The sequence below is a fragment of the Nesoenas mayeri genome (genome assembly GCF_963082525.1).
Source record: "Nesoenas mayeri genome assembly, chromosome: 8".
NCBI classification, from domain to species: domain Eukaryota; kingdom Metazoa; phylum Chordata; class Aves; order Columbiformes; family Columbidae; genus Nesoenas; species Nesoenas mayeri.
The window spans coordinates 22,001,474-22,070,230 of record NC_137554.1 but is presented as its reverse complement, the minus strand read 5'-3'; the positions used below and the strand labels follow the sequence as shown (position 1 = coordinate 22,070,230).

Sequence of the window (68,757 nt, the reverse complement as noted above, 5' to 3'; positions counted from 1 at the left end):
GCATCACCCTCTCTACTTCCCCCATCACCCCAGTGAGGGACACAGGGGTGCCTGGCTGCTCCCCCAATCCACTCAGTACCTACAGCACAGCATCACATGAGGCTCTTCCTCGCCCCTAATTAAACCTCCCTGAAAATATTTGGATTTTCCACAGAACTCACCAGCTGGAAAAGCCTCCACAAACTTCCCTAGAGCCACTCCAGTCCCCACGGCTCAGCTCCTTGGCCCTGCTGCTTTTGAAGCACCTCTAACAAGGCTTATAATATACCCCCTTTTTTTTAATAATAAGGAAATAAAATGCAAATCACCATGTCGCCACATCAATGATACAGTCTATTGGGTTTGGGAGAGATGTTGTTCTATTTGTATTTTATTTATGTGCTTTTATAAGTGAATCTTGGTAACTGACATACACGAGTTTGATCAAAGCTTCTTTTGGCACAGGCAGCACAAGCATTGCCATTGGAAAGTCAGTGGTGAAATAATCAAGCAGATTACACAGGAAATAAGACCTCTCTTTTCTTGGTAAATAAGAATAGCAAAGTCCTGGAAGAGAGCAAATGCTCGTGGTGGGCACCGAGTATCAGTATCTGATGGTGGGATGGAAGCAGCGTCTCACTTGGTGACAGTGATGGAGATTCTTTCCGGAAGAAGACTGGTGTCCTGCTTTGACCGAGGACTTTAACCCCACTGAGCATGTGCTGCTCAGCTGCTAGGATAAAATATGCAATTCCTCTTTGGCTTTCTGAGAGTGGGGAGGGTGTGTCTGCTCTGCCGTTCCCCCGCAACCTCCTCTGTGCCTCCCAGGTAAGTCTGCACACCCAGATGTGATTTAACTCAAATCATTTCAGAAAATAACATCTCCTTTAAAACTTTTTTGGGACAGCAAATAAGATTATTTTTCACCAAGATGGTTTTATATTCACTCACAGCAGCACAGGTGCCCTGTAAGGCTCACAGGTGGGCAGATTGCAACAAGCATCCTCCAGCACACATTCCCCACCTTTAGCATGGAGGCTCATCAGGGATCTCTCCTTCCCTCCTTAGGACTGTTTGTTTCTGCAATCCCTGATGATCAAGAGGTTTGCTGGTTGCAGGGAAAATGATTCCTCCCCACCTCCATGTCAGAGGGAGCAGCACAATTAGAAACACTTCAGATGCTTGACTCACACACAAGCCTCCAAACAGAAGTTGCAAGGAAAGGGCTGATGTTTTTCAGGCCCAACTAGCATTGTGCTGTAATTACAGCTTGCAGAGGCTGTAGTGTTCCCCCCTCTCTCGCACTGCCTGCATCCCCTCACCCCGGCATCCCGGTGAGCATGCACAGGCACCAGCTTCTTCCTTCCCATCCATCACCATATGCCCATCTTTTACAGTTCTTTGGTGCGTGATGCTCAGAGAGTGGATAATTAGCTAAATGAATTAATTGACATTCATACTTGTAATCAGCAACCGGTTACAAGCAGCTATTCTCCTTGGGACAACTAAAATTTCTTGGGGACTGGTGTTAAAATACTGTAAAATTGTTAAGAGTAAATAACAAGGGCCGTGCATAGCGCATGGCGCCTGGTTTCTTCCCTTGGCTATAAAAGACGCTGCACCATAAACAAGCCCGTGCAAAGGCAAAGCAGGCTGTGAGAGGTGTTGGAAATGCCGCGGCTGCTCAGGAGGAGGAGAAGTTTCCAGCTTGGGATGAAATCATGGCCAAATGGGCGGCCTCCAGCCGGCAGCTAACCCTTTCCACCCCCAGTTACTGGAGACTGTGCAGTGAGGCCCTGGCAGTGGAGGCTGCTCGTGCGAAGCCATGGGAATTGGATGTCGTGAGTGTTAATTAAACCATTAATTACTGCTGAGGAAAAAAAAAAAAAAAAAAAAGAAGTGACCTATTGGTTTCATCACTTCTTGGAGCAGTCAGAAGGATTAATTGCTCATAGGCTCAGCAGTGGGAGAAAGTGGATGCAGCCTAAGTCAGATCTGTGCAAAAGCATAAGTTTTCTTGGCTATTATTATTACTATTATTATTATTACTATTATTATTTTCTTGGCAAGTGCTGACCCCAGTAGCCCTGTGAGCCCAGGAGCAAGACCCTCACCAGGGATGGGCCTGGTGGAAACAGAGCTGAGCAGCTGGGAGTGAGAGCCCCAGCCCTTGACTTGCTGCTGGTGGGGGGGTACACCAAAATGCCAGGGGCTTGGAGATGCTCTTGGGATGCCCCAGGCTGTCCTGTGTTCCCCTAGTAGGGACCTTGCTCCCTGCCATGGGATGCACCCATCAACCCCAGCCGTGCAGCCACCCATGCTCAGCACCCCAGGAGGGTTTGCACCTGCAATCCCATACCCCAAGTGGGAACAGGGGTGGGAGGCTGATGCTTGAGGCATCCCTGGCTCCTGGGGAGGCCAAGCACATCTCCCTCTTTGCAGGATGATGGTACGGTACCTGAGGTTGGGCTGCAGGTCTCTTCTCCACGGGAAATGCCCCTCAAAACCTAGGTGTTGGGGGGAAGGAGGAAGAGCAGCACAGCAGGCACCACTATGCAAACAGCTCATTATGGAAAAAGGAGGAAAAAAATTGATACTAATGCACCAGCTCAATAAATCAAAGCCTGTGTCATCTTGCTGCATCAGGAGCTGCTGGAGCTGTGGGGAGGAGGGCCAGACTGCAGCCACACTGCCTGTCCATGCTGGGGGTCCTGCATCCCCCCCAAACAGGGGAAGATGACCCCCTGGCCATTCAGGGTCCAGCACTTGGGGTGCTCTGCCCTGAACCTTTCTCCCACCCCGATGGCCTCTGCTACTCGATGGTGGCTGTAGCAGCATCTGCTGCAAGATGGGATGATGGAATGGGGTAATGGAGTGATGGCTCCCTCTGAGCTAGGGTCTCCCCTGGATTTGGGCTCTCCCCCAGCTCCTGGTGCAGCATTGGGGCTGCATAGTTCTGCCAGGAGTCCTGTTCCTGGCTCCTCTGAGCTGTCAAAGCTCTGCATTTCTGTGGCAGCGCTTGGAGTTTAAAGGCAGGGGAAAGGGCGGAGGGGGAAAAAAGCAGAGCTCAGGAGTGAGGCAGTGGAAAAGGCTGGGCCAAGGAGCTGTCATGCCATTCTTTCAGTTATTACACACCCCGGTAAGTTCTCAAACACACAGGCTCCACAAGATAGGAGGAAGGCTAATTTTTCTTTAGCTGCAGGCAAAAAAAAATCAATTACAAGGTAACCTATTTTTCAGCTCCTCCGTTGGTATTTACTTAATTTCTTAAGGCCAGCTTGCCCGCCCCACAACAGAGAGGAGGAGGGAGGCCATGTGCCGTTAGGCTAAGATGGGTTCCATCTCATTGTGGAGTTTCTTTTGGTTTTAATTCAAATGTGGAAGTCCAGGGCAAGCATTGTTTATTGGAACACTGGTTAACAAATGGGACAGCAGGTGACACGGGACACCAATGCAGTGCCCAACTGTGATGGGCACGGGGAGCACCAGGAGGAAAGGCTGCCAGGAAGCAGGACCTTCTGGAGAAGGTTTGGGAAGTGCCAAGGCACCGATCTGCTGATGGTGGCCTGTGTGGGACTGCCCAGAGGGGTCCATGAGGACAAGGACAGCTCTGGGGGTCCACAAGGACAGGGACAGTCCCAGGGGGTCATAAATACAGGGACACCCAGGAGTACATGGGGACAGGGACAGTCCAAGGGGGCATGTGGGGACAGGGATATCCAGGGGCTATATGGGGACAGGAATAGTCCAACGGGGTGTGTGGTGACACGGACACCCGGGGGTATGCGAGGACAGGGACAGGCCTGGGGTCCATAAACACTGGGACATCCTGGAGGAGTGTGCAGGCACAGGACAGCCACGGGCACAGGACACCACGGGCGCATGGGGACACGGATGCCCCCAAGGTGGGCACAGGACACTGGGGGGGTGCACAGAGACACTAACACCAAGCACACGGGCATAGGACGCCGGCAGGAACAGGGACACAGGACACTGCCGGGACCGAGGAACACAGAGGCACAAGACCCCACCAGGGACGCACAGTGGCAGATGATCCCGGGGAGCGACACGGACACAGGACACCCCCGGGGGGCTACATGGGCACAGGACCCCGGGGATGCACAGGCAGGGGACACTGGCAGGGCCACAAGGACACCTGGGAGCGGGCAGGCACACAGGCACAGAACCTCGGGAGGGTACAGGGGACACAGCACCACAAGGGCTCCGTTCGGTACCGGCACCGTCCGCGCCGCCGCGCGCCGCCAGGGGGCGCCGTTGCTCCGAGCGGCCGAGCTGCTCCCCCCGCCTTCCCGCTCCCCCCCCCCGCCGTGCCCGCGGCCGCCCCGGCTCAGCGCCCCGCCCGGGCGCACAGGCGCGGCCTTCCGGCGGCTGCGGCCCGCCCGCCGACGGAGCCAGAGCCGGGGGCGGGGGCGGGGGGACGGAGCCCTCCAGCACCCCCGGGCCCCGCCGGGCTAGGGGGATGGGAGGGGGGAGAGGAGGAGGGGGCGGGGCGAGCGCTCCGCCAATCAGCGCGCGGCGGTTTCAAGAGGCCCCTTCCGCGTCCCGCCCCGCTGCGCTGCTCCCGGGGGGGTGGCCCCGGCGGGGTCCCGAACGGAACGGAACGGAACGGAACGGTGTGGCCCGGCCCTCCTTCTCCACCACCCTCCCTGCCCGGCTTCTGCCTGTGCTGCCCACACTGCCCACGCTAGCAAGCCCTGGTGGCAGCCAAGCGCGGGGCGGGCAGGGAAATGCAGCGCACCCAAGGGAATGCAGCCCCACGCGTGGCCGTGCCCGTGGGGGCTTGGGGGCAGGCAGTGCAGGGCTTGGCCTCGGCTTTCTGCAGGGTAGGGTGGCACTCACCCCTTGCTTATGGCAGGGACATCCCCTAGCCCTTTATAAATAATGCAGTGTTATTAATTATGCAATTTAATTAATTATGCACATACTAGCAGATTGCTGTTACTGTCTTCCTTCGTCAAAAGCCTTTTGCTGGCTGGGTTTTTGCAAGCCTGCAGCCCAGGAGCCGGCATGGGGGAAGGCCTTGAACTGCACACCAGAGCCAGTGATGGCCCTGCTGATGTTTTGGCATGGTGGGTAATGCACCCCGGATTTTCCAACCGCTGGTGCAGCTGCGTGGGTAAACAGGAAACCCCAATACCACAATCCCCGTGGGACCCAGAAACCGCAACCCCAAGGAGGGGCAAGTGACTCCTTCCGAAAAATGTCAGTGGTGCCAGGGTGGGAGAGGAGGTGGGTGTCAGTACCCACGGCACTGCCCATGCTGGGTTAATTGGAATGCGAGCCATGCAGAGCACTCTGTACCGGCACTGAAGTGTGGAAATCTCGCCCAGCCAAGGAGGGGTTTCTTCTTGCTGGCGGGTCTGGGGAAAAAAAAAAAAAATTAAAAAGCCTTATTAGAAGATAAGGAAATTTTCAACGCTAAATGGTAGGTCCTTAGTAGCAAGCCTGAGTCCAGCCCCTCTCGATGGCTGCTTTGTGCTCCAGGATGGCTGTGAAATCAAGGAGATGTTTCAGGGGGGATACAGTGAGCATGTAGTGCCCTGGTCTGCTGGGAGTCCAGCTCTCATCCTCCCCATCAGCACTCCCAGCAATTATCACATCCTGGGGTTTGTCTTTTCCACAGGAAAAAGGAGTACTGGGCTGGCAGCAACCTGGAAATTAAGAAAATAAAAATCTATGGTTTGGTTAAAATTCAAAATCCAAGCTTGCCCATAGCAGAGCAAGCTCCTGCTTCTGGCAGCGGTAGCAGAGCTTGGTGGGCAGCGGGTCCCAGGGCCGGGCCGGGGGCACTGCATGCTGTGCAGGAACAGCCTGCACGGGTCCCTGCCCAGCCACCGCAATATGCTGCCCACGTGCCTGCTGCGAAATTAAGGATTTTTTTAACATTTATTGATTTTTACAGGTGGTGATCCAGCAGAGTAGTCCCAATGCATTGAGAGGCATCCTCCCCAGTGACGGGAATCTCAAACAGCCGCGAATGGGAGCTGGCGGGTAGTGTTGGACCATCAAGCAGTGATACACCGAGTTCAGAGAAGGGGCCAGGGGAAGGGGAGCTGCTTCAGCAGGTCAGGAAAGGCCAACTAACCACTCAGGAGCGTTTTGGTATCATCATAAGCCCCATCGGCAGGCCCTGAGGGTTCCTTTCCTCTCCCGGGCAGCCGGGGCTGGGTGGGGGGGATGTCACCAGCCCAGGCCAGAGGCAATAAAGCGCTTGGAGTGATGCAGCAAAACAGGCTGGAGTCGCATGTCGAAATAAATCATCCATGGAGGCAAGGCAGAGAGGAGGAGGTTTGCTGCTCCCGTGCCTCCCTCCATCGAACAAAGCCCAGGCGGGCAGAGAGCTGGGGCAGGATCCGGCTGTCCCGTGGCCCCTGCTGTCCCACAGCAGAGCCAGCTCTGTCTGGGTGTTCTGACACTCCCGCTCTCCTGGGAGCTGGTTTTCCGTCCCTTCCCAGCTCCATTGGCTTCACCTTGTGGCAGGCAACGCAGAGAGCTGCCAGGAGTGATAAAATGGCTGTGCCCCAAATTTATGGAGTTTATCTGTGAATAACTCTTGGAGGTGAAGCAGCCATTGAGCTGGGGAGGAGGAGGGCTTTTTTTCGGGATAAACTCCCTCAGGAGCTATGCAGGACAGGCAGGAGCCTGGCCGCAGCCCCAGAGACCAGCAGGGACGTGCCCTGTGGCCCCCAGCCCCTCCAGCTCAGAGGGACAGAGCATCACTGCTCTCTGCTTGCCCATGCTGGGGAAAGCCAAAGGCTCATTTCCCATCCGCAGCGTGTTTATTAGGAGCTAAGTCATGAAGAGGCTTTGGCACATCTCCGTTGCTCCTGTGGAGCGTGTTTAGCACAGTGGAGATCGCTGCTTTTTCCAGCTGCACGTGTGTGCCCAGGGTTTCCACGCTGGCCAGGCGTTGCTCCCCATGCTCGGTTCCCACAGCACTTTGATCTTCTCCCCACCAAAAAAAGGTTGTATGGATGGGCTATGGAGCAGCATCCCGGTTTCTGGGGAAGCACAGCTGAGTCTGAGCAGTCTCCAGCGTCCCCCCCCTCCCCGCTCTGCTGCAGTAACATCCGTCGTAAGTTTTCTGAGCCTCTTCTAATTTTGGAGGCCGTTAGCAAAGCAGGCTCTGCTGCAGCCAAACGAGACTGCCAATGTTTCCTTTAAAAGCTGCTTTCACTCCGAAGGACTCTTCTAGATGGTTTGCTTTTAATAGCAGGCTGCAGGGTGCAACGCCCAGCTGGTGGCCCGGGCTCTCTCTGGTTCAGGAAGGGATTGGGTGATGTTGGGTGCAGGATGGAGCCTTGCCCGGAGCCAAACATATCCGTCATGGGCCATGGACATGCATCATGTGCACCCCCTTCCCAGTTTAGACCAGCAAGACTCACCTCCTTGCAGAGCCGACCACCCCACAGCCCATCCCTCCTCTCGGGGAAATCTTTAAGGCAGAGGGGACCGGGTTCACCCCCTAATTGTGCAAAGAGCTCAGAGGAGAAGAAGAGGCCAGAGGAACGAGTGGAGAAACGGGAGCCTGCGAGGTCAGTGTGCTGGTAGGTGTGAGCGCTTTGAAAAACCCAATTGCTGCTTCAGTATAACCAGATTCGAGAAAATGAAGCTGAAGTGTGAAAAATGAAAGCGAAAAGATAGGAACCAACCCACGGCTATTTATTCTAAAAATACTGACCTAAATACTTAAGCGCACATATAAAAGTAGTTGTCTTTGCTGATTTCCTTTATGAAAATCTCCTGGTTTGGTTATTATTTCACTCAGAAACCAGAAGATGAGGCTTTTTGGAGACACTGAGACTGTGTCCTAGCATGGCACTCCCAAAGAGTTCGCTGTATCTCCAAAACTGCTTTCAAAGCCCAGCTTTGAAATTCATTCATTAAGCTAACAAGGCACTGTGCTTAGCAGCCCATGCCCCTGCTGATCAAACCAGGAGAGGCTTTGGCTGGGTCTCATGCGATGGCTCTCATGTTTGTCACCAGCTGGGACAAGGGTGGTAGCTAGGGGAACACTGTGGGCACAGCAAAACCCTGGAGGCTGCGCCCCAGGCACAAGCAAAACTTGCAGCAGGATGAGATTTTGGGGCAGAGGGAGGTGCTGGGGCATGAAGCATCTTTTGGTTTGTGGTGTGGGCAGAGCTGGGCAATATTTCCCATCTAGGCTGGTGTACACATCTGGGCTATTTACATCTGGGCTGTTGTTTTACCCTCCAGACTGTTGTTTTAGGCAGCCACAAGCCCCTGCCCCCTCCCCATTCATCCGGCAACAGACAGGGAGAGGATGTGAGGGGGCTGTCAGCAGCCTGAGCACTAAGCCTGGCTTAGTGCAAAGGTCCCCAGGGCCAGCGAGCTGGCCAGCACAGCAGGGTGCATCACAGAGGAGCATCACTGTCCTGCAGGCAGCCCTCTAGTTAGATATTTTGGCATTTCCCTCATCCTTGGAGGTGTCTGGGCCAAGTACCAAGGCAGATGGGGAGTAAAACCCAGGTGGGGGACCCTGGGCAGTGCATGGGAACCCCTGTGCAGTGACGGCCCCCAATGTGGCACCGCGACCCTGCTCTGCACATTTTTCCCGGGGAAGATAATGGACGTGCATTACACGTGGAGGCAAAACGGATGGAGGAGCGGGCAGGAGTGCTGGGTCAGCAAGTCATGCAGGCTCTACACAAATGAGGAGTGCTCAGAGGGAGAAGGAGGAGACCGGGCTTAAAACAGTAAAGGTGAAAGCTGGGGAGGAGCGGCTCCCTGCCTGAAGGTCAGAGGGGGAGAGCTGGTCACAGCATTTCCATGGGACAAAGCGAGGGTGCAAGCCGGGAAAACAGGGGCTGAATGAAAAGAGGGGGTTTTTTGAATTAGGAAAACGGGTGCTGAGTGCAACGAGGGTGTGGGGAAGGTCGCATGGTCTTGAGCTGGTTTTGAAACCTCGGAGGATGCAGCAGAAGCAAATGTCCCAGAGGATGATGACTCCAATGGGAGGCTGCTCCCCTCTCTTCCAGTTCCTGGGGTTCCCCTTTCTCCCAAAAAGCTCCTGCAAACATCAGAAAAAAACCTTGTGGGCAGTGGAGCCAGTTGGGCCACAGCTCACCCTGCAGCAGCTTTTTGCCTAAAATAAGGCTGCTAAAATATACGTACTGCCACTGTGCTGGCAGCAGGTTTACAGCTCTACCCGTGCACATGGCCACTCTGGTTGGGAGCACCTGTGGGGCCAGTGGCAGCAGTGGGGACACCTGCTGCGAAACCCAAGGTCACCCTTCGGCCAGCTCCGTGGAGCATTTGGCGAAAGCGGAGCCAAAGAGATGTTCCTGCCCATTGCAGGGTGCCGGCGGGGGCGGCTGGCTCGGGGCACCGTATCAGGCAGAGACAGATGGAAGAGGCGGCAGATAAGGGACTCAGGCTGGGGAAGAAACAGGACTGATAGAACCCAGAGGCACTTCCGCCTCAGAGCAAGGAGGCTGGACCCAGCAGAGCTGGATTTAGGTCCCCGAGCTGGTTTTGGCTGGGACGGAGTTGGTTTTCTTCCTAGTAGCTAGTATGGGGCCATGTTTTGGACTTGTGCTGAAATGGGTGTTGATAATACAGGGATGTTTTTGTTGTTGCTGGGTGGTGCTTGCACAGAGTCAAGGCCTTTTCTGCTCCTCACACCTCCCCACCAGCAAGAAGTTGGAGGGGCATAGCTGACCAAAGGGATATTCCATACCATAAGATGTCAAGCTTAGTATAAAAAGCTGGGGGAAGAAGGGAAATGTTTGGAGTTACAGCATTTGTCTTCTCAAGTAACCATTACAGGTGATGGAGCCCAGCTGTCCTGGAGATGGCCAAACACCTGCCTTCCCATGGGAAGTGGTGAATTAATCCCTTAGTTTGCTTTGCTGGCATGCACAGCTCTTGCTTTGCCTGTTCAGTTGTCTTTGCCTGAATCCGTAAGTTTTCACACTTTACTGAGTCTCTCCCCTATCCCACCAGGGGGAAGTGAGTGAGCAGCTGTGTGGGGCTTAGCTGCTGGCTGGGATTAAACCATGACAATCCTGTAATGCTGGCCAGGCACCCACTCCCCACATAAACCCCACCTTGCTGAGGGCAGCGGGCAAGGAAAACACTGACCATCCTCTTGTCTACAGGGGCTGCAGGCACACACAGCTCTGCAGCGACCCCCTGGGAGGGTCTCTGCTATACCATTGCCATAGAAGACCTGTGGGCAGTGCTCATCCATAACCCCCTGCAGCATCCTCATCCCATGCCAGTGCCCTTCTTGGCCCCATGTAGTTGCCACCGGAACCCAGCCACAGGGAACAAGCAGGGACATAGCACATCATGACAATGCCACTCTCACTGGTAAGTGCCAGGCTGGGGGTTATCACTGTGCCACTGCTCTTGTATGCTGGTTAGCTTAGGGAGAGGATATTTAATAGCAAAACATCCCTTGCAGGGAGATGTTGGCTAGTGGCAAGGTGGGTGGAGACCATAAGGACCTGACCTGGCACTGGCAGGTGGTGGGCAGAGGTGACACTTTGTCATGGCTACAGGATGACAGAGGTCTGACATTTTGGAGTTTGCCTCTGTGCAGCCCATCCTGTTCCTCAGGAGCCCAGCCACACCTTGGACCGCAGATTTGGGGTGCACAAGTTGTCCATGCTCCTCAGATGGGTAAGTTCTGCTCTGCAGCTGTTATCTTTGGTGCTTTCTCCCTTTGAGCCATTTCTCTCTGTTCGTCTCCTAAGAGTCAAAATCCCAGGAGTGCCTGATCTGGGAATGCAGCTTTCTGTCTCAACCTTCCTGAGTTCAGGGGAAGTCAGGAAGCCTTGTCCCCCATAGAATCATAGAATAGTTTGGGTTGAAAGGGACCTTCAAAACTCATCCAGCGCCACCCCTGCCATAAGCAGGGACATCTTCACCCAGATCAGGTTGCTCAGAGCCCCGTCCAGCCTGGCCTGGGATGTCTCCAGGGATGGGGCATCCACCACCTCTTTGGGCAACCTGGGACAGGGTTTCACCACCCTCAGCATAAAAAATTCTTCCTCATGCCCAGCCTGAATCTCCCCTCCTTCAGTTTAAAACCATCACCATGGGTGCTGCTCTGGCCTTTGCAGGGGCTGCCTGCAGCCCAGGTGATGCAGGTATTGCGGATGAGGAATCCGAGCTGGGAGCTGCCAGGGAAGAGCTGCCACGCTTTACATTCATAGCCCATCTATTTTGCAATAACTTCACCGTGATGTTCCCACGTAGACAAGCCTAAGCTAGCATAGATAATGAAATGGGTTAAAGGAGACAGGCGGAGGGAGAGGAGAGGAGCCAGCAACTGGTAGTAAATCAGGGAGAGAACAGGGTTACTTTAAATTCAAGGGCTCAGTGGCAGGGTGAGTTTGGTTTATGCTGAGAGGCACGGGGTTTAGAAGGTGAGACGCAGTTCGGGAAGACAGAAGTGTCCCCTTGGCAGGGCCACCTACCTGCCTGTGTGTTCATCACCCCCTGTGCTGCTCCTCCCTGTCCCCCTGTGCCTGCCCCATCGGTGTCACCAGAATTAAGCAGAGCCAAAGGCACCCATCCCGAGCATTAGAGGGTGCTTGCAGGATCTCGATGGAGCTGCTGGCCTGGCAGGAGAGGCAGTGGGCTCTGCTCCATGGGGGGAAGGTCCTGCCTGCACCCATTGGATTGTGGTCGGAGCCCAGGGGGAGCCAGCTGCTGAGGTTCCCTCACCTTTGGCAGGGGTTTCCAGGCAGTCCAAACAAGCTAATTAAATCCTGCCCTGCTTAATCAGAACCATTGAACACCAGTCAGAAGAAATTAATCCCATGTTTTATTAGATGCTGTTTGAAGACGCGTTTGGCACCTCATCCTGGGTTCTCATCTCCTCCTGGGGAAGGAAGAAGGACATCTGCGGGGAAGAGAGAGGGTGCAGCAGATGGCAGCGGGGATGATTCAGGAGCTGGAGGAAGGAGCTGTGACTCCAGCGGCATCCCTGGGGGGAGGACAAGGGCCGAGACACCTCTCCCTGCATCCCCTGGCCCACCTCTTTCCCCTGGCTGAGAGTCCGCAAGCCAGGCAGGCATCCCAAAAATACGTGTTCCTCCGCATTGCATGCTAATGGCTCCGTGCAAGAGGTCCCACCGCAATTAAAGCACGCAGAGCGTTAATATGCAATGTGGCGAGGCCACTCTTCCCACAGCTGCTCCCTCCCAAACCTGTCCTTCCTGCTGCACATCCCTGCCCACGGGGATCCCACAGCAGCCCCGGCTGAGCCGCCGGCAGTGCCCGGTGCATTCGTCTCTTGTCCCCGCTGTGCCCGAGGGACGCTGCCTGTTTCCTCCCCAGCACCTTCTCCTGATTTTGGGCTTGGTGGAGTGGGGTTTGTTGGGTACTGGGTGGGTGCTGTGCAACACAGCCCCGACCAGGGAGAAATCCACAGGTGGATGGTTAAAACCAGCTGGGCTCTTGGTTTCTTGGTTTGGGGTTTTTTTTAATGAATTCTGGTGCCTTAATTGCTGCAGTCCAAGAAAAACTCATGACAAAGAGAAAGCCAAGCCATGTAGCCCACAGGTTGCCCGTCAAGCCTTGGGAGTGCTCAGTAGCCTCGGTATGTCTACCAGTGGCTTGGCTAGACAGAGCTGCTGGCTTTGGGTATGGGGATTTCTTTGGTTTTTGTTGTTGTTGTGTTTGGTTTTTTTTTTCCCCCCAGATTTCCTGTCACAACTTGCAGTAAAACTTTGCAGAGCCATTTAATTGCATTCTGTGGTGGCAATTCTCATCTTTAGCTAAGTTGGTCCAAAGCGCCAGCTTTATAATTTGCTCTAATCACTAGGTCGTGGAAGATGCGAAGGCAGGGCTGGTACCCTGTGAATTCATGCAGGCTGTGAGTTGCCACCCTCGCTGTGTCGCTGCTTGGTGGCTGGTAGGTCAGGATGCCAACAGTGAGACTTTTTTTTGGTGCCACTTAGGGGAAGCTTCCCATCAACTGCTCTTCTCCATCTCCCCTGGCAACAGCCGAGAACTGGAGCTGGTCCAGAAGAGAGCAGGGAGAACTGAGGTGGTTCCCTGGCCCCCCCAGGCTGCTCTCACCTCTGAGAATCTTGGCAACATCCTCCCCTCTTGGGTGGAGACCAGAGAGCTGAAGGCACCTAAGGAGGCAAAGATCCCAGCTCCCATCGCATTTCCCTGAGCAAGCTTCACGTCCCAAACAACCCCAGGGGTCAGGGACAGGAGGTGACCAGGTTCTGGCTACTCACCTATGCCAGAAAATCAAGGAGTTTAAAGCAAACAAACTGCTGATGAACAGGAGAGGAGCACGGTGATAGTCCGGGCACGGAGAGGCCCTTTTGCTGCTCAGGGCATGGCACCCATGATGCTGGCGGCATTAATGCTTTCCACCTCCACACAGAAGGTACAGAATATGAGAGTATTATTTTTAACCAGGGATATTTAGCAGATGCCTCACGTGCTGCTGCAGGGTCAAATTTATCCCATAGCCTCAGTCCCGGGGGAGGCTCACGGTTATTTTTGAGTCCATCTGAGCAGCAGAGGGACACGAGGGCTCAGGAGACATGAAGTCTGGTATTTGCCTGGCCCGGCTCTCTGGTCTGTGCTACAGAGACATGCATGGAGAAAAGCCCCCAAAGCCTGTCTTGTTGTCTCCACCATCACCTCGCCCTGCAAAGCAAAACTTGTGCGAAGTCCTGGGTTTTCTCTTCCCCAGAGAGGACCTCGGGTGCCTTCAAGTTTTGATCCTTTTCAACCTACCGCATTGCAAGATTTTTTTTTTTCCTCCTGTTTGTTTTAAACCTTGCTCTAAAGCGAGTTTGGCCCTGCTCAGGCAGGTCCTGATGGCCGGGAATATTGCCATGGGGCACAGCGGGACTACCTGCCACCCGAGGAGTCATTCCTGCACCCCACGGCTCCCCACATTGCAGGAGGGTCACTGGGCACACACGGCCCCGCTCAAAACTCTCCAAGCGTCTGCAGGATGAAGCTTGGTGTATGTAACACCCTCATTTTAACAAGCAGTAACTAATATGCAGCCTCCATCTCTGCTGGTTTTTGTTCAGCGAGTCACTTTGGAGGTAGAGGTGAGGCCGGGGCAGGGGGGAAGAGCTCTGAGCAGCTCTTGTGTTTTTGTGCTGCTCCGACCTCTGTTCCCGTGGAAACTGCCACAAGCGCTGGGTACTTGGACTGCCAGGGTCCTGTAGGAATGGGGCAAGGGGTGCTAAGCCCCCCAAAAGCACGGCTGCCCTGGGGTGCACGTGGCCTTGCCCAAGCCCCCGACGAGAGGCAAAAGGGCTCCCACAGCCCATTTCAGGGCTGAGACCCCCTCAGCCAGGCCAGGGCTGCATCCAGCCCCACGGGGGTGGCTTCCCCCCTTGTTTGTAAGGGCAGCGAAGCACAACAGGCAGCAGAGGCTCCACCGCAAGCCTCACCCCGTGACCAGAGGCGCTGGAGCTGGCAGCCGGGGTGGGGGGAGCGGCCCCAGGCTGCCCTTAGGGCTCCTGGCCCTGACATCACCGCCCGCACCGCGGAGTTGGGGTGCGCGGCGCCGGGCGGGACTTGCCGGGGCGGGACCGGTGGCGGTGGGGAGCGGGCACCGCTCCGATCCCCGGCGGGTCCCGCCCGGCGCCGCGGCCAGCGGCAGCGCCCGCCCGAGCGCACCGACACACTCCCCCCACCTTCGTGCCCGGCGGGCGGTTTCAAGTCCCCCCTTCCGAGGTCTCCGCGGCGCCGACCAATCAGCGAGCGCTGCGCGCCGCGGCCCGGCGCCTTAAAGGGCCATGGCGCGGCGCCGCGCTCGGCCAAGCGCGCCGCCTGCGGGCCGGGCAGGGGGGACGCTAGGACCGCGCGCCGCCGCTCTCCCTCCCTCCCTCCTTCCCCGCCGCGGGAGGCCGCCCGCCGCCTCCGGAGAGGGGCGTGGCGCGGGTCGGCCCTGCCCTTCCTCAGCGGTGATTGGCGGGAGCGAGCGCCCGTCGGCGGAGGGGGGGCGGTGCCCGGCGCGGCCACGTTCGGGTGCGCGGCCAGCGGCGCGGCGGGCGCAGCGAGCGGCGGCGGGCGCGGGGCGATGGGGGCGCGGCGGCGGCCGGCGCTCTGACAGCCCCTGGCGCTCCTTCCGCGGCGGGCAGAGCGGCTCCCGGTGGTGGTGGCGGCGACGGCCGCCCCCCTCCCTCCTCGGCGCGGACCATGTTCGCCAAAGGGAAGGGCTCGGCGGTGCCCTCGGACGGGCAGGCGCGGGAGAAGTAAGCGCGGCGGCGGCGTGGGGAGTGGGGTGGCGGCGGGGTGGCTTTGTGCGGGGCGGGGGGGGGAACTCCTCCTCTTTTCCCCTGCCGACTCGCCGCTCGCTGTTGCAGGCTGGCGCTGTACGTCTACGAGTACCTGCTGCACGTCGGCGCCCAGAAGTCGGCGCAAACCTTCCTGTCCGAGGTGAGCCCCGCCGCCCCCCGCGCCCTTTGTGCGCCGCCGCACGCACGCCCGCCCTCCATCTTGCGCGGGGCGGCGGCGGCGGCGCCGGGGGGTCGCCGCGCGTGGGGGCCCACGCCCACTCGTGACCACCCACCACCACCCCTTCCCATCCCCCCCTCCCCACCTCCTTCCTCTCGCCCGCAGATCCGGTGGGAGAAGAACATCACTCTGGGCGAGCCCCCCGGTTTCCTGCACTCCTGGTGGTGGTAAGTGCCGGGGGCGGCGCGGGGGGAACCGTCCTGGCGGGTGGGAGCATCTCGTGGTGCCCCGTGGCGAGTGGGAACGGCCCGGTAGCCCCGGGGCGCTGGGGGGGGTTTGCACCGACGGAGCGCGGCCCCATGGGGTAAAGCCTCGGCTAGGGCGTGAGTCAGCAGACCGCCCCGGCTCCGAGCCCCACGCCGCCCCGGCTCCGCACTCCCGCTCCCCGCAGGGTGCCAAGGCGCAGTGGGGCGGCGGAGCCACCCCTGGCCCCACGGGAGCAGGCGGGCTCCGGGGCGGCGGGCAGGCCTGGCAGCCCTCGGTGACGCCCGAGGGACCAAGTTGTGGTGGGGCCACTGGGGTCCCCCCGCCCGGGGAATGGCAGGGTGAGGTGGCAGCCCTGCTGCTAGGGCCGGAAAAGTCCATGAAGTGTTTGGGTTGTTGCCCCTTAAAGGCTATTATTGCCTCTTAAAACACTCAGCGTCACCCATCCTGGGGACAGCACCAGGTCAGGCACTTCCAGAGGTCCAAGTGGCATCATGCATGGCCGGATCTGACTGGGGTTCCCTGCCCGACCGTGGGTCCAGTGAGGTGGGAAGCTGCTCACCTCCCATGACCCCCCCACCTCCTCTTAGCGTATGATCCCTGATGATTAACTGCCTTCTCTCTTGACCGCCATGCAGCGTGTTTTGGGACCTTTACTGCGCAGCTCCCGAAAGGCGAGACACTTGTGAACATTCGAGTGAAGCGAAAGCCTTTCATGACTACGTGAGTAACAAGTTTCTAATCCTCACGGTAATTACAGCGTTGGGGAGCTCCAGCTTCTCTGGCGTACCGACAGCCAACGTAACCGACTGGCAAAAGCATGTTTTTTTTAACCAACAATGTTCTGATTTGACTGAACAGTATTTCATAATGTTGCAATTATGTAAATTAGCTCAGATATTTATCTTAAGCACTTAAAGGCGTACAGGCTACTAGTAGAACTAAGCAGTTTTGCATAGTGATGGACATCAAAGTGTTTGCTATAGGATGGATGGTGAGATGTTTCATGCTGAGGACACCTCAAAGGGTGGGCGGGGGTTGGATTGTGGAGGGGTAAATCCACAAAATGCCATGGAATGCCTCAATGAATATCTCATTGCCTTTTGCAAGGCTGGGAGCCTACTTGGTTGTCTGAGTCCTCCCTTGACACCAGCAAGGTGGAGACGTTTGCTCATTGAAGGTGGTGTTGTGGATCCCACTTGGTTGATAGTGTGAATCTCGTCCATCGGTATTTTGGACTGTTGTCCTGAGAAGTGTTAGCGTGACCCAGGGATGATGCTCCTGGGGTGGCATGCTGGGGCTGATGTGCTTCCCAAAAAGACATGTCTTGGCGAGAGTGTGTGTTGGCTGTGGTGGGCAATGGGTGGGCTGCCTGCTCCTGTCCTATGCATGTCACCTGCACCTGCAGCGTTGGGAGGAATTTGCATCAAAGGATTAGTCACCTGGCTGCGGGCTTGGACCCCAGTCAAGTGAGTTTAAACCCTGCAGCAGGAGCTGGTTTTGTCTGCTCCTTGGAGTTGATGGTATGGAAACCATTTTTCCTCTCTTCCCAACATTCTTGTTGCTTCAGCATGGCTGGGTTGGGCTGTGCGGGGGTTTGCTGGTGAGCAGCACGGGGCGAGCGTCTCAGGGACCTCTGTGGTGCTCCGGCATGCCGGTGGTGGACGCAGTGGTCACCCTGGGGCACAGGGGAGCCTGGGCTGGCTGCTCTGTGCCCAGGGTGAAAAAATGCCCGTCCTGCCCAGGCATGGGGGAACCAGCTCTGGGTGTCTGCTAGGTGGGGGTTTGTCCATCCGTCTGTCCATCCTTGCGGCCACTCTCTGCATTGCTTGTTTATACTGGGTCGGATTAAGATGGTGAACTCCTAAACTGAGGGTCAGAGCTGGCAACCAGTGGTGCATCTACCAGTGCTTGGCTGGTTGTGGGCAGCTGCTCACTTCCTGGGTGTTTTGGGCCAAATTCTGAGTTATTTTAGAGCCCAGTTAGGACAGCAAGCTCATCAGGAGCAAGGCTAAGGTATATCTTAGGGCAGCAAAGCCACAGGTGAAGATGGCATTAGCAACCAAGACATGGAAATGCTCCATTCACAGCAGTCTTCTCATCGTGTCTGAGGATTTAGTGTATTTAGAGAAATTAATCTTTTTTTAGCTTGGTAATAATTCTAACAAAAGGCCTGAGTGCATTAGATGATTCACATAAACTTCTTTAATACACGTTGCTTTAAGCTTACAGTAAATAGACACAATCCTGATTGTTTTTAATTCTCGGTGTAATGCAGTTTTGTAACAGCCCCAAGTGCTTTACCTTTTGGGCTTTACTGCCAAGACTCATAAGAAGATGTTTTTTCTCTCTTTTGCTGTGGCTTGGTGGCATTGGTTTTGTTTTCCTGGACGTGTTTTGGCCCCAAAACAGGGGTTGTTCTTGTTGTGCCCAATGTGGCCAGTGGTGGATGCTCGCGGTGCAGTCCCTCTCCGAGCCGTAGTGTTTTCCCAGCGCAGCGTGTACTTTACAGGGCGAGGGCCCTACCTGGCGAAAACTTTATTATTGACCAAAGAACTGAATGATGACTGGGGGTATATGAATAGCACCTTGTTTCTTGCCAGCCTTGGTGCTGAGGCGGGCTGGCAGTGCCGGTGAGCGTGGTGTCAGGGCTCGCTGGTGGGCACCGGAGCCAGAGTGCAGGTTTTTATCAAGCACCAAACCACACAACCCATCAGTAGTCCGTGGCAGCTAAAATGGGGTATGAGCCCTGAGTGGGGCTGGACCAGTGAGTCATGAATCACTTCATATGGTGGTTGTGGTTAAAAATATTCTGATATAAGCCTTGGCCCAGATTGGTAGAGCATCATATTTACACTTAGCCAACGATGGGCAACCTGTGCGCTGCAAGCTCAGTGTTTGCCCAAAACACACTGTTTATTTACCCAAAAATTATGTATTTACTGTGTTGCTGGAAGCACAAGTCAGGGAGATGCTCTGGGAGCAGTGTGGCGGTGCCAGACCAGCCGGGGTTTGGCACGCTGCTGTCCCGTAGCCGGCACCGATGGGGTGCTCGCCCAGGAGATGCGTCTGTGGGAGGGAGAGCGGTGCACTTCATTAGCGGGATGCTAACGGTGGGGTTTGCATGTTGTGTTATTTCCACTTCACTTCCCAGTGTAGCCGTATGCAAACTATTAGGAGCAGCAGGGCAAATCACCGATTTCCCCCTTCAGTTTTTAATATTCAACTCTTTGGTGGGGGTGGAGGGAGTGAAATCCCACCTCTTCTCTTTTTTTGTGAAGACCCTTGAAAGCTGTAGGCTCTTGCCATGGCTGATAAATGTTGGGTTTTAGCTTTCTCCTGAGGTTTTTTCCTCCTAAGCTGGGACAAAAGGGTGATGGGACTGGGTAGAAAGGTGCTTGTTGGGAAAGGGGTGATGGGAGCGGGGATTCACTGGGCTCAAGTAGGAGGAACACTGAGCCTCTCTTTCCTTCCATCTCCAGCACAGCTGTGAGTTTGTTAACACAACTAACAAGTTGTGCTGGTCATTCGTCAGCCTCTCCCACCTGTATCAACAGAGTTTATCCAGGTTAGCAGCACCATGAACACTTGTCAGCTCCTAAATCTCAACCCATAGCCATTGATTTGGGCTCCTCTGCTGGACAGAATCCCGTGGCGAGCGTCCTGGCGTTACAGTGAGCTCCTGGAGCTGCCGGGCTTGCAACAGGATCGCTCAGCATGACAGGGGATTTCAGCCGCCGCGTTATCTGGGAATTGGCCGATGGCTGGTCGCAGTTGAGCATTTCAACGCCGTGAAAGCCAATACAATTTGAGTTAGCAGTGATGACTGCCAGTTTAAATACCGCAGTGAATTTCTGTCAAAGAGCTAATACATAGGAAGGGGAATTGCAGAAAACTTGATCACCAGAACCACTTCAGTCGATTTTGGCCTCGAGCTACAGAAAATGAACTTAAATCTAGTTGGCTGTTGTTACATACTTTTTTTGTGGCGTTGCTCTTCCTGCACAGCCAGCTTGGTGTGTCAATGTGCAGGAGAGAAAAGTCAGAGTAGCCTTTGGCTGCTGGAGACTTTGACTTCATCCTTCTCCTCCATTTCCTCCAGCTCACTCCTGAGAAGGACCCACACTTGGGAGCCTTTGAAATGCTGTTTTCTTTGCAGTGTGAGATGTACGGGAGTGGTGGCTCCAACTTGCCATTAACAGCAAAGCATTGATTTATTACTCTTTTTTTAACTTTGGAAAGCTGCTGCAGTTCTTTCTGAGTGTCATCTGGGAAACGATGGTATGCTTGGGGCTCGTCCTCCCATCCTGGTTGTCACAGCAGCTTCTGCTCCCTGTGGCCTGTGTAGCCACCTCATGGTGTGGCACCTTGACAAGCAAGATAGCCACATGGGACCCTTCCCGGGAGCAGATGCTCTGCATGCATGAGGGGTTTGGTGTGACTGTTGCCTCTCCCATGCTGTACTGTCGTCTTGCTCCAGGAACAGCAAAGGTTGTGAGACTTCTGTTCCAAGCACCCACAGCTGTGTGGGGCCAGTATGATGGTGATGGAGGTCTGTGAATAGCTCTGGACTGGTGGCAGATGTCCATGAGTGCTTCTGCAATGGTGGTGGTGGAGGTCCTTGAGTGCCTCTGTGCATGTGGTGGTGGTGGTGGTCTATGAATACCTCTGTGCATGTGGTGGAGGTCCATGAAGACCCCTGTTTTTGTGGTGTAGGTCCATGAATACCTGTGTGCTCGTGGTGGTAGTGTTGGAGATCCGTGAGCTCTTCTCCAGTGGTGGCGGTCCATGAGTGCCTCTGCAATGTGCCCTTTGTAGACAGTGTATTAGAAACATGTTGCGTAAGAGTGCAGATGTTTTTGGGGCAGGTTTGGCACAATGCGGGGACCGGGGTTGGAAACGCCTTTGCGTGGCCCCTGGGAGCCCCCCCGGGCATCACCGCAGCCCTGGGCTTGGTGCTCAGCCCGTGGCACGCATGGCTCCAGCCCATCTCTGTGTGGGACCACGTTCCATCTGGGCTCCATCCAGCGCTGCTCTGCAGGGACAGGGTTCCCTGGTAGGTAAGCAGAGAGAGGAGTTTCCTTTGGGAGTGGCGGGCTGCCAGGAGCAGCTGCAAAACTCCACATCACTTTAAGAAATTCCCTCTCGGCAGTGTGCTGGGTTTACCCCTCCCAGTTTCGGATACTGGTGCGCCCATCCTGCCTGTAAGCTTGAGTCCCGCAAACCCTGCTTTTGCTGGAGCGCCGTGCAAAGCTGCATTAGTTTGATTTTGTATTCTAAATGATACTGGCTGTTGCTATGGAGCAACCTCCACTTCTGCCCGGCCGGGACGTTTTGAAGCGGCACCTTTCCCGGGGTGATGCCGATGGAGAAGCTGCCGGCAGGAAACTGGAGGTCAGAGCCCAGAGCTTATGTCTTAGTCTTTGACTGGGGAGCCTAAATATTTATCCTGTTCTGTCCCTAATGAAAACAAATTGTCAACAGTTGTTCAGTAACTGACTAAATTAAAATCTGTAATTAGTCAATTAGATTAAAGAGTTGGCACAACCTGATTGTATCATGCTGGTTAGGTTATTAAGAGAAAGGGTGTGATTTTTAATTACTGAATGCTAATTTTGACAGTTTCAAATGGAAACAGACGTTCCCCGCCCCCCCCCTTCACCCCGCCCCGAGTGCCTCTGCAAAAGTAAGGCAGGGGATGGATTTTATGTCAACAAATGGTGTGAAGACGCAAAGTTTCTCCAGCTCCAATCCGGGAGGGGTTTCTCCACAAAAAGCTGGGCGGTGGTATGGGAGGAGAGGGGAGAATTTCTTCCGTCCTGGCTGATGATGGGAGGGCAGGTGGGAGTTTGTGCTGTGGGCAGGGGCACCCCTGGGTGCTGGGGCGGGTGTCTGTGTGCTGCCTGGGAATGTCCCGCTCTGCCAGCCTCGTCGCCTGTCTCGGTGTGCGCAGGGCAGCGTGATGTCGCCTTGCACGAACCCATGTGCAGCAATGAGGCGGATCTGAGTATTTTTTTTAATTATTATTTTCTGTGGTTTATTTGTATTTTATTTTTTAATCTCGCCCCAGCACTGGAGAGGGGCGGGGAGGAGGAGGAGGAGGAGGAAGGCCTTGCGTGGCGAGTGCGGCAGCCCGCGCCATCCCATTGTTTGCCCTGGCGAAGCCGCGGCCACGTGGGCCAGCGCGATGAGGCCGGCGAGGGGACCCGGCGCGGGGGGCTGTGGGGGGAGCAGCCACCTCCCTCCTCGGCAGATGCTTGGTCTCTGGACGAGCACAAAGCTCACAGCCCTGCCCTCCCCTGCCTTCCAGGGTCCCTTCCCAGGAACAAAGAGGGCGAGGGGCCACCGGTCGCCATGCCGGGGAGGCCAGCCGGTGGCGGGGGCTGGGGAGGCAGCGGGGAGGTTCGTTAGGTCAGGACGCTGTGTATTGGGTACGAGTGAGGCTTTCCTGTTCTCCTGATCGTTTCCTTCCTTACCTTGGAAACTTGGATTTTCTCCTACCTTTTGTTCCCTTTTTTTTCTCTCGTAAAGCCGTCCTGGATCTATTGGAAACAGCTGTCCCGGGCAGCGGGCGGGGGGCTCCAGCTCTTTCTCCTCTTTCACCGCGCACAAGCCCCCACGGCAGAGCTGGCACCTCCTAAATGGCACCCGGCTGTGCAAAACCCTTGCTGATGGGGTTGATGCTTTAGAGAGGCGCTGGGGGAGCTGCTGCAGTGGCTTTTGGTCCCGTTTATCTTTGAGATCCATATAAACGGTGTGGCACAGGGCAAGGTGCAGCACCCAGAGCAGCTCGTCCCCCCTGGTGCATCCCAGCCTGGTTCTGCCCACGAAGACCACGGAGTGGGATGTGTCCCCCTAAGTGTCACACCCCCACCCCGCCAGCATCCCGCTCCTGGGATGGGTATCAAACTCCCGCTGAGCTTTCTGCTCAGCTCTGACAATGATTGTGTCTGCCCCTTTTATCCCAGCAGCTTGTCCTTCCAAGTCCTGGCCCTGCAGATCCTTTGGGGAGACCCTCCTGGTCTGGGAGGGTCTGGTTGGAGTGGATGCAGTGCTTTCCTCTGGGATGGTGCAGAGCAAAAAATGTCTCCTTGCAAGTAAACAAATACCTCGCCTCTGCCTCGCTTTGGGGTTTTGTGTTCTTTGTGTTTTGTTTCTTTTCCTCTGAAAACTCCTGCTCTTGGCCTCAAGTGCCAGGAGCTGAGCTCAAAGCTACAGTTCTGCAGTCGGGGGGGGGATTTCCAAAATATGAGGGTGGCTGCTTGTGGTGTGGGCACCACTTCCCACTCATGGTGGGACCCAGCTGCTTGCCCCTGCCACCTCTGTGCTCTGGTCCCTGTGTCCCAGGCTGGTGACAGCCTTCCCCTGTGCCTGACTGGGATGAGAAGGGCACCCGGAGGGCTTTGGGTAAGATTTGGGCATAGCTCCCGCTGCAGAGACACCAGCTTTTCTTTTGTCTCAGGTTTGTGCATTTAAATCATCTTTTTTTTTTTGAGACAAGGAGAAATGCCTGCTCTCCTGCCTGAGTTTAGTGCTGCATGCGTGGAGACTGTTAATATCAGAATTGAGCAAAATGTATATATGCATGTGTATGTATGCAATTATATCTGTGTAATATGCAGAATTAAGACACATATATCGGTAGAGAAATAGGTGCACATGCCTATATGTTTGGCCTGTGGTTGGGGCAGCAGGGCAGAGCAAAGTGGTGCTTCACACCCGGCCATCAAGTGCTCTCCTCTTGCCTTACTCTTCCTCCTCCATGGCCGTCGCCACCACCACTGATAGCGTTTAGCAAGGTGATTTCCACCTCTGTGATTTCTACCTCCGTGTTCCCTGGGCTAGGCAGGAGGCTGCGGGGTCCGTCTGTCTGTCTGCGTGTGAGGCAGTGCTGCTGCAGCCTGCCACCTCAAGATAAAGTCCAAAGGAAGACCTCTGGCTGTGTCTTAAGCTAACATTTTCTTTTTATTTATTTTTTTTTTCGATGTTTCTGCATCAACCCTTGAACGTTTGATTTGGTGGCTCTCCTCCCTGGGGTGCAGCGGCTTTCTGTAGTGAAAATGAGTTCTCACCACCCCTCCTGCCTGCCTCAAACAGGGGCTGGGCTGTGGAGGCTTTCCCTCCCATTTTCTCTGGGTTTGGGCTGCTTTCCTGCAGCCTTGCAGGGGTGAGCTTGCACCTGTAGGTGGGATGTTTTTGGCTGCAGACTGGAGCGGGGGATGCGCGGCAGCGGCTCTGCTTTGCCCCTGAGCGTGACCTGCGCGACACAGCTCGGGTGCTGGCGTCCCATGGTGTTCCTGGAGCCGGTCCCTCCTCCCTGACATGGGTTTTCTCCTGCATCCCCCTAGTCCCAGCTCCCACCCCTGTGCTTGCTGCCATGCCTGGCCCAGCACCCATGGGTGCCCACCAAGGCAAGCAGCTGGCTGGCATCCCCTTCCTCCCAAAAGGGGCTTGTTGCGAGGGTGTTCCAAACTTTGGCTTCACTTATTTATTAATTTCTGGCAACTGTAAGCGGGAAGAGCCCCCCATCACCCCCATGGGCAGGTAGTGGTGCCTGGCTGTGCCCCCTGCCTGCCCCGAGCTGCACTTTGCAGCTCGGTTTCTGTGCTGGGGAGGAGGAGTTGTGAGCTTGGCTTGTTGGGTTTGTGGTTTATTATTTTTTTTTTTTTTTTTTAAATGGAAAAAAAGGCGGTGCATGCCAGGGAAGGGGGCAGGGCGCTTCCTCGCAGCACACCCTGGCTTGGGGGGGCAGATAAGGCTGCAGCGTCTCGCTCAGCTCCACTCCCTGGCCAAAGCCCAGCAGAGCATCCTCCTTGCCCAGCCCTCACTAGGTGCTCATCCCCATTTTTGGCGGGGGTCCCTTAGGGTTAAGGGCAGCTGATGTGGTGCAAGGGCCGCTTGAGCCCCTGCAGCCCCCTTCCCAGGATCGGTGCTGTGAGGAGGAAGAGAAGGGTGAGGTGCTTCCCTCCCCCTCAGCTCCTTTCTTCGGGAGAGCATTACAGCTGATGGGGTGTAAATCACACCTAGCCTCCCCCCTGCCCTGCAGGCAGATGGGTGGTGGGGTTTGTGGCTGGGAGCAGTGTTGAGGTGACTTTCCATTGCAGCTTCAGTCCCCTTTGCCCTCCTTCTGCATCCCTGTGGCTCTGGGAGGCTGCTGATCTGCCCCTTGGTAATGGAAACCCTTCCGTTGTTGTGGTCTTTCTCGAAACTGAGGGTGTAGGTGTGAACGAGGAGGTGGGGCTGGCTTGGAAAAACCCTGTTGGGGCCTGGTTTGAGACAGGGGTTGTCCCCCCCTCCAGAGCACTTGGTCACATTAGAGGTGCTTTCAACAAGGGTGTGCTTGGTGGGGTATGGCTGGGGATGGAGATGGGAGCTCCCAAGGAAGAAGTTGCTTTTCCATGTTGCGTGCGGGCATCTTCAGACCAGCTCAGCAGCTATTTTCCCTGAACAAAAAGAAAAATCAGCTGTTTGTGTTTGGAAAGTTTGTTGTTTGGTTTGTTTGTGTTTTTATCGTGGGCATCTCTGTGCTGATGGCACCTGGGCGCTTTGTGCCTTTGCCAGTCTTCTCTGGAGAAGAGGTCCAGGTTGGGGCTTCCAGGGCTCGTTTCATCATTAAAAACACATCTACTTGCTTGTTCCAGAGCCCTTCAGGGTGTCGTGGCACGTCCTGACAGCTTGTCTGTCCTTACCTGCAGTCATCAAGGAGTTTTCAACATGACTTATATAAAGCCTTTGTACTTGGATTGCTCCACCATGCTACACAATGGCTTCTTTGTCATCCTGCCAGCTAATTAATTTTAACTTTTACCATTGCTCCAGCATGGTACAGCATCTGCCTTGTCCATTTGAAGCTAGTCCCCCCCCACACACACCTTAAGTGTTTTCCAAGCAGTTTGACTTGTTGCTGTTGAACATGGGAGAAAACAGCTGGCCCTGCTTGTGCTCATCTTCTGGAGAAGGACCTGCCCCCGTGTCGCTGCCAGGGCTGGGGGTGGTGAAGAAAAAGCCATTAGGAGGCACAGGTTTTCTCCAGTGGCTTGTTTCTCCTGGCTGGCAGCTGAAGGTCCCCACAGAGAACATCCTCTGATGAAAATAACAGGCTCTTGCTCCCCGGCCGGTGATTGGCACCATGTGCATCTCGCAGCCGGAGGTGAAAGCCTTGGCTGCATCTTCAGGACAAAAGCCTTCGTGCTTGGGAACGTACGCACACTGGGGCATGGCGATTTGTTTCTGGAGGGTCAGTTTCTTGTCCTGTTGTGTGCTGGAAACCAGGTGTTTTTCCCTTGCATCCTCTGAGCAAACATCTGCAGCCCCGACTCTGGGTACCACTACAGCATGCCTGGTGTGGGGGGGAGCTCGTGGCTTGTACCCCCTGGGATGCTCACAGGGGAGCCAAGCATCTGCCTGGAGAAGGACCCAGAGGGATGTGACACCAGCTGGGTGTCCCCAGGCTGGTGGGGTGGGACGAGCCAGGCTATTGTCTTTCCTGGGGAGGAGGGATGGAGGCTGCCACATGCATAAACATCAACCAAATTTGCAGCGATGGGATGTGTGTGAGCAGCGCTGTGGCAAAGGGGGGTTCCCCTCTGCTTGGGGTAGGGACAGTGGCAGGTCAGGGAATATGGAATTACTGCCTTTGTGTTTAATCTGGTTATAAGGACGGCTGTTAGAGATAATGAATTTTGCCTGTCCCCACCGTTGTAATACAAGAACCCAACTGTCTTTCAACACCGCGAAGGTCACTCCTCTTTATTTCTGGTTGTAAATTTTGCTGGTTACAGATGTTTGGGGTTGACGGACATGGCTAATTAATTTTCTCCTGCCAGCAGGTTGGCAAGGTGCAGGGGTGCCGGTACTGGAGCAAGGTCGGAGGGCAGGACCAGAGCAGCTCCTTGGTGTGGTGGCCCAGCCATGAGCCCATGTCACCACAGCCCCAGGGCAAAGCGGGGCTGCGTTGGCAGGAACCCTTGCACCGCTCTTTATGATGATTTTGGAGTGGGCTGGGGAGAAGGTGGCTTTGGGAGAAAATTCCCATCTTTCTGTCCTCATTTGAGGGGAACTGAGCAGGAATCATCACACTTGCTGTCCTCACACCAACCTGAGGGTTAGAAGGGGAATGCAAAAAGAGGAACGCCCTAAATTTTTGCGATCAAACATCTCTTGCACCAGTGCCAGCAGAGAGGCTTTTTCTTTCCCCAAGAGATTTCAGTGGAGGGAACAACAATGGTGCGTTGGGTGGCAGAGCTGATACCCCACACTGAATTAGCACCCGGGGGGGTGGCAGCCCCTTTCGCGGGGACTGATTCGCTTCCCGGTGCTGACCCCGCGGGCAGGAGCCGGCTGCCCGCGCTGCCTGCGCGCTCGGAGGGCAGCACGTGCTGCTGTGCCTCCACGGCCCCGCTCCCCCCGCACCTGATTTATGCCGCTCCACATTTTCTCCTCATTTCCATGCCTCTTTCTCCCCTCCCTATTTTTTTTTTCCCCCTGTGCTGCCTGTGCATTGCCTTGCTGCCTTTTTTTTTTTCTTCCTTATTGCTTGCAGGCCTCCCCGTTGTCCCAGAAAGCTGCAATATTTGGGGCTTCCTGCTTGTGTGCACTCAAAATGGGCTTTAATCCTCCCAGAGGAAGGGACCATGGTCCACATCACCCCGCTGGAACATGGTCCCTCGGTGGTGAGGGGGGTATTTTTATTTTATCGTGCATCGCTGTTGTGGATGCTCCTGGCCTTTGGTTGCAGGCAAACAGGCGAGGTGGCCGCGGGCACCCATTGCCTCCATCCCAACATTGCTGCTGGGTTGGGCGCAGCACCGGCCATCTGTCCCCTCCTGCGCAGCGCCGGCCTGCCGGCTGCTCGGCACGGCAGTAGGGCTTGCTGGGCGTCTGCGAGGGCTTGTATCTAAAAATTAGAAAAAAAAAAAAAGTTCTGGTTTTGCTTTGTTTGTCCCCATTTCATATGCATAACCCGACTTTTTGTTGGCTTTCCCCCCTGCCCCCCCCCCGCTGCCGTGCCAGGCACATCGAAAGTTTGCTGGGTCTCGCGTGCGTGTGCAGATGCCGAATAATTTTATTAGCTGCCTGGAAGGGAGCCAGCGCGGCGTGCATCGCGCGGGAGGCGGCTACTGGGGCGCCTGGTTTTTTATTTCCCTTTCCCAGCCACCCCCCCTTTGCCTTTGTTGGTCTCCTGCAGGTTGCATCATTGGCGTTACCCTTTCATTTATTTATTTATAAATATATATATATATATATAATTTTTTTTTTTTTGCTCCTTAAAGGGTTAAAAACGATGGGGAAGTTCAGCTAGCACTTGCAAGATATGGTTGCCTTAGCAACAGGCCTCCTAATCTGGTAGGTGACCTGAGAGACTGTGGAAGATGCAGGGGTTGGTTTGGCATTTCATTATTTCATGAGGCTGCGGCTCTCCAGCTGGTTCCCTTCCCAGCGCCGCCGCCGCGGCTGCTCCCTCCGCCACCGCCCCCGGCATTCCTTGGCAAAGCACCGGCCTGGTCCACTCCCTGGGTGCTGGGGGGTCCTGGGAGCTGCTGCCCAGGGAGAGGGCTTTTCACAGCCCAGGTGATAATTATTCAATTTTGGGGTTGCGAAGATGATTTCCTGCTTTGCCTTCCCTCCTTCTGAAGGATTTGCAGTGGTGGCCTGGTGAAATAATGCCTGTGTCCCTCAGGAGCTAGAGATGCTCTTGTTGGCACTTCCAAAACCTGAATTTTTGGGTCTTTGCTGCTCTGTTGGGGTGAAGCCCAGCAACGGGGCTCTCATGCGAGGAGCTGGGGCTCACGCAACTAACTGATGGGGCACGAGTAGGGCAGCGCAGGTCCATGGTGGTTGGAAGAGGTGGTAGAGATGAGGTGCAGGGGTCCAGGCAGCGTTTTAGGGAAGGAGGGTGGGTGTGGGAGAAGAGCACCAGCATTATTCCAACTGTTTCAGGCCAGGTGAACTCAACCAGCACATGCACACCTACAGGTGGACCAACATCTCAGAGTTTTGGTGTGTTAGCCATGGCTGCCTTCTCTTTTTTTTTTTTCTCTTGGAGACATCCTCAAGTTGGTGTTTCCCAGCACGCTCTCTTTTCTCTCGCTGTCATGACCACCCTGGGCGAAGTGTTGGTGAGTGCCCACCGCTCCTTGCCAGCAGTGGGGCTGTCTAAATTAAGAAACTGCATCAGAAAACTTCCCTGCCAAATATTTGACCTTGCCGAATCTCCGTGTGCTGGGTGCTCAGGCTCTTCTGCCTGTGCAGTCCTGTGTGGGATTCTGATGAGTGCCTGTTCCACCCGACAGCACCCATCGGCACCAAACCCCCCCAGCCTGGTCCAAACCATCACTGAGCTCTTTGCTGGGATGACCAAGCCACTCTATGTGCTCAAAACGGGGATGTTTTCCTCCTGGCCATACAATGCGTGGTGGTTACAGTGTACAGCACTGCCCTTGGCATCTCACCATGACGAGGAGACCCCCAGGGAAGGGACATGTCTGAGGGGCAGGGGCCAAGCTCCCCGTGGGTACCAATGGCATAAAGGGGCCAGGAGCATCCCATTCTTGCAGATCTCAGCAGCGCAGACCTCTTTTGTTTTTTCCCCTCTCACTATCACGGGATGGCAGCTGCCTGCGGACGCTGGGGAGAGCTGCCTTTGTTTATCCACCTCTCTGGCAGAGCGAGTGCGGGGATGCTCTTGGATTGAGGTGTCGATCTGTCATCTCCCAGGTTTTATGCATCCCCAGACAAGAAATCAGTGGCACAAAGCGCAGACTTTTTTTGTTACTTATCACCGAGCTCTGTGCGGAGCACGGCTGCTGAAAGCAATCTGGTGTCTGCGATGCCCAGATTTATGGTTTCCCAGCCTCATTTCTAGGTGTTGGCTTCCACCGGGAAGCAAAAGCCTGGTTTGAGCCATTGGTGTAGGACGAGACGGCTGTGGTGTGCTGCAGCATCGGACCTGAGCAGGTCTGGTACCTCAGCTGGCAAATGCTCTGAGAGCCAGTCACTGCCCCGAGTGGGACAGCATCTCCCTTGCTCCATCTTAGCTGGTGGAGACAGGAGGACCGATGTCCCAGGGAGGTGAAACACGGCTTGACTTTCAGGTGTTCTCCCCTCAGGACACATTTCTCCAAACCTCCAGCTGCCTCAGTGGGGTGGCAAAGGCAGAAGCCGTCCCTTGGCAAGCTGGGGATGAACCATCAATAGAGCAGAATTCCTATAAAGCCATTTTTTTGATTGCTTGATTCTTCTTTTTTTTTTTTCCCCTGCCCCATGTCTGCTTTGTGAGGTTTCTTCATGAGAATTTTGGGTGGTCAGCCAATTCCCAAGGGATGGACAGACAGACAAACTGCTGATCATCCAGCACACACTGTCCATCTGCAGAGCACCGCGCTCTGCCAGGGGCTCCTGGGTCTCAAGCGCAGGATTATACGTGCTGTTGCATTTTTGGTGGGTTTTTTTGTTTGTTTTGGGTTTGTTGTTTTTTTTTTTTTGTTTTCTTTTAAAGAAAATCAAAATTCCCAGGAAAAATTTAAAAAACTACACGCCGTCTCCCCCCCGCCTCCGCCCTGCCGAGAAGCGGCTCTGCGATGGCGGCTGGAAAGCGAAGCCGTAAGTGTTGAGGGTGCCATCTGCTCCGTTTGGATGGCAGGAGCGGCTGGAGCTGGCAGGGAGGGGGAGCAGTGCCTGCTGGGGTAGAGATGGGGTCCCCCCACCCTGTATCCCCCCACCTGGCAGCTCAGTGGTGCTGGAGGGAGGTTTGACATCCAGGCCGATTCTAGTAGGAGGTGTCCCATGGAGGTGGATCCCCTGGAGGATCTGCAGCCCCCTCCTGTGCTCTTCGGAGGAAGAGGTGCCTGGGTCACCCTCAGGATGAGGATGGTCAAGGGGTGGGATGAGTCATGTGGAAGGGAATGGGCACGTTTTGGCTTCTTTCTTTAGGTGTTTGCAGCTTCACTAGTTGCTTGAGTTGGTAGGACATGCTGGCAACTGGGTGGTCTGCAGCATGGGACGCACCTCATGGGGACCCACCATCCTGGGCCATGGGTGTGAGGGCAACTCAGTGTGACACATCTGGTCCTGAAGCAGATACCAAAGGAAAACTCCCTCACTAATAAGATGAAATTTTAGGCCATCTCTCAAAAGAAACAAAGGTGTTTACTTGTGAGTTTGGTTCAGGAGTATCTCTGGGTTCCTACACAGGTTCCTCCTGGCTCTTTGACTGGGGCCACTGAACCGATTGGGTTTCCCTCTACTTTATGTGGTCTTTACAAAACTGGTATTTTTATTTGAGACCTTCCTGTGGCCACAGAAGCCTGAGCTTGCTCCCTCCAAAGGCAGCTGTACTGGGGGCTTTGCCTGCCCAGGGGGGCTTACACTGGGTTATAGGAGCTTGTGTTGTTCTTTACAGGGTCATCGAGAGATGATCATCCTCAAAACGTCTAATAACCCAACCCAGGAGCTCAGTTTTGATTGCAGGCATGGCGACTGTGTGGCAGTCAGCCATAAATTGCCCTTTGGCTTTGCTCCACCGCCAGTGATTTTGATGTATATGTGTAATTTTTTTTTGTGTATATTAAGGAAGGTGCTCAGAGGTAGGGGACTCGAAACAGGTACCTGGTGCATTCCCCGTCTTCCCATGCAAAATATGGTTGCTTCTCTTCTCCTGCCTTTGCTGAGGATAGACAAGGGGATCTTTGGTGCCCCAGGGCAACCCCGTGGAGGTTACATTCATAAGATGTGTCCTCCTCACCAAAGCCTGGCATCTGGGAAACGCTGCCGTGCTGGCTCTCCAGAGGTGCCCGCCGCTGTTAGCCGTCCCACCTCGCCGGGTGCTAATTGCAAGCGGCTCGAGGCTCGGTGCTTCGGTGGCTACCCCTGAGCCGAGCGCTCAGAAATTCGGTAATTGGGCTGGAACAATTATTTTTGGCTTTTGCAGAGGGGAAGGCTATAAATAATCACCCTGCGAGCTTGTGCGGTGACTTTGCAGCCTGCATGAGGGGGGTGTGTGTTGGGTTTTGTTGTCTTTTTTTTTTTTTTTCCCTGCCGTCCGGCTGGCTTTTTATTGGCAGCTGAGAGTAGGGGACTTATCTGCAGAAAATGCAATTTGAGTTGATTAAAGAAACTCCTGCCATTGGCCCAAGCTGCCAAACTTTCTGCAGAAACGGTTACACTTTCTGAGAAACCGCCTCGGGGACCTGCAGGGCTGCAGCCTGGCCCCGGGCGGTGGTGGTGGAGACAGAGAGGAGGAGGAGGAGGAGGAGGAGGAGGGCTGCCCAGGCTCGGGGAAGGAAAACAAAGTGGAAAACAAAGGATGCTGGTCTCCGTGGTGTTGCTCGGAGGAGGACATGCCGGGAAGAGGTGTGGTGGTGGGCACGTTTCTGTGTTTGTACCTCCTTGATGGCAGCAGCTTGCAGAGCCTTCAGTCCAAAGGTTTTTGGTCATTATGTAGCTGGGTTTTAGCCAGGGACTGATCTAGAGGTGAAAGCTTCTGCATCCTGGCACTCACCCCGGTAGCTTCTCCGTCACCCATCCCAGCACCCTTGGGAGCCAAATCCCAACAGCCTTTAGCAGAAGCAAACAGCATCTAGCTGCACCTTCTTTTGTAAGCCCTCTGTTGCATCTAAAATAAATTTGCATCTAAATTGACAGGCTGGTTTTAAAGTCTTCTGGCTATGTATCGTTTAAAGGCCCAGGCTTTTGTTGTGGGTGGGCATGGGGTATCATCCCCACTCGCGCAGGGTGCCGGCATGGAGCAGTCCCAGGGTGGAGGTGGGAGATGCATGGCGTGACTGTTTACAGATAAGCAGAAACTTAGTTTTTCCGTTTTTTGTTGTTGTTGTTAAACATTATTGAAAGGATTGAGACTTATTGACAGATTGGTGGCTGAGGATGGCTGGTACTTGGAGGATGACGGGCTGGGCATCCCTCTGGGGATGCTGCTCTGTGCCGGGCTGTACCTTGGGGCCCGTGTGATGCCCTGGGTTTGCAGAGGCGCATCCTGCATCTCTCCTTGCCCACTGGCAATTAAAACACCTCCCCATCATATGTACAGGGTGCCAAAACCAACAGCTGTAAGGTATCTATGTCCTTGAGTGTGTCGCTTTGGCAAGTGTGCCCGTTGGTGCCTGGTTTTGGGGAGCATCGCTGGGGCTGGAGCCGGCGCCTGCACGAGGGACCATAAAAACGAGCGTATCAGGAAAGGCTGTGTGGAGCAGAGCATCTCCTAAGCAGTCTCACCGTGGCAGCTTTCCTTCGTCATCCATTATTTATTTGTTTCTCTGCAAAACAAATTCGCTCCTCAGCACTGATTCTGATGACAGCGCTTATTTTACAAAAGACGTAAAAGGAACTGGGTTTGTTCCCGGTCTAAAAGACTTTTAACAAAAAGGTGCGTTTCCCTGCTGCACGCTCCTTTGGCCCGTTTCGATGTCAGTGAGATAAATCTGCAGGTTTTTAGGGTGGTGATGTAAATTTTGGAGTCTCAAACACTGAAACATCAAAGGATGTTCTTCCCTGGAGTCTGGTGCTGTTGAACAGCATCTTCCTGGGACCCACAAGGGTGTTTGCGGTGGCTGGACCAGGGGTCTGAGATGCTGGACTCACCTCGTAGCTCACAGCTGAGTGTTTCTCAAGGGGACAGCCATATGTGCAAGGAAGAGGGACTTTATCGGGTGCGTTTCCTCCCTGTGCGCATTGTTGGAGGGCAGCTCTGCTTCATGAGCACTGCAATAAATTCACGCTTGGGATTTAGGGCCAGTGGAGTGTTTTTTGCAGGGTTATCAGGGATGTCCTCGGTCACACCAGTAGCCGAACCAGCTCTGCTTTGCTTGCGCCAAACAAGCCAGAGCTGGAGCGGTGGGCTGAGCACCGGGCCGGGAAGTTTGGAGGGAGGAGACGGCGCGTCGGAGCCACGTTCGTCAGGATGGAAATAACTGTCAGCTCCATTCAATCTGTCGCCTTGTTCCCAGGGGACAATTGCAAAACAGGATTACTGGTACTTAAAAATTCATAGAAAACGTTTCTTATCACAACGTCATAATTGTTATGACTCAGAAGAGTAGAATTGCCATTTTCCTGTGCCTTTTTCTCCCCCCTCACTTTTGTTGCATAGCGAGTCCCTAGCTGCAGCTGTGGAATCATAAAAATAAAAAAGAAAAAGAAAAAAAAAAAGACCAAACCAGGGCGATGCTTTATTTTATGCTAACTGCTGCATTTGACTTGAAAATGATGTCCCACTGGGTCTCGTGGTCAGCGTATTACGGCGTGATGGATGGCTGTCAGAGCGGCGGTGGCTGGCAGATTGCGATGGGTGGGGGAGAACAGATGCCCGGTGACTTCAGGGGCTTTAGCAGAGCCCAGGACTGAAGACTGGAAAACAAAAGCAGATGGGAGGGCTCTGCTTGAGCTAACTATTCTTCTCTGGCCGCATGTTGGGGAGGAAGGCTTGTTGGGCGGCCATGTCCCTTCTGTGCGGTGCCTCTGCGGTGAGCTTGGCTGGCCGAAGAAGCCACGGGTGAGCCCTGCTTGACCGGAGGCCTAGGCCTACGTGCAAACCCTCACTGCAGGTCTCTAAAGCCCAGCCTTTCCCCGCCCTGCAGAAGAACAGCTTGCTTTTATAGAGTTCGAGCTCTGTTAGATGGTTCCTGTTAACCCTTGGCCCTGCTGATGAATCCGAGAGGAGAGCCAGGCAGGCTTTGGTGGTTACCCTTTTGGAGAGTGCCTACTGGGACATTTTGCATTCTGTATCGTGTTTGTCTTTGGATTTGTGCAGGACCATGTGAGTTCAAGCCATGCTGGTGGAAGGAGAAGACCAAGTCTTCTCCACAAGAGCCTGTTTTGAATAAAGCCCTTTGCGGGCTGTTCTGCAACCCCTTGTTTGCTCTGTGTCCCATCTCTCCTGCAAACTTTCTATCCCTGAACACGACTTAAAAAAGTCCTGCCTTACCCTTTTTCTCTGCTCACATCTGTCAATCCTCATCTTTTATCCCTTCTCTCTCCTCCCACTCCTCCGATCCATCCAGACCTGGGCAGGCGGCTGCTGTATTCCCAGCTGGCATTTGCCGGGGATTGCAGGGTTAATGGCAAAATTAAATTTCTCTGGTGTTTTTAAATTAATTGAATCATCAGCATGGGTAACGAGAAATAGTTGTACCGTAATGTATTTGATATGGGTCTTCAAGTCAGCGTTTGCAAAATCTAGAGCACTAGATCTTGGTGGAAGTGGTGGCTAACTGATAGATTGCAGTTACATCCACAGTACAAAGGCTCCTGCTATGTCTTAAAATGTTCGGGTCATAAAGTTGACTTGGTTTATGATACAGCCGTTTTCCCTGCATGCTTCCCACGGTGCTCCTCAATCGTACTCGGAAAAACCCTGCAGTTGGCGGGAGCCAGCGGTGCTCCCGGCTTCTCCCTCTGGGGAGCCACCAAACCTGTGTTGGGTGGCAGAGCAGCATCAGGGTTTTGTTCCCAGGACTTTCTGAGGTATCTTCTGCTGGCAGAAGCAGTGATGGGGGAAAGCATCCCTTTTACTCAAGAAAACAGCATGGTGCCTCGTGGTGGACGGTGGCACAGCGATGGGTTCCCTCTTTGCCAGTGCTAACAGAGTGCTGGTGTTAATTGAAAAGGGGAAAAAATAACCAAGCAACCGAGAAAAAACCAAAAACACACCAAAAAAACTTTATGTGTTGGGGAGCTGCTTGCAGGTTTCCACCCAGCCTGGGACTCCCTCTCGCTCTCTTCTTGCTCTAGGGAACACAGTGGTATGGATGTCCCCCCCTTGGCAGAATGGCCTTCGCAGCCAAAATCTCTTGATATGAATAGTGATCTTTGAATTTAACTCTGCTTTGCTCAGTTGTTATTGTCCATGCTGGTGTTGTGGAGCATGAGCATGCTGCAGGACCAGGGCTGGCTTTGGGGACAGGGTTTTTGGGGGGACACCAGAAAACTTCAGTGCTGAACAGCTTGGTCTAGTGCATTAGTTTAGATTTTGTGTGTTGATCGCTCTCTTACAACAGCACGTGGTGGCAGAAGAACCAAACTTGCTTATTATTTCTGCTAGTTATGTCTCTAATGAGGTGAGACGTACCATATGTTGTCCGTACCGAGGGAGCGCCGCAGGTGGGGCCGCGGCCGGACAAGTGGCTAGATGTTCCGTGGAAGAGCCTCAAACTGCTCTTCCATCTCGAGGATCCAAAATGTCACCCGATCTGGCTGTGCCATGGTCACACCGGAGCCATTGACCCACCAGCAGCACCTTCTTGGCTTTAATCTGTTCTTGTCTTCTCCAACTCCTGGCAGGTTTTTTCTACCATTCCTCCTTCCCTCCTCTTACGCCCAACAAGTTTTTGCTCTAAAAGAGCATGATTTTGGGACTGAGTCCAGATGTGCGGCTCCAGTGCCTCCTTGCAGGAGAAGCAGCTCTGACCCCGATCTGAGCAGCCCAGGCTGTCTGCTTGGAGCAGGAGTTTGAAACTAAACCTTATCACGGTAAAGAAATATTTATTGGCGAGTCCTGAACTTAATTTGAACAGGGCTCTGCTGTTTAAACAATTGTTGGAGCCATAAACCAGAAGCCCTTAATTATGGCTAATTATTTTCTGCGGTGAATCTATATGCAAGCTCATCAGCGTGAGGTCTCCTGAAATGCACCAGTTGCGTGTTCAGGCATCATCCAGCCTGAATGTCCCTAATAAAATCAGAGGCAGGAGTGTTGCTGCTGGCCCGGCTGCCTGACCAGGCAGGAGCCTGCCTGCCTGCACGTCTTTTAAAATTGGGGGATTGGGGCGCAGGGTGTGGGAACCTGGAGGCTCCCCCAGGCAGGCGACTGGGGACCTGAGAGCAAGCAAGAGAGCAAGACAGGAGCTGTTTGGGACGTGGACTTTAAACTCTCTGGCATTTCGGGTTTGTTTAAAAACCAGTTAGGTAAATATTTGTGAAGCAGTTGGGATCCGGCTGCGGTGCTGCAGCTGGGCAGGCTGGTCTCCAGCCTCCCGTTGTCCCCGTCCTTCCCGGGGCAGGACGCACAGCCGTCCCCAGCCCTGTCTAGGAGGTGGCAGGGGCAACATGGGATGCCTGACATCATCACACGTGCCTCATTTCCCCAGGGTTTGGGTGTCTAGAGGTCTGTCCCTTGGGACGTACCAGTGTGATGCTTCAGTGGGATGTATTTGAAGGACGAGTCTCCTGGTGAAGCTGTGCTCTGCATCCCAGGGATGTCCCTTCTCTGCCACCTGGGGCACTTTTGGGGGTTGGTGGTGGCCCTGTCTGCCAAACCTGGTGCCCTGTGCACCCCTCCAGGAGGGCGGCTGCTGGGGGGTGTCCCATTGGGGACCCACAGTGCTGAGGTGGGTAGGACCTGGCAGCAATGTGGCTGGCTACCACCACTGGCTCAGGAGGATGGCATGGCCGGGATGGCATGGCAAGGGTGTCGTGATGAGGATGGCATGGCCAGGATGGCACAGCGCGGGGGGAGCGGTCCGGGCTGCCTGTACACAGCAGCTGTCAGTGCTGCTGCCTGCGCCCGCCCGGCCCCAGCCTCTTCCTCATGGCACAGATGGTTTTAACACTTTCCTGGGCTTTTTTTTTTTGCTATAATTAACTCTTGTTTGCAAGTGGGAAGACACTTCTTTCCTTTTGGCAGAGCCATCCAACTCTCCTCGATGGTGCGCTTTTTTAAAGCCATCACGTATCTATCCCTCAACTGCAGTCTGTTGTTTTTACCAGGCTCTTTCATGACTCTGAGCTGCCCCCCCTTTTTTTGTTTCCCCCTCCTTGCTCTTGCCCGGAGGTAAAATCCGCAGGGATTGCAGGCAGAGGAGGCCCCGGCTCCGGGAGGGGAGTTAATGAATCCGGCCAAGGCGATACAAAAGCCAGTGCCGGGGAGGAGGGGGGGAAGATGGAGGGGCCCCTTCCCTGCACCGGGAGCCCTTGGAAACCCCCCCGGCTTTGTGCGGCTTAGCGGGGTGCTGCCTGCACAAAAGCCCCTCGTCCCTGATGTTGCTTCCATGCCGTGGCCAGGAAGGATTTTCTCAGGAGGGGCTGTCACCTACTGAAATTCTGGTGGGCGCAGGGGGGGGCTGCTGTGGTGGGTGCCCCATCGCTCCCTCTGGGACAGGAGGAGGGAGAAACTCCACAGACCACCAGAGCTTCGCCAACACGGGGGGCTGCAAGGTGGGCATCATGCTGAGGATATGGGGCTCCTCTCCAGCTTGTACTGAGGCTTAGAAAAGTTCAAGTGCTGTGGGGCATCCTCTGCATTTTAGGGAGCTCAAGGTCTGCCCGTGGCCCCCCCATGGGTTTTGGGGGTGTTTTGCTCCAAGAGACGCAAAGGGCAGTGGCCATCAGAGCTGGCAGGTTGCGGGATGCTCAGCTTTGGGAACCGAGGATGGTTCACCACAGGGATGGGGACACAACCTGGTACCCATGGGCATGTTACTGGTGGGGAGGATGGTGTCACTGAGAGTCAGACCCACTGGCTGTGTCCCTGGGCTTGCAGGAGCCACGCTTTGGGGTGCTGTGAGAGTGACTGACTGCGGGGAATATGGATATCAAATGGTAGATGTGAAAAAAAAAAAGAAAAATAAAATAAAAAGCCCATCAGGGAGTTCCCATCAGCAGTTCATGGCCATGACCATCATACCCGTCCCCTCCCTTGGCTCATCGTCCCTGTCCGTCCCTCGGACTCTGCCCACACGCTCTGTAACCAGGTTTTCCTGGTGCTGCCAGTCTAAACAAGACCTTGCGGTGATGCTCGGTGCTCTCACGGCTCTCCCTCCCCCCTCGGCTGTCTGAAAGCCTGGGGCTAATTTTTTTCTTTTTTTTCTTGTTCTCAAGACTTTAAGTTTTCCTGCCTCACGTACTAGTTTATTGCTGGGTCAGGGGGCAGGGGTTTGCATGCTGGTTTTATAAGGTCTCTCCAGAGCTGGCTTCAAAAAGCTCCCAGTTCATAAATGGGGGGTTTGTATTAACTGCCTTATTTTGACAGGGAGAGGTGCTCTTAGAAGTGAAATAATTAATGTTTTGTAAGCTTTAAGGGTAACACAGCTTGGAGTTTCATCTAACCAAACCTCTCTCTAAGCATGCCAAAAAAGCGACTAATTTAAAAAAAAAAAAACCAACACATTTTTATCAGAAATCCTCTTGTAGCCCGTTTTGTACCTTGTGAGGTTGCTCCTTGAGTTATATAGCTCCACAGGGACTTTTCCACAGAGAAGCCCCATGGCTGAGCTGTGCCCGACCCGCCACTGCCAGTGGTGCCAAAACAATCTGGAGAGCTGGCGTTAAGGTAAATAAAACTTGGGGCCACTTTAGAGCGGTATTTCCTACCCCAGATAGGGGTAGGCAAGAAAAAGCAGGGCTGGAAGCAAGATAGCGTGGTAGATTCCCTCTTGTCCCATGGATATACACCTTTTCTCCTTCTTTAGAACATGCCAAAATATTTAAAATGCTCTGGAAATTAAACTTTGCCCGCTCACCATCCTTCTCTTGAAAAATCCTAACCCACCAGGGAAGATCTGTGCCTCCTCTGAGCTACCTTAGCCCTTGCCTTTTGCTGGGTGTGGAGAAAACTCTCAGTTCTTGAGAAGGGTGCTGAATTACATGCTGGCTTATGTCAGATTTACTCCTCCTGTCCTTTGCTCTAGCTGTTCTATTAATTTTCAAGTGCCTCAAGCAATTGCCGGACCTAGGAAACAGTATTTTTGGGGTCAGCACCCAGAAATAACTGCAGTTTTTAAACACTGCTGTTAAAAAAGAGGGGGGAAATGGACATGGGGGCTGTGCTCACCTGGGTTTAAAGAGTATTTTTAGTGTGAATAATAAGAAACTGCATGCATGGTCTGTTGGGGGGCTGCTGCAGGGAAGCGTCTCTCAAGGGGCTGTAGGAAAGCTCGCACTCTTTCTGCCCTCATACATTGCTTTTGAGATCCAAAGCGCTGCTCCCAGGGGATAAGGGGTGCGAAGGGGCAGCAGTGGGTGCTTCCCGAGGGCAGATTTGGGATTCGAGGGCTCCATATGGCTGGAAGGGATTAGCCCAGAGGATTAAATGAGCAGAGAGGAGGGGAAAGTTGCTGCAATCCACTCCCCCCTCCCCAAAACCCCTCATCTCTGACCCCTGGCAGATGTGCAGGGGTGATTTCTGGGGATGTTTAGCACTGCTTTGGCTTTAACTGTGCCCCCCAGAGCTTGTCATAGGGATACAGGATGCTACGCAATCCTGGTCCTAGGTTGTAAAAGCTGCATGGATGCAGGATGCTCTGCAGCTCCGTGCCTGGGCAGCACTTACATGTAAAGTGCCACATGGAGGGCAGAATATTTTGATAATTCTTAAAACATCACCCTGGAAATGGTCGGAATCATGCTGAGACACCGTGGCTTTTCTCCATGCACACCAGCGAGGGCATCACTCAATTGCAAAACTGTCTTGTGTGGGACTGGGGTTTGTGGACGGCTTTCCTTGTGATGCTGCGATGTTGCTGTCCCAGCAAAGGCTCATCAAGGGCTGGGTTGACTCTCGAAGCATGACCACAGCCCCACAAAGGACTTCCAAGCCCTTACTTGCTGCCGGGGATGCATCGAGCATTCAGAAACCTGGTGGGCTCACCATGGCGATGTTCCCAGGAGAGTGGGTGCTATAGGATGGGTGCTGTTTGGGTGATGGGGAGGGCAAAACCCCATGGCTAGCATTGATACCAAATACAAGAGTCCCCAAAATTGACAATAAGTCCATCCGTCCTGGTTAATTTAGAGCTCTGACAGGCTGCCCTGGCTCTGGCCGTGGCGGTGCCAGCTGCTCCTGTGCAAAGTCCCCATCCGCCTCACCAGGGTTTATACAAGGTGCTGGACTTTGTACCCCGCCCAGCAAGTCACAGCCCTTTTTTAAATCAGCTGCCGCCTCCGCCTTGATTTAAGGCATTTCCATCCCTCCACAAGCATATTTAATAGAAAATGCTGTGCAGAGAAGATGCTATAAAGCATCCTCAGACATGAACAAAGACACTTTTGTTAAAAATCACGTTTTTTTTGTTGTTGTTGTTAACTTGCCACTTTGTTAGAGGAGAGGACTTGGTTCAGTATTTTTAAAATTATTATTACCTTTTTTTTTTTTTTTTTTAAAGCTCGTTGTGGAAAAACTTTACTCTTCATAGATCAGCAGGCACATCCGTCAGGGGCTGCTGCGAGCAGGGACGGATGCACGACTGCCTCTATAGGTACACAAAGCCCATTCGAACGCCTGCGAAAGGTTACGGCGGCGCTTTTTCAAGCGCCGCCGTAACCTTTCGCAGGCGTTCGAATGGGTTTTGTGTTATTACATGGAGATGGTGGCCATCAGCATCGTGTTGGGGATGGGCAGATGGTGTTCACCTGCTCCGGACCAACTTCTTTCGCCCTTTGCCTTTGGTGTCGGGGAATAATACCAGGGCAGCTGCTAGCAGTAAAATAGGCTTAAGCAAATGGGATATTTTGGCATTCAAGTGCATGACAAGAATGGGAGTATTTGCATTAATTCCCTCCTCTCTTTCCCCTGCGGCGGGAGGTGATGGAGAAAATGGGGATGTTTTCCCGTGGGGCAGAGACGTGTCCTGGTCCTCTCTGGGTGGACCCGGGGGCGAAGCGCTGGGTGCTGTTTTGGGGTGTTGTTGCTCCATCCCACAGCATCCTGCTGCCCAAACAATAGAAATGAGTGTTTTTCCAGGGAGGTCACAGTGTTTCCCACTGCATTGCAAAGGCAGGTGCCAGGAGGGTCTCACCCCCTTCCCTGGATCCAGAGTGTGGTTATGTATGAGGTATCACTCTCCCCATCCAGGCTTGCACCTCATTTTGTGTTATTGTTGACTGCAAACAGCAAGCGGTGGGATCAGCTAGCTGAAGCACATGGTGGCAAAAATGAAAAAAGAGAAACAAATCTGCACCCATCTCTAATGGTGAAATCGCTGCTGGGCGGTGGATGCCTCTAGGGTGTTTTGCGGTGTGCCGGCCAGCCGATGGGATTGGCAATATCCTCGTTAGTTGTTAGTAAATCCTTTGGACAAGTTTAAACTATATTTTTTCAAATGCACATGGTGCAGTGGCACAGTGTTTTTCTAAAGCCATGGATTATATCTGATTTTTTTTCCTCTTTTAAATTAGATTACCAGTTTAAATCTAGCTTTTCTTATAACCCCTTCCAAAATTCACTTGGCGATTTCAGTCTGGAGGAAGGCAGAATGCAGAGGAGCCGTGATTTGTACAGGCGCTGGGAAGCAGAAATCGGGCTGCCAGCCTACCTTGCACCTCATCACCAATTTATTACTATTGTTTTTGGGAGGGAGGCAGTATTTTTCCTTAATCTGGGCTTTTCAAAGGCTGGTAAAGGAGGGGACTTGATTTCAGCCGTGGCAGGGGTGGAAAGCAAGCTGGTGCATGTACCAAAAAGCATCTGACCACGCAACCCCACGTAATTACACCCTGATGGCAGCGGTGCAAAACTTAGGGGCATCAATGGGAGCAAACACCCATCTGATTTAATCGTCACAACTTTGCAGAAAACTCCTGTCAAATTAACCTCTCCTGGCAGCTTTGCTTGCTGGGGCTATTTCCCTTTTGGTTTTAAAAATAGTAATAATTTTTAAAAATCTGAAATGAACCTGTAAGCTTTGCATTAAGCTTGTGTAGGTACTTGGGGAGCGAAGTGTCTGGTGCGAGTGAAAATCCATCTTTTCGGTGCGAGGAGCTGCACGGCGGTGCTGGCGGGGTGGCCCTCCGTGCAGCTGAGCATCCCGTGCTGATAGATGAGTGGTAGATTAATAGTCCTAAGCAATTGCATTATCTAATGAAAAATTTATATAATTATTTTATATAACTGTTTTGGCAGGTACAACCCTGAAATGGGTGGTATTGATTGCTGGAAAAGAGCCTGCCCTGTCTGTTGCTAGAATTATTAGAGGAAAATTGATAGTAATTAATACCTGTCTATTTACAGCATTTTCCAGGCTGCTAATTGCAGCAGATCCATTTGGACTGTTTGGTGTGGGCTGGACGTGGGACTTTTGCTGGGGATGGGGAATTTCAGGGATGCCCATGGCAAAACTTCCCTAAAAACCAGGCATCGGGGTGCATCCGTGCACCAGCTGTGTGGCGTGAAGCACCGGAGCACTCTGCTCTGCAAAGCCCTTCCTAAGTCAGGGGGAGCACTAGCAGTAAGCCTGGCTTAACTTCCCAGAAGTTTCTCTTTGTAAACCTTTCCATACACACGCGTGTGCAAAACCGAGCCTAATTGCATTTAGTCTGTTTTACACCTCCCATGCTTATCTTCCCCCCCTCCCCCTTTTAATTCGGTTACTGTGAAATTTTTGCAGCCCTGCCAAGTTATTTCCTTGGGATATATTTAGAGAAAGCCAGCTCAGCAGAGCGCGCTGGGTGTTTGCGTAAGGATGTTTGTAAATGTTAGCAGGAACGCTGTCGGGCTGGCGGAGCAGATGTCCCCGAGATGCTACCAAGAGCCTTATTTACAAACTTCTAAATGACTGAAGGGGTTTCCTTCTCAGGGATAAGGGGGACGCCGATTTAAGAGATTAAAATCCTATTGTTTCGTGGCCAGAGCTGCTGTCTCAGATTATCCTTTACAAGAGGGAGAAGAAAGGAAAAAAAAAGCCCTGTATTAGCTTGAAACACCATTCAACTGTTTTGCCTTTTTTTTTTAATTTATTTTGTTTTTATTTAAGCTCAAGGAAAATATAGGGCTGGGTGTTGCTTCTTTCTTTTTGAAGGAGGGGAGGAAAGTGGCTGAGCGTGGCTGTTCCTGGCCGGGCGTACACTGGGGCTTTGTGTGCCGGGGCACCCCGTGCTGGGCGGCTCACAGGTGATGTATTTAAAGCAAGCACAAAAAGCTTGCGCTATCCTAGAAGTAAAATTAAGATAAACTTATATACACAGCTCAGCGTCCCATGGGAGCGCGGTGATGGTGTTTGGGTGGTATGAAGGGGATGCTGCTACAAGCCCATTTCATTTTTTTTTCCTGTCATCTTCCTCTTGGCAATACACAAAGCTTCATCCCATCTTCCTCTTACCTTCTCTTTACCCTGAAATAAACCAAACTTTGTGAGTTCTGTCACGTGGGACGGTCATCGCGCTTCCTTGGCTGTGGCGGGCTGGCATTTTAGTTATTTTCATGCATGTTGATGCAACACAGATGCTGCCACCACACCATGGAGGGGACAGATGCAGGAGAGCATCTGAGGGCCCGGTCTGCAGGAAGTGGTCGCTGTGCCATCCTCCCCAGTGTTAATCAGGTTACTGCGAGGTGTGGGAGGGTTCTGTTATTAAATTTAAAACCTGGCTATGTAAAATGAAGGCAGCTTTAACGAGATGAAAAGGCTTAACTGGAGTCCAATTAAATTCTGTATTACCTGTTTACGCAGCCTGCTTAAGTCTTGACCTGCATGCTGGTTTCTTGCTTAGGCTCCAAAGCCTGTGCTCTAGGCAAAAAAAACCCCTCAAAGACAACGGATAGATACCAGATCACCAACATGTCCTGAGCATCCCCACATGCTTGTACCGGAGGCAGCTGCCCTCAAGTGCCTTGTGCTGCTGCAGCTGCGTGGTGTGAGATCCAGCCAAAATCCTCCAGTCTTGCTCTTTTGGAGAGAAAAGTGAGGGCAAAATCATCTTTATTTTTGCCAAAAAAAAAAAGAGCAGATTTCCAGCCATCTTTAGTTTGGCTTTAGGTCGTGCCATGAAGATACTTGCTCTCCCCGTCTCTGTCGTGTTGGTGGAGGCTGAGGCCAGCAGAGCAGCTGGTGCTCATGGTGCTTCCCATGGAGAGAGCATCCTCCCTGCTGCCTGCCAGCACCTTGCACCACTGTTGGGAGATTAATTAAAAAAAAAAAATTAAAATGTTTGGTGAAAGCCAGCCATGGGACACTTGGTTGAGCTGCACAGCTGCCTGTGTAACCCAAAGATGGTGGTGGGGACACTGGCTCGTGTTTAACAGTAGAGTAAATACTGCTGATGAGAATTGGGACCTGGTTTTCATTGTCAATAGAAACCATCGCTGGTGTTGGCGAAGTGTGTCAGGTTTGGGCAGAAAGCCGAGGCTTGGCTGACGCTCCATCTGAGATGTGAGGGGTCACGGGCTGCTCTGTGGGATATTGGCTCAGCATGGTGCTGGAAGCCTTGCAGGATGGGGTGCATTGGGGTGCAGCACCTTATCCCACCTCCCAGCCGCTCTTGCAGGTGACTCAGGCTTGTCCGGTACCTGCTGGCTGGAGATGGAGAGGAGGAATCCAGCTACTGAATCCCAAGGACTGGCATGGGGATGGTGCATCCAGAAAGCTGCTCAGCTTCCCAAACCGTCCGTTGTTGGGTGCTGTTGGGTACCGCAGGTGGCATTACCCTGGGGCTGGGGACAGCAATTTCAGGCCACTGACTCTGCTTTGGTTTTTAAACCCGTCCCCCAAAACCCTTCCAGTCTCAGTGGTGCCTCACAGCTCCTCTCAGGTTGAGTCTCCGTGGGGTGGGGGGCAGGAAACCACTCGCCGCACCCTGCTCGCACCAAACCTTCCCTCCTAGCAAAGACCTCAACTCCGCGGTAAAGAGAGCAAATAAATAAAAGCCCCAGTCCGCAGCTCCTCCCGGGGCTGTGGGGTGAGGGGAGGTGAGTTGTGTTCCCAGCTCAGCCCGTCTGGGAGAGCAAACTTGAGTGACACCGAGATGCCATCGAGGCAGCTCAGGATGCTCCAGGGTCTGGCTGCTCGATGCAGCCGCGCCAGTGCCTCTTCCCTGCTGCTCTTAAATGCAATTAATACAGTGGAATAGCCTGATGTCTTCCTAAGGACTAGGTTAAGAAAACAAGATGGTTTTAATAGCCCTTTTATATCCTACATAGATTTTAGGTGAAAAACCTAACTGGTTTGGCAGCACAGCCGAACGGCACATTTTTTATTTTTCTTTTTTTCCCTTGTTTTCCCCCCATAACCTCATGCCAGCCGTCCTGCGCGAGTGGGCTCCTATCGATAATTCAAGTGCCCAGCTCCTGGCTGTGCTGTTTTGTCCGATTTCCATTGCCTCCTGACCTCCATCCTTCTTTATTTGCAAAGCTATACTCGCAGGCAGCGGTAATAAATCAATTAATGACTCTGATGAATCGTTTAATGGCTGACAAAATAACACTACAGTCAACAGCTTGGATCTCTACAGCAGTACCAGAAGACGCTGGTTGACTCAGGGTAGGGAGACGAAACAGAGACTGTTAGCTCAATTAGTGCAATTAGTGTGCGATTTAAAGGCTTAGACGGCATCTGCTGGCGTACCGAGCCGGTGTGTTAACTGAGAGCTTCAGTTTGGAAGCGAAACGCGACAATCCAGATTGTCATTGCTCCGCTCGCTTCCACCAAAAAAAGGGAAAAAATCTAACGTATGTTGGGAGGAAAAGAAAAATTATATATGTATATGTAAGGGTTTGTATATACTTATATATGTGTGTTCTCCAGTGTCCCTGAAAAGAGTTCCTTAACCAAAATGGTGAAAAAAAGGGTGGGGGAAGCTGGGAGGGCAAAAAAGTCCATTTTTTTCTTTTTTTTTGTTTTCATTTGGTGCTGGAAAGCCCTCGGAGTTTGGGTACTCACCCTTGGGCTTTGGGAAATCTGTTCCCACTGTCTTTTTTCCCCTGTTTCTTCCTTTCCTTGTGCATCCCCATGGTTTTGCAGAGCTGTTCCAGCCACAGCCATGTTCCCATCGCTTCGCAGGGCTAAAGGTGCCTCAGTGTTTACCTTAGCAGCAGTGATGGGGAGGGGAATAAAAAAGAAATAAAATGTCACTTCGCAGCCTTGTAAATCATTCATCAAGGGCTGACCAATTTGGCTCCCATCCTACGATATTCTCAGGGCACTTGCGGGTTTTTAATTACAGAGTTCTGCCAAGTGCCACATGTGTGAGGAACTTTAAATCCCCATTTACACTGCAAAGGCATAGGTGGGGTTTTGGGGTGTTTAACACGGAAAAATACTCTTGTGGTTTTGTGGAAAAATGGGCATTTTGCTTAAACATTTTCTTTGGCTGCTTTGCCCTCCTCCCTGGTGCAGAGGGAAGGAGGAGGGCAGCGTACTTTCCCCCTGGATCCCCAAATACGTGTCCACCCTCATTCCCCACCGCCTTGGGATCCATTTTGTGTTGGGAGATTCCCCCAGCAAAGGATTATGGTGTGCTGGAAATCTCTTGAAACCATAAAATATCACCTTGGCAGCTTTATTGCGGCGCTTGCCGCCTTGGGAAAGAAGCGTTTTGCGTGATAGAGGGTTTAATAAAGGAAATTCCAAATGGGCTCACTGCACTTTGGGGCTCGGTCTTATATATTTTTGCATTAAGAACCGTCATCTGCTTTGCAGAGAAACTGCAATATGTTCATGGCCTTGGATTAAGATTTGGTTTTACTTTTATAGCTGACCCACTTGGGGGGATGGAGGGAGGCGGAGAACTGGGTTCACTCCCTCTCCCGTCTATTTTTGCTGCCGTCTGATGTATAAAAAGAGCCTGGAACGGGCAGGCTTATTTTTCCTGCCAGGACTTTTTTTTTTTATTAACTGTAAAAACACTCAGATCTGGCTGTCGGTGTGGGGAAAGCTGCTCGGGGCGCCTTGTTCAGGGGAGCATGGGCTGTGCCCAGGGCCGCGGGACCCCATAACCAAGGGTTATCCGGTTATTTCACAAAGCTGGAAGTCTCTTTTTGGGGAATCAGCCTTGCAGGGTGGGAAAAGCAACCGGGACTGGATCAGCTGCTGTTGGGATGTGGGATTTGGTGAGGCTGAGGTGCTACAAGCTTTGGGGTAAAACCAAGCCTGAGCAGGCTCATGTGTATCCCATCTGCTCGTGGGATTTTCTTGGTGGAAAATTTTTCCACCAATTTTTTTATTTTGTGGCGGATGATTTTCCTCAGGCACACGTGGTTTTAGGTGCGTAAGTCAATTGTAGAAATTTGTGGAGGGAGTAGTTCAGTGTTCCAAACCCAATTAATATCAGAAACTCCCTTGTAACTGCTCTGGGAATGGGGTGATGGGTAAGGGAGAGTGTACTTCAATGGCACAGTGACTGCTCCTAATCCAGCTGGGACGTGTTGCCAGCAGTGGTCTTTAGTGGTCTTTTCCTTACCATTTTCCTTCTGGCTAGGAGCCTCCCATCACACTTGTGCTTTCCCAAGGGAGTTGCCACCCTTCTTTCAGCACTTCTGAAGCTGCGCCTTGCACCAGGAAAAGCCCTTTTGTCTGTCAGTGTACATCAGAGAGAGGAAGTAACTGTGAACAGAGTGACTAGGGTGTCTGGGTACCCTATGTCTGCTCCCATCCCTCCTTTTCAGGGCTGGAGCCACTCAGGTGGCTCTTCCCAGGGAGATGTGAGCAGAAGCATTACCCCCAGATAGTGTGCGATGAATTTGGAAATTCATAATAAAACCTTGATGTGATGGTGAGGTCAGGGGAAGCATCTTTTTCAGAGGGCAGAACTCAACTGGTGAACGTGCAGGGGGAGGTGGGATAAGAAAAGCATCTTTAAAGCCTTAAAACAGCTTCTGCCTGAAATGTTGCGTAGGATGAGGCTTCTCTGTGTATTAATGAGACTAAATGCCTGGGTAAATGAAAAGACAGTGCCAGAATCATCCCCAGTTTTTGCACAGCCATCTTCTCCATGGGCAAACTGAAGAGGCCAGTCCTGCTCTGGCTCTGAGCATCTTCTACTCATTCCCCCATGGAGGAAAGATGCTTGGTGCATGGGGAGTGATGCTCAGGGCTCTGGAGGTAATGGGCTAATAGACTCAGTGTGGTGTGGCAGGAGAAACAGCTTTTTTAATGTGTTTTTTTTCTTAACTCCAACTCAAACCCACCGTGTCTGTCCTGGTTTTGTTCCCCGCAGAGCGCAGCTGCCGCCCCGAGTCCCGTGCTTGGAAACATTCCCCCGAACGACGGGATGCCCGGGGGCCCCATCCCGCCCGGTTTCTTCCAGGTAGGCTGCTGCTCATCCCGATTCTCGTCTCCACACCGCGCATGTGTTCGCTTATGCTCTGGATGTCCGCGCTGTCGTGCCTGTGTTTTTTGGTTTTGGTTTTGGTTTTTTTCCAAGGGGATGCTAGGGAAGCAGCATGCTGACCTGTCTAGGAATAACTTATGTTCTGCTGTCCGTCCACGTTTGCTTTCTATTTTTTCGTGGCCTTATTGCAAACGTCTTTCTTGCTCGATAAGGTTACTGTATATTTACAACTGATGTTTTTTTCCAAAGCTGCTTGGTTTGTGTTTGGGTTGAGATTGTATTTGTTCTCCGGTCCTAACAGACGTGCGTAATTGAAAACATTCTGGATTTTGATTCCTGAAACTTTTTCCCCTCCTCTCTGGTTAACCGCTTGATTTTTTCCAAATGCAATCACTGAAAGCATTAACAAACGCTGGCTGTGGCTGCAGGCAGGAGCCGGCTCCAGCCAAGTCCCCGAATGCGTGGAGGCACCTTGTATGCAAATACCTCGCAAAGTCCCCAAAGTCCCCTTGCTTCTTCCTTCTCCCATGCCGAGCTCTGACTGAGGAGGGGGTAACCTATGTTTGGGGTGACACTGATGGCGGGGATCTCAACAAGCACTCGGAAAAGGAATTTTCAAAACTTGAACCGTGGGGTGTTTATTTCTCTGGAATCCCTTTGCACTGGTTTGCAGCGGCGTAAGCTCTTGGTGCGTGAAAATCTTCCTTCTTGGGGAAGAAACACATGTTCATGTAACAAATGAGATCAGAGTTTAAAGGAATATTTGTTTTGGCAAGCTGATTTTTTTTTTGTAATCTGGGCTTGTGATTTGTATATTGGAGAACTTCTCAGGCAGTAGACAGGCAAACTTGATAAGGCACTTGTGATTTATTGTGGTGATATCTGAGCGTGGTATTGCCGTTTGCATGTGCATAGGAAGGGGGAAGTAGGGTCCTGTCTTTTGGTTTTTTAGAGAGATCCCATTTCCTGAACATGCTTCTGACAAAGTAAGAATATCCGATATCGATCGGGAACCCTGAAACAGGCGAATCTTGTAGCAGCGCTCGGCAGCACGGGGTGAAGCCAACAGCAGAGATGCTATCTCGCAGGTCATAGCTGCTGCCAGCAATCTGAGTGCCAAGCTGCCGCTTCCAACAAATGTGTCTCCAAAAGCCCCGATCTCGCCCCGAGGCGAAGCTGACTGTCCTTTGGTGCTCATGCTTCACGCAGAGCTGCAAAACTGGCACCAAGTTAGGGCAAGGCTTCAAGAGGATGGGTTGGCTTTCCCCAAGAGCGGAAGGTGAGGAAGAGGAGTCACATCTCCCGAGACATGCTGTGCGTGCTTCCATCTTGACTCTTCCCATTGACAGCCTCCAAGCTGTCCCCACTGCTTTTATCTTTGCCTTCCCATGGCATTTTTTGCGCCAAGGGTAGTAGCAAACAACCCATGGCAGCTCCCTGCTTCTTGTGCGGCTGGAGGAGGAGCTGCTCGGGATGGGGGGCTCAAAAGCACACCCAGTTTCTTAGGACCTTTGTTGGGGTTGTCCTGAAGACCCAGCAGAAGTAATGGCACCGGTGCAGCTGTCATTCACAAGGATGCTGCCCATCCCCAGCGCTGCCGGAGGGAAGAGAGGACGGGTGTGATGCATATGGCTTGCATGTGACATCTCAAGAGCCTGCCTTTCCTGAAAGCCCTCCAACATCTGGTTTCTCCTTCCAGCCCTGGGGATGGAGAGGAGGAGGGGAGAAGAAAAATCCCACCTTTTAACACAGTCTGAACATCCCCCACGCCGCGTGAAAGCCCGTCTGATTTATTGCGGGTGCTGGAGACCAACTCTTGCAGAGGTGGGCTGGATGCTCAGCAGCGAGACAGTTGCAGCAGGAGTAATTTCTTATCTCTGTAGGAAATCAAAGCACCGAATTCAAGAGGGCGAGACCAAAAAGATCACAGGAGATGCAAAGCACTTCTCCTGTACCCTTTCTGTGCCAGCCGTGGGAGCGGGTGAGGTTCCTCGTGGTACCACCTTGGCCAGTGATGGGAGACCAGAGGATGGAGAGGTTTTGAGGGTTTTCAGTATCTTGCTCTTCTGCTCTATGCTGCAAGCACCAGGGACCTGCAGGGATATCCCTGAGGATAGCAGGCATGGGCAGAGACTTTCTAGAGGTTTTAGAGGGCCTGATCCTGTCCTGGCATGGTGGGGTATCACAGCAGGAGCTGAAGTTGCAGAAACCCTGTCTTGCCACCCTGGGGGTGCATGAACCTCCTCAGCCTTGTGCATTGGGATGTGCGCTGTTGTCTGGCAAAGGTAAAAAATGATAAGGATCATTCATGTGAGCTGGTAGCCGAAAAACTCACGGGGGTGAGCTTGAGGGAGAAGTGATGCACCGGGAAGGGGAGAAGTCTGGGCTGCGGTGCCCAGCCACAGGGAGAGCACCTGCCCCGCGCTGGGGCTCAGCAGCGACCATCTGGAGGGAGGCCAAGGGAAATACAGCTCGCAGAGTCTCCCAAAACCTTCCCAAAACGATGGGAGGGGCCCTGGGCACCCTCAGGTTTCCTGGGCATCGCGTGATGCTGGCCGACGCACGGCACCGGGCAGCACTCTGACAAAAGGTGGCTGGATTGATGGCTGGAATGGGTAGATACTTTTATTTAAATCTCTCTCTTTGTCCCTTTGAGATCAACAAACAAACCCTCTGCTCATCCTCGTAAAGGTCATCAGAGGTGTTCCTGCTTTTGTTTTGAAAGCTGGATTGACACCGGGGTGCGGATCCCTCAAAGCAGGGATGAGGGGATGCCAGGGAAATGTAGGAAGGAAAATTAAAAATTGAAAGCAATTAATACCGCACCTTCCTAAAACTAAATAAATATGGGGGGATACCCAGTCAGCAGCCCCCCACCACAGCCGTGCCTCCTCTCCCCTGCGCGAGCTCCCTGTGCCGCCTGTACCCCGCACACTGATGAAATGGAAAGTTGACCATAAATCAATGTCGGCGGCTACGTTAGCTATGCATCAGCGGCTCGGCGCCGAGATGCACCAAAACAAAGCGCTGGCTGCTCGGTGTTCCCACACTGCCCCCTAATGCAGAGAGACTTCGGGAACCAGGGAGAGCGGGGGGCTTCGCAGTCTGGGGGGATCGCCCCAACATCCCCGGCCCTCCCCGCATCCTGGGGTGCAGCTCTTTGGATAAGGTCACCCATGGTGGGTGAGGATGGTGAAGCCAGGCCGGACTCCATGTTGTCCTGCTGCCTCCTCGGATGCCACCATTTTCCCCCTGCTTGGCTCTCTGGGCACCAGGTTGTAGCAGAAGCTGCCGTTCACTCTATGGTCAACCAGCTCCAGCGAGGTGACACAAAAGCCACAAAACTGGGTTGCCCATCGCGAAGTCCCAGGGCAGAGCTCACAATCAGCCTTGTACCAGGCATGGTTTGAAGGAAGGTGAGTTACGAGTTGGAGGAAAGGAAAAGCAAGCATTGGAGAAAGTTTTGGGTTTTTTTTTCTGGAAGTTTAGTAGGATGCCCGAGGCTTTTGTACCAAGCGTCTGGAGCATATGGTGGGATTTGCAGTCAACTTTCTCTCGGGTGCTCCAGCCAGATGGAGGTGACTGTTCTTGGCTCTGACTGACACGGGTTTGTTTCCTGAAGAGCTTGTGTTTAACATATTCCTTAAAACCAGGCTCTGCAGTTGGGAGCCCCAGCTGCAGGCGAAGCAGAGCTCCTGCCCACGGCTGCCTTCCACTGTCTGCGGGGGAACTTGGCCCGACTTGCCATGCCTTGCTTTTCCCTGCCTTGCTTTTCCCTGCCTTGCTTTTCCCTGCCTTGCTTTTCCCTGCCTTGCTTTTCCCTGCCTTGCTTTTCCCTGCCTTGCTTTTCCCTGCCTTGCTTTTCCCTGCCTTGCTTTTCCCTGCCTTGCTTTTCCCTGCCTTGCCCTCTCTTGGGAAGGTACGGTTGGGTCCTCACCCAGCACCACGTTCTGGAAGGTGACCGTGGTCCTCCTCTCCAGGGTTCCAGGAGCATCTCCAATAGGCTTCTTCAGGGATATCTTGTTTTTTTTTTTTCATTGAGAACTTGCAGAACTTCCCTCTCCCTCAGTAGGAGTAAAGCTCCTATTCATATAAACCCAGACATGTCTTAAATTAATCTCCATCTATTTTAGTATTTCCTAATGTCAAAACTGGTAGGCAGGGGCAGGTATTTTAAAATATAAGATGCCTTCTTGTTGCTAACCCTAAATTATCGGTATCTTGTGGCAGCGAAGCTTTGCCTTCTCATACTGTCCTGCATTGTTCTGCCACCCCTAGAGGTGCTTGAAGATGTTTTTAAATAGAAAAACTCCCCCATTAGCTGAAAGTATGTAGCCCATAAAACATGATCCATTTGTGGTGAATTACGCTGGAAACATAAATTGACACGCGCGGAGCTATGATTGCTTGTGCCATTTTCTGTCTTTAATATTTTACAAGAAGTTTTGAGGAGTTGAGCTCATGAAAAGACAGAGTAGAAATAACCTGATCGCCTGGAAACTCCCCTTAGAAAGCATCAACAGCAACAAACTTTGGTCATCTGATGGGCCAGGCTGGGCTTTTAAAGCCCCTGTAGTGTAGAAGGGGTGGGAAATGGAGCAACATGAGCTATCAGAAAGTTTCTTCTAATGCCATTTCAGATGTTTGGGGTTTTTTTTTTGAGGCAGCCGCAGGAAGGTGAAGAGTAATCCCCCCCAAGCAAGGCATCCAGTTTGGGAAGAAAATATTTTAAAAAGAAAAAGAGAGCTTGGGAGATGCTGGGGTTTCTCTGGTTGGGGAAAGTGCTGGTCTGGAGATGTGGGTGAGTTAACTGCAGAGCAGATCCTGCTCGCCCGGCACGGCATGTCAGATGGAGCACTGCCGCGGGGATGCGGCACTTGGAATTTGGGGTCTGGAGGGAGGTGGTGCGGAGGAAGCAGGACTGTGCGTGCATTCAGCCTTCTCTTGTAACAGCACTAGTTAATAACTGCAAACACACGTTTCTTAAGGAAAGAAAAAAAAAGGGGGGGTGGTTCTGTTGGTTGGAGCCCATGTGTCATCTCTGCAAAACACTTGTCTCAAACCGCCGGGATCCATCGGGATCATCTGCGGCTTCCCTGCAGCCAGGGAAGCCTGTGTGAAAAAGCAGCCGATCCAGCAGGCGGCCCCGGCCGAATGCAGGTCCTGGCCCTGGAACATCTGCAAATATTTATGGAGATAACAATATCCAGAGGGTCTGCGTTTCTGACAGAGCAGTGGGGGCACAGGAGGGGGCTGTGTCGGTTGGAGCCCAGAGTGAACATTTCGAATGCTGCTGCTCATTGCTGTTTTGAAAAAGCAAGAGAAGAAGAGGGGAAAAAAAAAAAAGGAAGAGAAACCCGTTTCAGCTCCTACCTGCCTGTCAAGACATTTGCACAAGCTGGGTGTCTGCAGTCACAGGATGCAGCGGTCTCACACACAGGATAACACAACGGCGAGGATGCAGCGGCACCAAGCCCGGAGCATCCTGGGGAGCAGCGCCGGGAGGCAGGACCACGTGCCGGGGATGTGTTCAGCAGTACAGACAACCAACACTGTCCTGATTCTATTGCCGCGGGGCATTTTTATCTGGTGAAAAATGCCACAGTGTCTTACAGATGTTTTCTCTGCAAGAACCAAACGCTGCTTGCTCTGAAACTCCCAATGCAGCCCCAAGGCATCACCTTCAGGGTGGCCATGTCCCCCACACCTTTCATACCTGTTTTCCCCACACCCTCACATGCCAGGGGATATGAGAGGGGGGACATGAGGGGTTTAACCAGGACGTCAGGATGGTGTCTGGGTGCCCATGCAGTCGGTACCTGGGTAACAATGTCCTAATCCTTGTGGTGCAGCAAAGCAGGTGCTGTGGAGGACCTGTTGACTCTTGTGTTGATGGACTTTGAGGGCTGGCCTCTGTGAGTCCTGGTTTGTCCTTACCACTTGGTTTCATCGCTTGTTTGCCGTTGCCACTCTTCCCTAGCCCAAATCTTGCAGCTGTAATGTGTGGGACAGGCTTTGGTGGTGGCCAGACCTCATTGGGGAGTGCTGTCCTCCATGAACCGGTGGTGGGAGGTGGCTGCTGCCCCTGGTGTGGTTTGGATTTGCACAGACAGAATTACCCATGTCAGAAGCAAAAATAAGTCAAGTTTCTTGCATGGAGGTGACTTCTGCTAAAGGTGGTTGATGCTACAGCTGGACCACAGAGGTTTGTCTTCTCCACTGTGGTGGGACGTGGATGGAGAAGGCAGTTGTGTTGGCACCAGGAGGGTTGTCCTGAGGTGCTGTGACCTCTTCCAGCTGAGGTTTGCTGGGCTATAGAGGCTGGTTGCCTTTGGCTCCTGGAGAAGAAACGGTGGTGTAAGTGGTGGGGCTTCATTTCCCTGCCCAGGGAGGCTGGTAGTGTAAATCCGCTTGGCTCCATCTCGCCGCCAAATCATTCAAATTAAAAAAAAAAAAAAAAAAAAGAGGGAAAAAACCCACCCTCTTACTTTATTTACATTGCACTCAAGTTTCTGCTGTACAAAAGATTTGCAGGTGCAAATATGTCCTGCCTTCATTAACTTTCCCTCCCTTTTTAATTTATGTGATTTCAATTTTCCTTCCCTGTACTGTTAATTAGGGGACCCTCTAATCAGTACCATTATCACAGTGGTATTCATGTTTAGGAAAGCTGCTAAACAAATGCTTGCAAAATTGCTAAATGGCTAATTAATGTCTGTTAATTAAGAAAATTGCTCATGGTAACAAACCATGCCATTGCTGGCAGCAGCTAGAAGGCGAACACTTGTTGAAATTAGTAACGAGGCAGGTAGAGAACATCTGCTCTGACGCCGGTCCTGGAGCCTGCCGTCGCTTCCCATCACCTCCTGACAAAGCTCCTTTACTTTCTCTACCAATTACACCTCCTTTGACTCAAAAAATACCTTTTTTTTTTCTCTCCTTACGTTAACAGGCATCAGTTTATTCTTGCACTGAGCACATTTTTCTAAGCAAATTTCAATTTTGTTTTTTGAAGGGAAATTTGGGAGGGGGAAGGGAAAAAAGTGTGTGTTCAAGCCCAAAATATCAGCGGCTGCTGCATCACAGCCTTAAACCTGCACCGACTAATCTCTCCTTTTTTCCCCTAGACATCCTTTCTTTGCTCGCAAGCCATTTTACTGGCGTCCATAGGGAATGCACCTCGAGGAAGGATGTTGCACCCGCACGGGCTGGCGATGCAGCCCCAGCCAAATGCTGCCCAGGAGCGAGCTGGGACGTGCTCCTCGTCCTCTCGCTCCAGCACCTCCACTGAACCACCACCAAAAAAAACCAAAAACCAAAAAACCCCAGAGGTGTCTCCAACCCTTGGCATGAGAGAGGATAAAATGATTTTTTTTTTTCTTTTTTCTTCTTTGGTTTGGGGGTGCTTTTTTATATTTCCCCCCAACCTCTCTGGTCCTCTCCTGTGTATTTTTTTCTTCCTCGTTGCACACCCTTGCAAAGTGTTTTCCTGTGTGTTTATCATTGCAGACTTGGTTGAACTACCGGACCGTTTACCGTCAATGTGGCTGCTGTATTTTGACAGATGTTCTGATTTTTTTTTTTTTTTTGCATAAATCATTATTCATTGTTCAGCTACGAATGAATAGAAACTCAATTAGAAAGAGGAAAAAAAAAAAAAAAGAAAAAAAATTAAAATGAGAGAACCGACTTCCCAACAAAACAGATCCACCCATGAATCCTTTTTTTAGCTCTTTCTGCGCTTTCATGTGCTAATCTATAACCTCCTTCTACTGTCTGACCTCACAGGGACCGCCTGGGTCACAGCCCTCGCCACACGCACAGCCTCCACCCCACAACCCTAACAGCATGATGGGACCCCACAGTCAGGTAAAGACACAGGCGATGGGTAGGGCTGTGAACCGCGACGTGCGCTCGATTTGCCTTTTTCTTTTTTCCTCTGTAAGTATGCGGGGCAGCGGGTGCCCGCTCCCTGGGACATCCCCTGGGCAGCCCAGCTCCGAAGCAAAAATGCTGGGTTTTTTCTCCATTTTTCTTTCTTTTTTTTTTTCTTTTTTGGATGTGCAGTTGTCAATGGACTGAGAAGTCAATCATGGGTATCAGACTGTTTTACCTTCCCAAGGCAGCTTGAGAAATTTAACTTGTTGTGGGTTTTTAAGCTTCTGTTAGTAGCAGCTGTTGTAAAAAAAAAAGTAACTTTAAGTCTTTCTTCTTTTTTTTCTCAGTACTTAGCATTGGGGTTTTTTTATGTGTGCGTGTCTATATGTGCTTATTTGCCACTTTTTTAATATATCTCTATATATTTAAACTTTGAACAGTATGTAACGCTCGAGGTTTCCCATGCACTAATGTTAACAGCCTCACCTAGTATTGCCGATGTCACACGCTCTCAAACAATAAATCTGCAGCGAAAATATTAAAAATGGACTCCGGACAACTTTTTTTTTTTGTTTTTGTCTTTTGAAATACCACTTTTTTAAAAAAGGATGTCTCCAGACAAAAATAACAGACAAACACGGTGTGTACAGTCTAACCGGCGTGTGTGGGGAGCGTGCTGCCACCCAGCAGCTCGGCCTCACCTCCCTTTTGTGTCCCCGCAGCCGTTCATGTCACCGCGCTATGCCGGAGGTCCCCGGCCCCCCATCAGGATGGGCAACCAGGTACTGCAATGGCGGGTGTCCTGGGGGTGGCTGTCATTTGGGGAGGGGGGCACAGACCAGGCGTCCTGCAGGTGCCTCTTGGGTTTGGATGGTGAGCATCCCCTCCCTCAGGCATCTTCGTTGTCTTGGTGCTGGAGCATCGAGTGTCACATAACCATTTTATTTAAATTTTATTTTGATGTTTGGGTATATCCATGGTGTAAACGGTGATGAGGTGTGTGCCAGTTTTTATTTATGGTGTTTTCACTGTGTGCTCGCTGCCTGGCTGGATTTTCCCCTGCGATCGCAGAAAATTAAAGTGATGGAGATAATCCCACAACTGGGTTGACCGACCGCTTAGAGCAGCGGCGGGGTCAAGCGGGGCAGGTCACTGCTGAATTTTTTGGGTTGGGTTTATCCTCTTATCCCATCTTAAACAAGGGCAGTTTGTTTCTGGCCTTACGCACAGAGGCTTCCACCCCACGCGCTGCCCGAACGCGTGGCCTTTGCTTGAGGGATTTGTCTTGTTCCCAGTGATGCTGTGTAGATCCATAGGGTAATGACCAAACCAGAGATTATTTGTCATTAAAGGAAACCTGAAGTTCCTTTGCATAGCCAAGGTGACTGCACAAAAATGAACTTGGGAGCTTGTTTTTTGGCTAACTATTATTTTTAGATACCTCTTATTAGCAGAAAAAGCAGGATAGGCAGGAAATAGGGTGTAGCAGCTTGCTTCGTGTTTGTGTTTGATGGGTTTGAGACTTGAATCACTGGAACCTGCAAAATGATGGTGAGAAAAACTCAAGGGGGGCTGATGTGTGACCTCCAAGAGCCTCCCACCCAGGGCACTGGTGGCTAGTTTAGCAAGGTATTAATTAATGACACCTTCTATGGGGTGGTTTAACAGGCCTCTGTCCTGCTGCGGTACCCAGCACTGCAGGAGGTGAGCATGAGAAGCTGGGGTGGTTGCTCTTCCAGCAGGGTCGAGCATCCATCGGTGGGTAAAGTTAATTAGAAAGATTTTAATTTTTCCCCCCAGTCACCACATATAAAACACAAGTTTGTTCCTACCAAGAGTTCAGCGAGGTTATGGTCACATCCAGAGGGACAAGAGGAATAAACAGGTGGGCAGGAAGGTCAGGCATCAGAAGTGTAAATATCCATCGCTACAACCCCTCTGGTTTATCTTTGTCCCGCTGCCAGCTTCAAGCTGCAAAGTAATGGGGACCAGACAGATTCTGCCTCAGTGTGTCCATGTGCAGCCGGTGCCTGCGCTGTGCTCCAGCAGCAGGATCTGTGTCGATACTCAAATAAAAGGCAGTGCTGTAGCAAAACTGTTTACAGTTTGCTTCCCCCAGGCAGATGGTATCTGCATTTTTCTCCCCCTTTATCTGTTCAGAGCAGCCTTTGAACTTAAAATAGCTGTATTGCCGGAGCAGAGGTGTGTTTGGGGATGGGGAGCATCCACGTTCCCCCCGTGCCTGTGTGGGGACAGGTCTGAACGCTGCTCTGCTGCAAATGGAGCATCTCCCTGTTTGCAGCCGATGAGTTGCTGCAACCTGTACAGTTTGGCCCTGGCGATGTGTAAATACCAGGGAGCAGTGCTGTTGGTCCCCTTTCCCTGCTGGCCTTGACACCTGCCCAGCACAGCCCAGCATTTCCCCCACTCCCCTAAAATACAGCAGCCTAATGGCATGTGGGCTTCAGGGAGAAGAGGAAATGCTGGTGCCTTGTTGGGTTTTTAGAGGCTGTTTTTGAAAGGAAAGGGGAGGCAAATGTCTGGAGGCTATAGGAAGATGCCGGGATGCAGGACACAGTGGGATGTGGGATGCTCGGGCAGCCACAGGTCATGCTGCAGCAGGAGAGGTTATGCATCTTGAAAGCCTAAAGCCTCAACCCAAATCTATGTCCGTAGGCTGCATTTTAGCAATTCTTATTTTTTTTAAAATCTTCCTCCCCTTGTTTTCACAGCCCCCGGGCGCTGTTCCTGGTACACAGCCATTGCTGCCCAATTCGATGGATCCCACGCGACAGCAAGGTAAACCCAGCGGAGGAGGGTTGAGCATTAACGTTTCTCGTTAGCTGTTAGTTTGGGACCTGGAGTGGCTGCTGTGCAGTGTAACGCCCCTGCTTTCCTCCCAACAGGGCACCCGAACATGGGCGGCCCCATGCAAAGGATGAATCCTCCGCGAGGGATGGGCCCCATGGGTCCTGGTCCACAGGTAAGCCTGGCGCCAAAGAGCATCTTCTCCCCCCTCTGCCCTGTTTCCCCATTAGTGTTAATGCGTTCTACATTAGTCTTGCATCTGGAAAATCCCTCCTTTTAACAGGAGCGAGATCTTCAGAGCTCATTAAGGGTATTGCAACCTCCCTCTTGCCCTTCTGTCAAAGGGGATGGCACTTAGTGCCGTCCTCGAGCAGCCTTTTGAGTGCATTACACTGCCTGCCTGGGAAATAGTTATGACCCTAACAGCAGGAAAGGGAAAGGAGGTTTGCATTAAAAATAAATAAATAAAAAGAAATTGCAAAGATCCCTTTAGCAGGGGAATAAGGCTTTCCTCTGCAAGGCTCCCCTCTGCCTGCCCTTCCCTGCTGCCTGCTTGAGCTCTCTGTTTCCGGCAAGGGGAGTGAACTCTTGAAATTAAGCAGATCTGGGTTAATATATGCTGCCTTTCCATTGATTCACTTTACGGAGTGACTTTTTGTTGACTTACTCCTGTTTGTTCCTTCTGCGAGACTTCAAAACCAGATTACCATATTTTGGTTGGAGGTTTATCCTCTCTGCCTCATCGCCTACGTTGAGTTTGTAGTGTGAGGATCAGAGTCTGTCAAGAGACGAGCGCGTGCGCTGGAGTTTTGTTTTGTTTTGTTTTGTTTTTCCCCTGGAGACTGTTGAGATAAGCGAATATTGTGTAAAGAGGGAGTTGTGTCATCTCTTTTTAACACCAGCCTGAGGATGCTGCTCAGGGATACCCGGCTATCTCTGCAGGCACCCAGATCCATCCTAGGGCAGGGGATAAAGAACCTGTGCGAGCATCGTTTCAGACAAGCTCTCTGATAGCGCTACTGCTCTGCTTAAAATCCTCCTTTCCAGGAGGATCGCACCCCAAAAAAATGGTATTTGTTAGCATGGCCTGTGCCAAGGAGAGCAGCGGCCATTTGCCTGGGGGAGGCTGCTCGCTTCCCACTTGCAGAGCTCGCTGCAGAACTTGGAAGCCGCGAGCGTGCGTTCAGCACCGCGTGGGCTGGCGGCGGCTCTGGGAGCCGGCAGGAGCTGTGAAATGTTCCGAGCTTTTATTTTTGACTCTGCCATTCCCTGTGTAGGTACATTAGGGGAGAAGCATCTGAAAAGGCTGCCTTCCCCTGGGGAAGTGCTGGGCTTCCCAATCTGGCACCTGCTGGGTGCTGCCTCCCAGGAACAAGCACAGGCAACCACCAAAAATATCCAACCAAACCCAGCAGCCCCTCGCACCTTGTGTGCCCAGGACTTTTTTTTTTTAAGCTTTGCATCAGAACCTTCCCAAATGCTCCTTAAATTATCCCAAAGGACAGCAGAGTATCCTGCCAGGACGTCCCGGCATCCTGACAACAGCTACTTGTTACGCACCAGCGATGAATCATCTCTTACAGCTGGTGGCTGCTGCCTTTTTCCCTTTAATAGTTGCAGCTTTAGCTGTGCAGAGGCCAGAGTTAGGTTTGCCAGTGCCTCGATGAAGAGGTTTTGTAGCTCGCTGGATTTCAGCAGCATCTTGCCAGAGCTCGGCATCCAGGTCGCTCAGCACAGCTGCGTTCCCTCCCTGAGCATCTTTCAGATGGCTTCCTTTTCCAGCCTTTCGGCTCCAATTAAAAACACTTTTTTTTTTTTGAACAAGGCATTTGTTGCTACTATTCATTGTAAATGGCTGGAATTTCGATCAATTAAGGACTTGCTGGTAATTTGTTTGGGGAAAACCCTCTTCTGCCTCTTCAAAACAAACTTTGGCATTGCCCTCAGCGGAGCACCGTGCTCCCATCCATCCGTAAATCCAGGAAAGAATCGACAGTGCTGAAGTATTGCACTTGAAATCCAGCTCAGAGTGCTCCGAGGGGCTGCAAAATAGGAAGCAGCCTGCCATGCCCCCTCCTGCCCTGGCAATTTTGTCTCTAAATGGCAGAAGTGCAGCCCAAAAAGATGCATCACGGCAGCGTGACCTAAATCTGGCTGCTCATTGCCTGGAGGGCACAGGGAGCAAAGCGCAGACCAAATGGAGCGCGGCATTCAGGGAATTCCTTCGCTGCCTTGGGCTGGGCTTTGTACTAGAGCTAGTTTTAGGAGATGAGGGGTGCAGATCTGAGGCTGCCAGTCCAGGCTGGAGGCTAAGCTGGGCTGAACTAAGCCAGGAGTGGAGCCCCAAGGGGCTGCCTGTCCTAAGCCGCTCCCCAGGGCTGCAGACCTGCTCGGGGGATGTAGCAGGGAGCTGGGAAGCACCAGGAAAACACGCCTGGCTTGGTTTTCCCTGCTCCAGCCGTCATCCTGGAAGCAGCAGGGGCTGGGTGCTCTGTCTTGGGGATGCTCGTGCAGCCTTTTCCTGTCCTTATTCTGCAGCAATAGACTTCCAAGCATGACCTTCTTTTCTCCTCCTGCCCTTGTTTCCTCCTGCACAAAAACACAAACCCAAAAAGCTGTTGCTGTTTTCCCTCCAACAGCATGGCGTCAGAGACCAGGGGGGACTTTGGGGCTCAGCCTGGCTCCGTTCCATATTTAGCTGCCAAGGGATTTTTTATAAATGCAGTTGCTAACTGCCTGTACATTCATCATAATCTAGGGTTTTTTTAAAGCTCATTTTTGCAAATTAACCCTCTGGTTGTTTTGTTTGTTCGTTGTTGTCTTTTTTCTTTTCCCTTCTCTTGTTTTCTCCATTTTCCGTTCCCATTACAGTACACTGACCATTGCTTATTGTTGCAGAACTACGGCAGCGGCATGAGACCTCCACCCAACTCCCTTGGTCCCGGCATGCCTGGAATTAACATGTAAGGCAAAACCCATGCCAGGGATGTTTCACTGCCAACTCAGGCTTTGTGGGATCGTGTGGCTAAAAACACATTATTTTATTTTTTCCTGTTTAATTTTGACCCCAGGGGGCCGGGAGCCGGCAGACCGTGGCCGAACCCCAGCAGTGCTAACTCAGTGAGTATCATGCAGTCCTTGAAGCAAGAGCAGGTCTGGTCAGGGACCGTCCCATGAACGGGGTGATTCCTCGATAGTTGAATCATGCTAACAAGAGGGTGTTCCCCAGGCTGCATCTAAAACCTAAACGCTGCTCCCATGCTGCTCTCCCTGCAGTAGGGTGCAGCTATGGGGGCTGGTGGGCCCTGCGACCCCCATCCTGGCTGGGCAGGGGGGCTCTTGGCTGTGCCCTGCGGGGGTCCAGCCCACAGGGGCCACTGTGCACCCCGCAGCTGAAACCGGCTTCTCTTCTCTGTATAGATCCCATACTCTTCTTCATCACCTGGTACATACGTGGTGAGTCCTCCCGCTCTGTCTGTTTGTCCTGTCATTGGGGTGCAGAAATCAGAGTATCATAAGAATAATTTGAATCAGAAGGGACCTTCACAGCTTATCCAGCGCCACCCCTGCCATGAGCAGGGACATCTTCACCCAGATCAGGTTGCTCAGAGCCCCGTCCAGCCTGGCCTGGGATGTCTCCAGAGATGGAGCATCCACCACCTCTCTGGGCAACCTGGGCCAGGCTCTTACCACCCTCAGTGTAAAAAGTCTCTTCCTCATGTCAAGCCTGAATCTCCCTTCTTTTGGTTGCTTAGATGAGTTTTAGGTTAGATTAGATTGAGCTGTTTAGTTTAGATGTTACCGCATGGGGAGCTCTTACAGTTTGCGGGGAATCAGTGCTGTGGTGGGGGCCAGGCTGGGCTTGGGGTGCAACATCTGACTGAGGGAGGTGTTTGCAAACATGGGGAGGTGCATGATGCTGGTGTTGGCATGGCTGACCCTCTCTCCGTCGTCTCTCCGCAGGGCCCCCCTGGTGGTGGCGGTCCTCCGGGGACACCCATCATGCCCAGTCCCGCAGGTAGGAGCCTCTCCAGCTCCCCCTCACTAGGGTCACCTCCCCATGGGCTCCTTCCCCTGCCCAGAGACCCCCCTCATCCTAGGACAACCCCTGCCCAACTGGCAATAACCAATTTATGTAGCTTTTGCTTTTCTGGGGAGCAAGCAGCATGGTCTGCTTGGCTTCAGGGTGGGATTTGGGGATGTTCCTATATACCCCTGTATCCCCCTATGGATTTGGATGGGGGGGCTCGGAGTACTGCATGGCAGGGAATTAACTCACCGCACTTCCCAGCCAAGAGCTGAATTATTTTTCACAGTTGAGTTTCTGTGATTAAAAACTTTGTGGATCTTCATTAAATACAAATTAGCCAGAAAATGGTGGTACTTAGAGGGAATTTTAGGTGATAAAATACAAAAGAATGAGTTCAAGTGGCATGAGTTTGTTTTAATTAAGAAATGAATTAATCACCCGACTTACTGGGCTTCACTGTTACACAGATTCAACAAATTCAAGTGACAACATCTACACAATGATTAATCCAGTACCACCCGCAGGCAGTCGATCGAATGTAAGTCTGCTTTCTAATAATTTACATATCAGATACCATAACAAATCATAATTAACTTCATCAGTTGTGAGTAAAGCAGTTTAATTGATTTCAGCCATTTGTTACAAAACAGAAATAAAACAAACCATCAAAAAGCGATTAACTCTTCGGCAACTTTGTTAATTTTTTATGCTTATTAAGAGAGTGGCGGTCCTGCTGCTCTGGCCGAGGTGGTGGCAGCTGCATGTCCCACAAGATGCTGTGTTTTGTGGGATGTGAGCAGACGTTAAACCTCTTTAAATACTAGTTGGAGGGAGCCCTCTGTGCTGCCATGGGTCTGGGTCTGCCTGCACCCATCCAGCCAAATTTTATAGGTGACATCACAGGACCGTGAGTCCCCAGATGTGCCCCATGTCCCACCTCTCACCCCACTCCAGAGGGATGGCTGGGGAGGGGACGGTCCCCAGGAACCACTGGGGCCATGGCAGATGTGCAGGGTGGTTTTGTGGCTGATTTTGGGTTTTATCACCTTTTTCTTCCATAGTTCCCGATGGGCCCTGGCTCTGATGGCCCCATGGGCGGCATGGGCGGCATGGAGCCACATCACATGAATGGATCGTTAGGTGAGCACCCATGCATTAGGTGCCCCCACCGTGCCCTTGCTGTATGGGGATGCCAGCAGAGCATCCCAGTGCCTACCTCCCGTTTGGACCAGTGCTCGAAGCAGAGCCTTTGGCTGGAAGGGGCGTGTGGAGGGGAGCAGGCCAGGGGGAAGCAGGGGCCATCGCTTCATGGTCAATAAGGCTGTTCTCCTTTTGTGTCCCTTGGTGCAGGGTCAGGAGACATAGATGGACTTCCAAAAGTAAGTGGCACTGGGATGGTAGTGTGACCCTGATGGATGGGGGCACACTGGGGGGAGCTGACTGGGGCAGGTGGAGCTCTGTCCTGCCCTCATGGTGTTTTGAGGGGTGAGAAGACCTGCTCACTGCCTGTCCCTTGACATCTCCTGCAGAATTCTCCAAACAACATAAGTGGCATTAGCAATCCCCCGGGCACTCCAAGAGACGACGGGGAGCTGGGAGGCAACTTTCTCCATTCCTTCCAAAACGACAATGTGAGTTAGTGCCTCCCTGGGGATGGGAGGGATGGTCCCCGGTGCGTCCCGGCACGGGGGCGGGTGGATTTGGTGGTGGGTGCCTTTTGGAAATGGCTCGTGCTGTGTGTGAGCTGCTCTGGGACAAAAGTGGGGAGGAAGAAATACGCTCTGGGGTGCAAGCTTGGGTCCTTGGTGGGATGGGGGACCCAAGGGACCAAGGAAGTGGGGAGAGGGTCCCATGGGATGGAGAGGAGCTGGCACAGATGCAGACAGCTGTGCTGGCCGTGCCAATCCAAGGTGTTCTGCGTGACTGCAGACATCCCTCCTCGTCTTCCTCTATTAGCAGCATATACACACACGCACGTTAATTATTTGTTTTAAATTGCATCTCACCCCATACTGTTCTGCTGATTTTCTCCCTGGAAAGGCAAGTTATGGAGCAGATTACGCCCTGATAAATTCAAGTCTCCAGTGTATCCTCTCCTCCTGATTTATTCGATCCAATTAGGTTGCTGCGTAATTGTCATCAGCCTCCTCTTACATCCCCCTTCGGCCTGGGGGTTTCTCACCCTGGCTCTGTCTCTCTTTCCAGTATTCCCCCAGCATGACGATGAGTGTGTGATTTCCCTCCCCCTCCTCCTCTCCAGGATCAAGAGAGTCAGCTGCCGTTTGGAGGATCTCAACGAATTATGCAAGAAGAAGAAGAAGAAGAAGCTAGGTGTATGGGCAGGGAGACGCGTGGCGGGGGCCAAAACCCCAGGTTTAGTTTCATGCAATAAAAAGGCCGAACTTTTTATTCCATAAAACATGAAGGACAAAACTTAAAATATTTCAAGACATGACAAGACCCTTCTTTGTGCAGAAGGGTTTATATATGTACATGACACTTCTTTTTGGAAACAAACGGAAGCCTCTAGCACCCAACTCCGATCTCTTTGCTTTGTTCTTTTAAATAAAGACAGAAACCGAACCTGTTGTATGTTTGTGCCGTGCGACACCAGGAAGCTAGTCTAGATGTGAAATCTCATGTTGTCTCTGTTGTAGTCATTTTTTTAAATAAACTGGACAGTTTACAATGGTGGTTTTTGTTCAGAAGGCCTGTTTGCTTTTTTTTGTTTGTTTGTTTGGGAGTTTTTTTCCTTCTATTTTTGTTTGGGTTTTTTTTCCTCCTTTGGTTCATTTGCAGCACAACGCTTCCTCCTCCAGTTAACAAGATCTGCTTTGGGGAAGAGACTCCACCACCTCGTTATAAACTTGTTAATGCAGGTGACCCCTTCTAGGATCACATCCTTGAATGAACCGTGATCTTGCTCTCTGTGACTGTGGCATGCACTGTGTTAGTCTTTCTCCCCTCTCTGAGTACAAGAAGAAATCTCTGTCCCTCCCTTCCCCAGAGTCCTTCAGCTGGTTCACTGCAAAAATTGATTTTTTAAAATATTTTTTCTTTTTAAATCCACTGAACGAAAGAGTTAATCTGACCTAGGACTTTGAAACTGTGATCTCCAGCTAACTTTGGGAATTTTGGGGGGAGGGATTTGTTTTGGGGGAACTTTGGGGGGGTTTCTTTTCTTTAGAGATGTGCTCTTGTCAGGGTTTCACTTATCTATGATTTGGAACTGGATGGAGATATTTTTTAAGGAATTCTTGTTGTTTAAAATGTAACCTTGCTATTCTGTAGGCTCGCTCTGTAATGAGAAAATAAAAATTAATGGCAAGCATTGGAGGCCCTTCCTTCTGGTGGGAGAGGAAGGGACGAGCCAAGGCGGCGGGTTGGGATCTCTGTACATGGCACTACCCTGTGGTTTGGTCTTTGTTTTTCTCCAGCTTCCATTTCTGCTCCATGTATATCATATTCTGTAAAATATTCTCTCCCTTGGATTTGACCTTTGTGCGGATTATTGAAAGCATTGTATCTTGTTTCAGTGTTTTTTCTTACCTTGTAGTCTGGTTCGAAAATTACCGAGAGGGGAAAAAAAAAAAAAAGTAATTATTATACATTGTAGTTTGTGTACGATATTTGTTGATAATGTTTTATTAAAGGGATGTCTTTTTTCCGCACCCCTTCATTGAAATGTTTTTGAGGAATATTTGGCTTGTTTTTATTATTCTAACTGCAAGACATGAGATGACAAAACGTTTTTTTAGTGTGTAATACGGAGTTGTTTTTTTTAATGTTTGCCTTCTTTTTCCCAGGCATTTTAATTGTGCTTTACCTGTAGAAGGTCTCTGGGGGGAAGGGTGGGGGGGATGGGGGAGGTCCAGGGATGTCAGTCTCATAGTTACAGTCAGGTTAATATTTTCCAAGTAACGCTGAGAAATAACTGCAGATTTGTTGCATTGCGAATATACCCGGGGGCTCCCCACGGGGGCAAGTTTTTTCTTTTTCTGCCTTACATCTTGTTCAGGTTTGGGATATTTTTCTTCTCTTTTTTTTCTTTTGTTTTGTTCTGACGTGAGGAAATGAAAGGACCGGTTTTAATGTATTTTAAAATGAATAGCTAAATTATTGTCTTCACTGGTATGGGATGGTTTTTGGAATGAAGCGGTTCTCCCCCTTCCCCCCCCCCCCCCCAATACTGTAATAAATATCAACATAAACATTTGATTTCAGTGCACTGCAGTTTGTTCCTGGTGTTTGTTGCCAGACCCAGGCTGGGGGAGGGTGTGGTGTGTTTGGTTTTAGTTTTTACCCTTATTTCTGGGGGACCAAACTCCGGCTTTGGACACAAAATGGGGGATGCCGAGCTGAGAGGCGGCCGGTGCCGTGTGGTCTGGCTGAGCCTGGGAAGGTGGACAGGGATTCGGCTGCGATGCAGGACCCGGGAGGCTGTGAGAGGTTTGGTTTAACAATGCTCACTTATTTTTTGAGGTTTTTTAAGGATTTTGAAATTTCAGCTTTTAGCTTAGGAAAAAGGTCATTTTTGGCTGCGCCACAATGAGGATGTGCTCGCTGGACACTTGCCCTCCTGCCTGGCTGCGGGCGGAGGGGGGCTTTTTAGGGTTAAAAAGGGGAAGTTTTTGCACCTTGTTCCCCAGGATTTCCCCATTGGAAGCCAGAGGAGTCCAGACGCCAGCATGGTGATGGAGGATGGCATCCCAGGCACCTGGCTGAAGATGGGGGATGTCCTGGGAGAGTAGCTGCATCTTGCTACGTCCTGCTGCTGGAGTCCTGCACCGCTGGGAGGTAAGTGAGGGAGGGGATGCATCACCTTAAAATCAAAACATATACATATATATATACACACACACACATATATATATAAAGGCTTGAAATGGGGTCTGCTGACCCCCTCATCAAGCAAGGGCCAGCTGCGGTGCAGGGTAGGGATGCAGAAACGCTGGGGAGACTGACCTGTCGCCCCATGGGCAGCACAAGAGGCTGCTGCAGCATTTGGGTAGAGACTGAGGTTTTTTAGGTCTTCAGATGAGTGGTTGTGAGCGCTGCGTGCCTGAAGATGCTCCCGGGAACTGCTGTTTGAGGCTTGTTCTCTGACTAGTTTGGGCAGGATGGGGCTGGCTGCCCTTGTGCTGTGTCTCTCCCTCCTTGTGGGAAGGTTCAAGTGGGGGCTGTGGGTTTGGGGGCCCTGTGGGCTCGGGGGGCTATGAGCCCTCTTGAAGCTGCTTGTCCTTTGGGACACCCCTGCAGCCTTGTCACTGCTCGATTCCAGGAGCCCTGCGGTGGTGGGTGCTCGTGGGCATGGGGGTGAAGCGTTGGGTGTCTGCTGGGTTTGGGAACCACCCTGAAAAATCATCCTTTTACAG

General features: G+C 52.3%; 1 protein-coding gene and 2 long non-coding RNA genes across 6 annotated transcripts; 2 read left to right on the top strand and 1 right to left on the bottom strand.

Moving 5' to 3' along the window:
- Positions 1-9,505: 9,505 nt before the first annotated feature.
- Positions 9,506-10,647, top strand: LOC308042895. Its single transcript, XR_013922431.1, has 3 exons — positions 9,506-9,532; positions 10,122-10,335; positions 10,568-10,647. It is a non-coding gene; the product is annotated as an uncharacterized lncRNA (long non-coding RNA).
- A 1,155-nt stretch (positions 10,648-11,802) lies between these two features.
- Positions 11,803-14,786, bottom strand: LOC308042794. The gene is made up of 4 exons (XR_013922413.1): positions 14,655-14,786; positions 13,224-13,365; positions 13,057-13,115; positions 11,803-11,875 (listed from the first exon to the last, which is right to left on the bottom strand). It is a non-coding gene; the product is annotated as an uncharacterized lncRNA (long non-coding RNA).
- Positions 14,787-14,985: 199 nt separating this feature from the next.
- SSBP3 (single stranded DNA binding protein 3) lies at positions 14,986-66,544 on the top strand. 4 transcript variants are annotated; one of them, XM_080348477.1, is made up of 18 exons: positions 14,988-15,215; positions 15,327-15,399; positions 15,583-15,644; positions 16,320-16,404; positions 48,553-48,642; positions 56,455-56,535; positions 57,267-57,326; positions 59,277-59,343; positions 59,451-59,527; positions 62,251-62,315; positions 62,424-62,472; positions 62,773-62,808; positions 63,316-63,370; positions 63,850-63,920; positions 64,444-64,522; positions 64,733-64,761; positions 64,912-65,013; positions 65,643-66,543. In XM_080348477.1, the coding sequence occupies exons 1-18, from the start codon at positions 15,160-15,162 to the stop codon at positions 65,772-65,774; spliced, it is 1,269 nt and encodes a 422-aa protein (XP_080204603.1). In that variant the 5' UTR covers positions 14,988-15,159; the 3' UTR covers positions 65,775-66,543. The 4 variants fall into 4 exon arrangements, with proteins under 4 accessions (XP_080204604.1, XP_080204603.1, XP_080204606.1 ...); XM_080348479.1 differs by having other exon boundaries at positions 14,991-15,215; positions 65,588-65,777; XM_080348478.1 differs by lacking the exon at positions 56,455-56,535 and having other exon boundaries at positions 14,986-15,215; positions 65,643-66,544.
- Positions 66,545-68,757: the final 2,213 nt, after the last annotated feature.

What these genes read in the sequence shown, in the direction of transcription:
- SSBP3 (XM_080348477.1), top strand. Translation starts at nt 15,160, where the DNA reads ATGTTCGCCAAAGGGAAGGGCTCGGCGGTGCCCTCGGACGGGCAGGCG. An exon ending in CATCATGCCCAGTCCCGCAG is followed by an intron (nt 63,371 to 63,849) that starts GTAGGAGCCTCT and finishes ACTGTTACACAG; the next exon opens with ATTCAACAAATTCAAGTGAC. An exon ending in CCGCAGGCAGTCGATCGAAT is followed by an intron (nt 63,921 to 64,443) that starts GTAAGTCTGCTT and finishes TTTCTTCCATAG; the next exon opens with TTCCCGATGGGCCCTGGCTC.